The 61,387-nt window shown below is 40.1% G+C and overlaps 1 protein-coding gene and 1 long non-coding RNA gene across 3 annotated transcripts; both read left to right on the top strand.

Moving 5' to 3' along the window:
* The first annotated feature begins 16,105 nt into the window (after positions 1-16,105).
* PTP4A2 (protein tyrosine phosphatase 4A2) lies at positions 16,106-27,449 on the top strand. The gene is made up of 5 exons (XM_007170590.2): positions 16,106-16,238; positions 18,324-18,416; positions 22,174-22,304; positions 23,615-23,689; positions 24,932-27,449. Exons 1-5 carry the CDS (start codon positions 16,143-16,145, stop codon positions 25,038-25,040), a joined length of 504 nt encoding a protein of 167 aa, XP_007170652.1. The 5' UTR covers positions 16,106-16,142; the 3' UTR covers positions 25,041-27,449.
* A 3,504-nt stretch (positions 27,450-30,953) lies between these two features.
* On the top strand, positions 30,954-51,561 carry LOC103017130 (uncharacterized). 2 transcript variants are annotated; one of them, XR_450024.2, is made up of 4 exons: positions 31,737-31,889; positions 32,552-32,576; positions 49,527-49,619; positions 49,940-51,561. It is a non-coding gene; the product is annotated as an uncharacterized LOC103017130 (long non-coding RNA). The 2 variants fall into 2 exon arrangements; XR_009007586.1 differs by lacking the exons at positions 31,737-31,889; positions 32,552-32,576 and adding an exon at positions 30,954-31,722.
* Positions 51,562-61,387: the final 9,826 nt, after the last annotated feature.

Genomic DNA, 61,387 nt, shown 5'->3' with positions numbered 1-61,387 from the left:
GAGGCGGAGCGGGGGAGGCGCCGAGGGCAGTGGGTCAGCGCCCCGCGGGGCAGGTGGGCGGGCCTCACCGCCCCGAGCCGGCCCGCCAGCCAGTCAGCGGGCGCGGGGGGCGGGCCGGAGGGCGCGCGCGCCGCGCCCCGCAGCGCCCCCTGAGGGGCGGCGGCGGGAGCTGGTTCCGGCTGCGCGCGCAGCGGTGGTGGCGGCGGCGCGATCGGCCGGGCTGTAACCGTCGTCCGTCCGGTAGCGGCTGGAGCGGCAGCGGCGGCCGGGCACGGCGCGAGGCGACGCCACAGGGCAGCGGCGGCAGTGGGGACAGCGGCGGCAGCCGGAGACGCAGCGGCAGCCGCAGCAGCAGCAGCAGCAAGACGGACTCGTGGACACGCGCCGCCGCCGCCGCCGCCGGGCCGGGCCGGGTGTCGCGCGCCGAGGCTGGGGGGGAGCCGTCGCCGCCACCGCTACCGCCGCCGCCGCCGCCGCCGAGGTGACTGAGGAGAGAGGCGCCTCCTCGCTCCCGCCGCCGCCGGACTTCAATGCCCAGTCCCCAGCTCGCCAGCGTGAGTGCGCTGCTCCCGGGCGGCCCCCGCTCTGGCTCCCGGGGCCTCGGGGCAGGGGAGGGCGGGAGGCGCCGCAGCCATTAGTGCAGGCCCGAGACACGTCCCCGGAAGGAGGGCCGGGCCGGGGCCGGGGGCGGGGGGAGCGCGGCCGGGAAGCGTGGAGAGCGAGGGTGGGTGAGCATGGGGGGGGAATCGCGCGTGTGGGAGGGGGAGGGACTAGTGTTGTGTGCAAGAATGTTGAGTGGGGGGGCGATGTGCGTGCGTGAGGGCGAGAGTGTGAGTTGGGGACAGGGCTAGTGTGCATGTGGGGGGAGAGAGCGTGGGGGGGAGAAAGTGTGGATGGGGGGAGTTGGGGGCAGTCTGTGTGTGTGTGTAGGGGAGAGTGAGGGGGAGTGCGAGTGGGGGACGGTAGGGGGGACAGTGTCAGGAGGGTGGGAGGAGAGCGAGGGGGAGCGTGTGGGAACGAGTGAGTGTGGGGAGTAGGAGTGTGCATGGGAGAGTGGGGTAAGTGGGGGAGGGAGAGTTTCGCGTGCCTGAGGTAGAGTGGTGGGGGGGAGAACCTGAGTGCAGAGTGAGAGAGGTTGGGGAGAAGGTGAACGGCAAATGAGGGAGTGTGGAGGTGTGTGCCTGCGACTGTCCAGTCTGTGAGCCGGCTTCCTGGAGGCTCTCCTTGATCGTTTTCTAGGGCCGTAGTGAACCCGGGTGTCCTGGGTTAGGGAGTTCTTTCCAGGAGCATCTTGTCCCTGGGTCCTTGGGTTCAAGTATGAGGAGAGGGTACAGAAGTCTGTTCCAGTGGCACTACCATCTTCTGGCCCTGTGACCCCCCCCCCCCCCATATTTCATGACATGGACATGAATTTCCAAATTTGTCAAACATATGATTGGCATCCCATCCTAGTCTGGGGTTCTGAGAGCTAACTAGAATTTGTGTATTGCACAGACTCTTTTGTAAAGTACTGCTAGTTTTTCAGGTGAGAGGTATTCTATTGTTAGATAAATTCAAGAAATGTTTTTTAGGTTTTAGCTCTTTCCTACCCTTCTGGAGAGAAGATTTTAAGAAGTAATAATAATGATAATAATAATGGTGTAACATGTTGATGATGAAGAAGAACCATAGGCTAGTTTATTATTTTCTGGAATTTTTCAAGAAATGTATTAAGTATCTAGCAGTTCTAGCATCATTGTAGGCATTCAGCAAATGCTTGTCTGTATGGAGTCACCAAACTGTAGCCATTGCTGGATTAAATATGGTGGTTACTGGCTGCCTTCCTCTGTATTACGGAGTAGTTTCAGACAGGAAGTGAGTGAAGTTATGCCTTATTCAAGGTGCAAAAGGAAATTAAGGCTTCAGAATGACACATTTTTTTAATACATTTACTTATTTATTTATTTTTGGCTGCATTCTTCGTTGCTGCACGCGGGCTTTTCTCTAGTTGTGGAGAGTGTGGGCTACTTTTTGTTGCGGTGCGCAGGCTTCTCATTGTGGTGGTTTCTCTTGTTGCGGAGCACGGGCTCTAGGTGCGTGGGCTTCAGCATTTGCAGCACGCGGGCTCAGTAGTTGTGGCTCGTGGTCTCTAGAGCACAGGCTCAGTAGTTGTGGCGCATGGGCTTAGTTGCTCCGCAGCATGTGTAATCTTCCTAGACCAGGCCTCAAACCTATGGCCCCTGCGTTGGCAGGCAGATTCATAACCACTGCACCACCAGGGAAGTCCCCAGAATGACACATTATTAAGGCTTCATCATCACTTGCCAGCATACCATTATGTTGGTGAAGATAGAAGTTGATTGCTGGTATTCATTTTAAAAGTTGTTTCATAGTGGATAGTGAATGGACTAATCACTGTCATGGAGTTTTCCCAGATTCTCATGTTGTAGAAGTAGGGGTTCTTGATGAAGAGTACCTTGATATGGATTTTATACTGTAATGATGGGAAGTCTCTTAGAAGTTGAGAGTCTTTTCAATGTAAGCAAAGAGTAGTGTGGTCCTTTTGGTACTAGACATGATAGAATTACAAGCAAAAGCATTGGTGTGTAATTAGAAGTCAAATTATATTTTTCTTACAGTGTCCTTTTCTCCATCACTAGCATGCTCTCTGCTTTCAGAAACAGTAAATAGTATTGATACTGTTTGGTGGGGGTCCAGATTAATTAGTATTAAGTTCCTCCTATGTACCAGGTGCTTTTTATACTCTCATTCAGTTCTCACAGCTACTATTAAAAGGTGGTAGGTGTCCGCATTTGCATTCATTTGGCACATGTTGAGTGGTTTCTATTTGCCAGACGTTAGGGATACAGTGATCAGCCCTCATTGACTTACAGTGATGAGATGAGAAGATATAGAGACTCAAAGAGGTGAAGTAACTTGTCCCAGCTGGATTAAAAACCCAGGTCAGTCTGACTCCAAAGTCTTTGATTTTTCCACTATACCATCAACTACCCTCGCTAGGTTGTCTCTCTTTGAGGTTTCTCATCCACACAGTGACCTAGCAGCTTGTACAGATGAGAGATGTTGAAGGTAATGCAGAAGACTGAATGGCTGGAGGCAAGGAGATCATTTAGGAGATGCTGACTTGAGGCTCTTTGGGGCCTAAGTTAGGCTAGGCTTTTATGTGGGTGGAGATTCTGCCTTGGAACTCTCTTGGGGCCTTAGGGTGCTTTGAGACAAGAGTCTTATGAGGCACCTGGGATATATCTGGGAGAGGAAAGTCTGATTAAAGAAACCCGGCAGCCTTTTAAATGTTTTTTTATTTTGGGGGAAAGAAGAAGAGTGTATTAATGGGGCTAAGAGTCAACCAGAAGTTGTCACTTCTTTGTGAAAGTCTTTCTCTTCAGCTTTGTGGGATTTTTACCTCAGGAGAATTTGAAGATCAAGTGAGAAAATATATATGAAAGCACTTTGTTAATTATAAATTGAACTACAGACTCAAAGTATTATTATCACTAAGACTTTTCTACTAATGCAACAGTTTCTTATATTTAGTAGCTGGAAAAGGCTACTAGCACTTTAGACCACCTATATAAATGAAAAATTTTTTAGAACTGCTGAACCCGGTATATTCTGACTCAGAACAGCAAAAGTCAAACCACTCCCTCCATGAGTCAGGCAAGTAATATTTAATTTGAACGAACCAAATTTATAGGCAGAAACCATTTACAACATCATTGAACTTTGGTGGCACTAGGGAAGAGTGAAGAGTAAATATTTGAATGTTTTTGCACGTAGTTTCTTAAAAAGTCTGAAAGCCCCATGTTTATGTTTTACTTGAAAAGACATTTGTGTGAACAAGGAAAAACATTTATTTTTCTTAAGATGCAACTTTTTATTCACTTTGTCTTTAAAGATGGCATTTCTATATGAGGTAGTTACAGAACACTTTATGGTTTTGAGACACAACGTTGAAATTGAATGGAGATTTATTTTATAGGGTTTGACTGTACGGTTCTTTTTTTGTTGTAATGTGGGATTGGTAACCAGTGAAGCCTCTAGTAAAAGCATTTACGAATAAGATGCAGATGAGCAGTACATAAATTTTTAGTTGTTGCTCTTGGAAGAGTGAAACTTAAGTTAGAGGGAAGCCTAAGTTAGGTTGATTTCTTCGAGTGCTATCTCATCAGCTATACTACTTGTAGAAGTTGGTGATCTTTAAAAATTTTGAGCAACTGGAAATCAGGACCCATAGTTTTAACATAGAAGACTTAGTTATGTTTATTGAATTAGGGTAGTAGTTAGAGATTTTGAGGTCTTGGAGTACTTATGAAGTCCAACATTATGCTTTAGGTTTCAACATTACCGTCTTAAGAATCTTCTGTGTGCTAAATCACGAATCATATCATTTTAAATTCATAATAACCCTGGGAGTGAGTAAGTGGCATTCTTCCAATTTTACAGATAAGAAAATTGGTTTAGAGATCAGTTGTTGAATCCTAGTTAAAGAGTATCAGTAAATAGATGGCAGTGGCTTAAAAAATTTTTTTCCCCTTGGGGCTTAAAGTACTTAAGTCTCTAACCATTTTTTTTTTTTCCTCCCCAGTTAACTGTAGTCATTTTACAGGGGATTATGTAGGAATTAGTAGATGTTAAAGAAATTGCCTTTTCTTTGCTTGAAATTTAGTTTTTAGTTAGTTTTCTTTTTTTTTTTTTTTAAAGGATACCTCAGTTACTTTTTTTGCTCTTTGGGGGATGTTGCTGCTTTGAGATTTTTCTCAAGATACTAGTTGGGTTATATAGAAACTGATGATTATTCTCGAAGTTTGTAAAGCAAGAGTCCTTGATGTTACAGTTTGGATAATTTTGTATCTTGGGTTTGTTAAATGAACAGTGGATGCCACCGATTAAAATTACTTGGGAAATGGTGATTTGAGTCTGTTAATCTGGAGTATTAGAAGAGTCTTTTATCCATTTTCAACTTCAGAACTAGTATATATATATACAGAGGTGTCTGATAGCTTTCTCTGGTTATCCTTCATTGTACTGACTGAACCACATTCTCTAGCTCCTTTGACTTCCTGGCCACTCTGTTGGGACTTGAAACCTTACAGAATTGCTTGGTGTAGAGCTCAAGTGGATATTGTATCTGAATCTTTTGCTCCATGGAGTTGTAGGGGTCTAGGCTAAACCAGAAACTGTCACTACTCTGACACCTCCATGAGAGAAGCTGCACAGCACTGCAGGCTCTGTCCACTTTCCACAGTTACCCTGTGGAGTTACTAGGACCCAGATGAGAAAATAACCTTTCTCCTGCACATGTTGAGGTGGTTTTCCCTAATCAGTCAGTATAGATTTACAGGGTATGAACTCTGCCAGAAAAATGGCTATGAGGGGTTGACAGATTATACCAACAGTTTTTGTGTGATTTGAATACAAATGTTTTTTGTTTGCCTGCACTGATTTCTTACCCATGGGTTCTGTAACACAGCATCCACTCCATTTTAAGTGATCTAGAAACTAAATTTTATCATTTAAATATAAATTTACATTGCACAACAAACATTCTTTCTTAAACTGTAGAGAATTTTTAGATTAAGCTTTTCTGTGACCCTTTCTTTGCTAGTTGAGCCTGTTTTGAAAAAATATTTTGACCATTAGAACCCTCTTTACCTTTTAGAGAATTTAATTCCTTTCATGTATTTTTGGGTTGAAATTTCATTCTTCTCAGAAAATGTTAATTCTTTTGGCATAAAATGTGCACATGATATATTTGCTTTAGCAGAGCAGATAAATTACTTTATATTTTTATTTCTGCAGTGGTCAAAAATGTTGGCTCTTAACTAATGTATTGTTTGACAAGAATTCAAATTCACAATCAAGTCTGCTTTCTTCTAGTCTTTTCGTTTTGAGATTTGAGCATAGGTTTTTTTTTTTTTTTCACTCTTTTACTGGAAACATTCACTAGGTTGTACCACCACAGTCTTTGTAGATTGGATTTATATACATATGTTGATATTTACTGTTTTTAATAGCAAAACAAATTGGTGTGTTTCCTTCTTTCCATTATTGGTGAAAAGCCTGTCATGAGGGAACAGAGTGACTGGTTAGTACAGAAGGATATGAGTCATCAGCAGGATTTGTCAGCAAATTGAGAAGGATATGATGGAGAAACAATAGATTCTAGTGACATTCTTCATTCTGCATGTGTGGTTACAAACAGGTTTCCTTTTGGTGATTGGTTTAAATTATTCAAATAATTTAGATCTTTCTGGATGAAGAGCGCATCAAATTTAAGTCATAGCCTAAACTCTGAATTGTTTTTCTGGTGAGATGAGATATTCATTTGGAGGTCATCACCAAGCAGAATTTAGTTAAACTTGTATCCATTTACTAGGAAAAAGAATTCAACAATCAGGTAGGTTTTAGTAAGCTGAGAGGCTGTTTTTGTGAAACTTGCTGGTAATTATGGAGCGGCTCAGTAGATCAGAAGATGCCCACCAATATGGCAATACTTGTTTTCTCTCAGTGAGCAAAGAGTTACTACTACTGTACTTTTAAAATTCCTAAGAGCTTTTATTGCATTTGAATTGGTCTAAAATTCTCAGCATGGTCAAGGCCTCCTCAGAGCTATCTAACCGAAGACTTAGTTCCTTTCTCAAGTCATGCTACCATGGCCTGTCTCTATGTCTACCAGTCTTGTCATAAAAATTTTCCCTTTCCTCAGAAGTCTTAATTAATCCTACTCCATTCTACTCATGCTTATTTTGTGTCTTCAGAGTATGTAGCATTAATAATGAAATTTTAATGCTCATCATCAAATATTTTTCACCCACGTTGATTCTTCTAGGATCTTGATCCTGGATGGTGATTATAATGGTATGCAAAGAGAGCTCCACAAATGCTTGTTGTAAGATTAGATGGGCTGAGTTTTAGTATCATTCAGAGCTGGTATATTGTCCCTCATCTCAGTAAGCATTTGGAGGAAGAGGACACGAAAGATTAAATTTTGCATTCTTTAAGTGAGAAGAGAAGGAAAGTGAATCCATGTTGAACTAAGCTGGTGAGCAAAGAATAATAACCTCTTGACATGGAATTATAGAGGTATTTCACCATTTTTACTTCACATTCATATGTAATGCGAAACAACTGCTTTAACTGTATGGTTTCTAAAGACTTTTGAATGTTGTATTTTATGAAAATAAACATCAAGTCATTATTGGGCAATTCAGTTAGTGGGTAGACAGTATATTTTAAAAGGCCACCAGCAGCTCCAAATTGAATTATTTGGGTTCTTGTCTGTTTATCTTGTACTAATACTCAGTGCACAGAGAGATGGCTGTGAAGTATAATGTGATTTATAAGAAACAAGTTTAGGAGAGGAAGTGAAGTGTAACTTACTTAGGGGAAACTTGGACCAAAATGCCCTAACAGCAGAAAAATTTCTGGGGCTCAAACAAAAGAATTTATGCTGACAAGATGTAATTTGGAATGTTTTTATTCTGTATCCTGTACATAGAGAGCTTCCTTCCCCCCTTTTGGTGGTGGATACTTGAACAGGACCTTTAAATATGCTCAGTATGTTAGACAAAATGGGGAAACGAAAGAGTTAAGCTGACCCATAAACTGCTAAGTTCTGAAACATACATTTTAAATAGTGCTAACAATAGCCTGGAAGTTTTTGCTTTGCATGCTGCTCCTGTGCTGTAGGTTATTTTGAAAGGTGATTCAAATAACCTTTTCCCAAGTATCTATTTTGCAACCTCAGGGAACTTGCAGCTGTTACAGTCATTCTAACTGTTCTGATATAGCTCAGAAAACATTTCAAAGTGGTGTTGACAGGGTGAATTCGGGTGTCCTTTTGGATTTTTACTACTGAGTTTGCTTTATTACAGTTGAAATTCAGAATCTCAAATACATTTCTTTATTAATGAAATAATTCAGTGGTTCTTGAGTTAATGTATGTATAGTGATGTTGGAAACTAAAGTAAAATGATTAAGACTTAAATTGTTCTCCAGGAAAATTATTTATCCTTTTGAGATTAAAGAAAGATGGAGGGAAAGAAGAAAACAAATATTAGGATTTAAGTTTATGGGAATGCAGCTGAATTTGAGATAGTTCTTTATTGTATGAAGGAGGTTACCACAGTTTTTTAGGAAAAGAAGGTGCTTAAACTTTATAATAAAGAGGCTTGGGAGTCTTGAAAGGTACATAAACTGAAGTCTTTAAACATAAAGCCCGTGGAGAGGATAGTCCTGATGATACCTTTCCTTGGAAATGGAAATATGAATGAATAGAATCAATTTAATAGAGCTATTTAACTTAATTTTTAAAAGATTCACTGAAAACAATAAGATAATGTTCCATACTAGAATGGTGTTGTTAGGATTTTTAATGTTTTTACTGGTATTGAAATAATTTTTTAGAAAAAGTGAAAATTGGCCATAGTGCTGTTATCTTCATTTAAATTTTATTTCTGAAAGGAAAAATAACATATTTGGACAAAGAGTTTCAGCTGGGGAATTGCTAATCTTTAGAGGAACAATGGAGTACGAAATTGAAAAGTAAATATTTTCAAGTGTGGTGTGAAAATATTTAATGCAATTTTTGTCTTACAGTTATTTGTAGAGGTAGGAATTACCAGAAAAGGACAACTACTTCTAATCGCCAGGGTACATACAAATTTGAAAACCACTCCCTTTTCATTTGAGTGGGAACAGAGCCCACGGGACTTCAGAAAATAACTGTCACTGTTCTCAGAAGCAGGTGTGATCTGTTGGTTAATTGCTTTCCTTTCCTTTCTGAGTGGCAGGCCATGTATGTCCTGCTGGTTCTGAAGTGTTCAGATATTTTCCCACCATCAAGGTCATGCTTTCTTTTTATAGAACTGATTATTGATTTGTGTACTGGAACTTGATTCTCAAGTTCCCTCCTTAAATGAGGAAGTGGAAAAGTGGGAATAACCAAGGGAGTAACTCTGAAACTTTTTTTTAGCAGTAAGAAGCGTGTTGCTATTTTTAGCTTGTTTACGGATATTTTGGATCATAATTTCTGTAGAATTTAATGATACCTCTTTCCTTATCAATTCCCCAGGACTGCAGTCAGTAGGAGAAGAAAACTAACATTAATTTGAATGGTCTAAGTTCAAGGAGCCACATGTATTCACTTTTAGTATGATAAATGCAACAATAGAGGGGATGAACAAAGATAAGTAGTACAGAGTGTAGAGCTCTTATTTCTACAGGGCTCTGGTGAGTTGGGAATAGGTATGAAAGTAAACATTTCCAATTTGAGATCAGTTAACCAGGAGGTGAGTTTTTTTTTTTTTTTTAATTGACATTTAGTCGGTATAATATGTTAGTTTCAGGTGTACACATAGTGATTAGGCATTTAAATACATTGTGAAATGATCCCGTCTATAAGTCTAGTAACCATCTGTCACTGTAAAAAGTTATTACGATATTACCAACTATATTCCTTATGCTATATATTACATCCCTATGACTTATTTTATAACTGGAAGTTTGTACCTTTTAATCCCCTTCACCTACTTCACCCAGTCCCCCACCCAGAAGATGAATGGTTTTTTTTAAAAAAATAAACTTATTTATTTATTTATTTATTTATGACTGCCTTGCGTCTTCGTTGCTGCCTGTTGATTTTCTCTAGTTGTGGCGAGCGGAGGCTACTCTTCGTTGTGGTGCGGGGACTTCTCATTGCGGTGGCTTCTCTTGTGGAGCACGGGCTCTAGGTGCGCGGGCTTCAGTAGTTGTGGCACGTGGGCTCAGTAGTTGTGGCTCGCGGGCTCTAGAGCGCAGGCTTAGTAGTTGTGGTGCACGGGCTTAGTGGCTCCACGGCATGTGGGATCTTCCTGGCCCAGGGCTTGAACCCGTGTCCCCTGCATTGGCAGGCGGATTCTTAACCACTGTGCCACCAGAGAAGCCCCAGAAGATGAGTATTTAATTAGCAATGTTGAGTTTTCTTTAGTTTACAAGTCTTAATCTCAAATGGTCAAAATGCAGTAGATACAGTAGTACTTTACAGAGGAATTTCCTTGCTTTTCTTTCTTGATGGTTTTGAAGATTTTATGGTCTGTTGTCTGAATAGTCTGTGAATATTCGGTCAGCCTTCTGCGAGTTCATAACAGTTACTCAGGGCCTTGACTTTTTTTTCCCCACAGACCCCATATCCAGTCTGTGGACAAATCTTTTTGGGTTCCACCTCAAGGTATATCTTGAAACTGATTCATATCCTCTCTACTGCTACTACTTTGGCGCAAGCTACCATTATCTGTCTCCTGGATTATAGCATCAAGTTCCTACGGATCTCCCTGCTTCCACCCTTACTACTCATAATCTGTCTCCATATAGCATCTAGAGTGATCCTTTTAAACATAGGTTGTCACTCTTGCTTGAAACCTCCTATTTTTCTCTGAATAAAAGCCAAATACTTCTGTTGGCCTGTAAGGCTGTCTTTTTATTTCTCTGACCCTATTCATTCCCTTGCCTTATATGCTCCAGTAGCACTGGCCCCCTTGCTGTTCCTAGAACACTCCAAGCATGGCCCCACCTCATAACCTTTGCAAGAGCTAATCCCTCTGCCTAGAATGCTTCCTCAAATATCTATTTGGCTCAAAACCCCAGGCCTAGGATAAAAGGTCACTTTTTTCATTGAGGCGTTTCCTGCTAGCCTTATTTAAAAGTGGAATCCCCTCTCCCTTCTGACACTGCAGATTCCCCTGCTTTGCATTTTTCTCCATAGCAGTGGCATGTTTTATTTATCTTTTTCTGCCTGCTAAAATATAAGGTCTATCCTGACAGGAATTTTTGTTTACTGCTCTTGCTGCCCCTATAAGAATATATGGTACATATTATGTATCCAATAAATATTTGAATTTATACATTCTTAACTGGCCAAATTGCAGTGTCTAGTCCTTCATGAGAATGAATTCTTTACTGTTGACAGATTATTCATACTTATTTTAAGGGAAATGCAGGTGTCTTCAATGAGGTGAAATGAATTTGTTTTAGGAAAAAATTGTTGCAAGGTGTTAGTCTTGTATACCATATTATGCTTTCATGTTGTCTGCTTGTAGAAACCACGCTGACTCAAATTTGCATGACTTCCTGTAGAATTTCTGGTAAGAAAAGTAAACAGTAAATGTATACTTACTTGTTCCTCAGACCTTTGCTTTTAGATTTTATTTTCTAAGATCTAGAGTTCTTTTGTACATTTACTTATAATGTACTGTTTTTAATTTGGTGAATACTGGCATAACCTATCAAATTAGAGGGTTATTGCATCATCACTTTAATTTGGAAAAAGAGGTGATTTCTCAGTGGAAAGCTTGTTGTAAGTGGCTTGACAGGATTTTTAAAAGGATGCCCAGTAAGTGTGGGTTACATTAAATGGGGCTGATTTTGTAAAGTTCGTTCATGCCCTTGTATTCTCTGTATTTATATTTGAACTTAGAATTACAGTTGCCAAAGCAGGATCTGAATTTTACTCCATAATTTAGTATCTTTAACAAAGAAGAAAGCTGTTTTTCTGGAAATGTGTAGGTACAGGCTTGCCAGGGACAGAGGGACTAGCCCTTTTGAGGCTCTTTGTAATCCAGTGGTTATAGCACTGTTAAGGATGTAATTAAATTGTAAATCATTGTAGGTTCTTTATCACCCTAGAATTAAAAATTAAAGGGACTTCTCTGGCTGTCCAGTGGTTAAGACTCTGCATTTCCAATGCCGGGGGTGTGGGTTCGATCTCTGGTCGGGGAACTAAGATCCCGCATGCCACATGGCGCAGCCAAAAAAAAAAAAAAAAAAGATAAAAAAAAGTTAAAGAAATTAAGGTAATAAGTGTACATGGGAAAAAAACAGGAACTGTTTAGAAGGTATATATTGTACATCATGCTCCTGGCCTGAGTGAAAACATACTAAGTACTCACAAATATTTCTATATATACTGCTTATATTATCATGTACCTTGCTTTTTTCACTTATTAGTATCTCTTAGCCATCTTCCCATATCAGTTTATATAGGTGTTTTATTCTTTTTAACCTCTCCATGGTTTTCCGTTTTAACATTGTGCCATGATTAAGTGATGGATATTGTATTATTTCATGCCTTTTGGCTTTTGGTTCTCATCTAGGTAGATGTTAGCAGTAGAGCATTGACACTGGATATTTAAACTTGTAACATACCCCTCTTCAGAGTTTTAAGTAGTCTCTGTTGTGTTATTGACTTAGTCTTACTGGCAGTGCACTGTCTTAGCTTGGTAGACCTCTGCTTGCTTGTTCTTCTTCCAGTCCCCTTTCTTCATTCTTCTTTATCTTTTCCCCTTCCCTCTTTAATTTAAAAGGATTTCTCTGTCACAGACCATCGTTTCTAATCCTTCAGTGAAGTCATATTCTTTTGTTAAAAATGGAAATGTTGCCTAGGAAATGGAAATTCCCAAATTCAACATTTTAAAAGTTAGATTCTATAAAAGATAAAGGGTGGAGAGAATATTTGGATGCGTATTTGAATTTGATCACTGTTATGTGTCAAGTAAACCAGCCTCTTCCATCATCTGGTAAATTAAAGTAAAAATCAATTTTTACTTAAGTAGGTAGAGCAGAATCAATGCCAGAGAGAAAACTTTAGAAAAAAGTTTTCCAGTAAGGTATACAGGTGCTGAGTTTATGCTAAAATGTATGGCTCTGTACTGTTGAGTACTTTCCAGCTGTGGTAGGTTGTTTATGATTTTTTTTACAGACTGTTTGCTTTGTATTCTTATAGGTGTCACAGAAACTAACATTAGTTTATCAGAATTGACAGGTGCAAGAACATTTAACTGTTAATGTGTAGTTGAACTCCTGGGGGAGGGGGAAGGAACAGAAGCTTGCTTTTATCATGCATCTGTTAACATTGATAGAACATAGTGTTTAATTTGGCAGAAATTCCTTTGCTGGAGATCTCAGTATGGTATTAAGAATTGAAAATCTGGGAACTCCCTGGCGGTCCAGTGGTTAGGACTCTGCGCTTTCACTGCCTGGGTCTGGGTTCGATCCGTGGTCAGGGAACTAAGATACTGTAAGCCATGCAGCCAAAAAAAAAAAAAAAAAAGGAATTGAAAATTTAATAATAAATTATCCTTATCCCTGGGAGTGGTCCTTTCAAATTGAGCTTGGAGGAATAAGATGGGATAAAGGTTGTTCTGTTTTCTGAGAAGACAAACACTGATGACTGGGGAGAAAACTTAATGCTAGAGCTGTAACCTTTTAAGCCTGGCTGTCACTACAATGCTGGTCTTTCAGTGCCTTTCTCAGCTGACACACATCTTAGCTGCCATAACAGCATTAAACCAAAGGGATTCAAACAGGTTTGAATTTCCTTGTGTTTTGCTCTGCATTGCACGCAAACCATTGTTCTTTGAGTAGTTATTTTAATAGTCTTTTCTCCCCTTATTATAAGGTCACAGAGTTGGAAATGAACATCCAACCAAATATTTGAAGAAAAGTTACACTGTCATGAATAAGATTATGACTTGAAAAATATGTGGATACCTCCATTAGTCAAAATTGGAGGGAAAATAAGACCTGGGTTCTTGTCCTTGATCTGCTGCTAATTAGCAGTGTGGTCTTACTTAAGTCTTAGTAATCTCTCTGGATCCCAAACAGCATCTTTTTTTTTTAAAGGTCAGTGTATTTGATCTCTTAAGTTTCTGCCAGCTTTAAAATTCCTTGACTGTACAAGGAGTACTCTATGAAATGTGTGATCTAAAGTGGCTGTGTTTTAGGGTTACAGTTAGAATTATGAGTTAGATTATGAGTTAGGAAGGGTGATGGTGTGTATTATGTTTTTGTTAGTTTGAATGTAGAAGTTTTGTGTTTTTACTGTAGTGGATAACTCATTATGCTGAGGTATTGAAGTTCTTACAATGCCATTTTGAATTTCTTGCGTCTCTCTCATATTTTAGGAATGTTTTAGTTTTGCGCTTGTGTCTATGGTAATATAATCAGAAGTATATAATTTACAAAATAAAATGCCATTAAGCATATCATAAAAAGAAGACTTGAAGATAGAAGATTAAGCTTGAAAGTTTGAGGCTTAGGTTTGTTCTTATCTCTTTCAGTTTCTTCCTGCAGGTGCCTCTGTAGTCATTTTCTTTCATTTGTCTGGTTACAGTCATCTTTTTTAGAGTTCTAAATAAGCATTTATTGGTGGCTTAGGGAAGAGGCAAGTAGAAGAACTTAGACCTTGTCCCTATTTCCAGAGGAATTTATGATTATGTTGACACTCTGACTGAGCCAGCTATACAGATTACTGTGTTTCAAAAATTCTGCCACTTCTCTTCTTGCCTTGTTTTGGTAGGAATTAATATTTGGGCAGGAGACTGCTGTGAATCATTAACCTTTGGATGCTTTTGTACTCTTGAGGTAGTGATGTGAGAAATAATAAAAAGATAAATTGGACTAGAAATGAGAGAATGGGATTTATATATTAGCTGAGTCAGCTGGAATTGTGGTACCTTGGAAAAAATACAGGACTTTTCAAAAGAGTCTGAATTTGGGCTCAGCTAATTCATTCACCTTAGACAAGTCACTTTTCTGATCCTCTTTCCTCATTCTTCATAGGTAGTTAAAAACTACTTAGAGTTGTGAGGAAAAGAAGATAATTTTTTGAAAGTGCTTTATGAACTGATATCATAAATGGGGCCAATGCATATATTTTGGATTGAAAGAATTAAATCCTCGAAGTGGAATTTTGGTTAATATCCTTCATCCATTTACAGATATAATTTTAACCAAAGATAGTTAACATCAAAGCAGAAAAATAAGGAGATCATTTGATGTGAACTTTATGAAAGAGTCCATGGAGTGAAGTTTTAAGTATCTTTTAGTCATTTAAAAATGATTTAAAATGATTTTAAAAATTCATTTAAAAATGACTTGAGTTAGAAATAATCTTATTAGTACAGAACTTTATTGAGCCTCGTTTTGAAAAAAGGAAGACATATTTAACTTCTTTTGGCTGCACCATGAGACGTGCGGGATCTTAATTTCCTTACTAGGCATCAAACCGGCACCCCCTGCAGTGAGAGCACGGTGTCTTTTATTTTTATTTTTTTTAGTATTTATTTAATTTATTTATTTGGTTGCGCTGGGTCTTAGTTGTGGCAGGCGGTCTCCTTAGTTGCGGCACATGGGCTCCTTAGTTGCGGCAGCCAGGCTCCTTAGTTGTGGCTCGAGGGCTCCTTAGTTGTGGCATGCAAACTCTTAGTTGCAGCATGATTGTGGGATCTAGTTCCCTGACTAGGGATGGAACCCAGGCCCCCTGCATTGAGAGCTCGGAGTCTTAACCACTGGATTGCCAGGGAAGTCCCAAGACGTACTTAACTTAAATCTCTGACTTTTAAAACTCTTGGTATATACTTCTGTCCTATTCTTGGTAGATGGCAGTAGTTTAGAAGTGGCGCCATTTCAGGTGTCTTTGGGCTCATAAAGAATGTATTCTTGACTTTGGGCATTGTGTTTGCTGTCAACCTCCAGTTCATTTTCTTTATGCTTTTCTCCTCCAGGTTTTTCGTTGGAATATACGTTGCACATTTATGGCGATTCTGAGCGTGAGGGCAGACTTCTGCCAGGCTCAGCACAGCGTTTCTGCTGACAAGTGAGCTTGGAGGTTCTATGTGCCATAATTAACATTGCCTTGAAGACTCTGGACACCGAGACTGGCCTCAGAAATAGTTGGCTTTTTTTTTTTTTTTTTAATTGCAAACATATATCTTTTAATGACTCCAGTAAAATTAAGCATCAAGTAAACAAAAGTGGAAAGCGACCTACTCTTTTAACTTGTCTCACTAGTGCCTAAATGTAGTAAAGGCTGCTTAAGTTTCGTATGTAGTTGGATTTTTTTGGAGTCCGAAGGTATCCATCAGCAGACATTGAGGCCCAAATTGAATTTGGATTCAAGTGGATTCTAAATACTTCTGCTTATCTTGAAGGGAGAAGCTTCTTAATAAACAAGTTGAATAGAGAAAACACTGATCGATAATAGGCATTTTAGTGGTCTTTTTAATGTTTTCTGCTGTGAAACATTTCAAGATTTATTGAATTTTTTTTTTTTTTTCATTTTCCCCATCACACTCACACACGCACGCTCACACTTTTTATTTGCCATAATGAACCGTCCAGCCCCTGTGGAGATCTCCTATGAGAACATGCGTTTTCTGATAACCCACAACCCTACCAATGCTACCCTCAACAAGTTCACAGAGGTAAGATTGTAGCATGGTCTACCTTTTGGATTGAGTTTTAGGTAAAATCCTGTTAAAAATTAACACCACTGTAAAGAAATCTTTTACCACAAAGCCATTTATTTCTGTGATTGGAGTATGGGTGATATGGATCCTGTGGATCTTACCAGTCTTTGTTTGAATTGAGTTGAATTAGTTAAAACAGATTTTTAAAAGAACATTTATGGAATTTGAGGAGATCTTAGAGATTGTCTAGTACTGTGTTTTTTCCTTTGAACATTATTAACAGTTCTTTTGTTACAGTTTCAATAATAAAGCTAATTAACATTTATTGAATACTTAGTACGTAGCCAGCATTACAATAAGGAATTTTATGCGTTATATCATTTACTCCTCACAATAACCCTATGAGGTATAGGTACCATTATTTCCCTTATAGATGAGGTAACTGAGGTTCAGAGTGATTTAGTAATTTGCCTGAAGGCACACAGTATGTGGTAGAACTATCTCTGACACTAAAACCCATTTCTTCCTCAAATGCCCTAACCACTTTTGATGAAAAGCTACCCTAGAACTACTTAGCAATAGGAACCACATTAGTCAAGGGTCCAGAAATTTAGGGGAAGGAAAGGTATTATAGGTAGCATTTTTATGTCAGATCCTGCATTTTTTCTATTGGTAGTAGTAGAGAAACATTTTGTACTTTATTCAACAGGCATTTGAATATAAGCTTTTTAATCATTCTCAGATTGTTCAGTCTCAGTGATTTCTGTTGATGTATTTATGGAGTAGACTTAGAGAGCTAGATGAACTCCTAGGGATTCTAAATCTACCTCTCTCACTTTACAGATGGCAAAACTGAGTTCAGAAGAGGTTTTGACTTGCTGAAGGTCACAAATATTTACCATAAAAAATTTCTACTGGAAACTTTCAATGAACAGCTACTGTGGAGTTCATTTTAATGGGATTTTATTTGTATTTTGAAATTTTTAAAAATTTCTGACTCATTATATAACATTAACAACTTTCCTCAGTCTTTTATGAGAAGGTGTTTCTGTGAATAATGAAGTCCTTTAGCAATTAAAATAACTTTTCTCTTTAGATAACCAGATGATGGACACTTCTTGTAGGATATCACTGTCCTGCTTATTTATATTTTTAATTCTCTGAGCTTCTTAACTTTGTGTACACAGCGTACAAGTTAATTCCAGGCCGGTATGCCCTCAGGTTGTTCAGTCACCTTTAAGCCTGGCTGAATTACATGATACTATTTTCAGCCTGTGGATTCCTTGGTCGTAGACTCCTGCAGCTATAAAAAGATGTCGGTGGCCTCTTGAAGTTAGTTTGTGACTGGATTAGGCATTACTGTAGGAAAACTTTTAAAGGAGCAAGACTTCTGGCTGTAATTGTGTGTTACTTGACTTTGTAATATAATACCACTTTTTAATCTTAATTTCAAAATTGCTTTTGTTTCTTTAAATTATAAAGAGCAATATGTACTTAGTACATAAAAATGAGAAGATAGAGATAAGTAAAAGACAATTTAAAAATACTGTTAATACCTGGCATCTAGATGTTTTTTTCTGTATTTATGTATATATTTATAAATATACATATAGATAGGATCACACTGTGTATTTTAGAAAAATTTCCCCAACCTCCTTAGTATTATTTTTATAGCTGTCATAGTATTCTATATGGATGTGCTATACTTTCTTTAACCATTCACCTGTTTTTGGACCATTAATGTTTCTGTCTTTATACCATCCCAAACAACCTGTGCTGAACATGCTGGTACCTAAATCTTTGTGTATATCTTTAATTATTTCTTTAGTATAAATTCCCAGAAGTAGAATTTCTAGGTCAAAGTGTATGCATGTTTTTAAAGTTTTTGCGTTATGCTACCAAATTGCCCCTTACAAAGGTGGGCCTTATTGATGCTTCCACTTTGAATGCAAAAATGTCTATTGTATGTGTTGTTAGAACGAGAATGATTTTGATCTTTGTCTGAGAATGAGGTCTCGTTTCAGTTTATAAGAGTATATTTTTAAAGCTTTCATTGCAGATTCTAAAAACAAGTTTCCTTATATTTGTTTTTCTTTAAAGGAACTTAAGAAGTATGGAGTGACAACTTTGGTTCGAGTTTGTGATGCTACATATGATAAAGCACCAGTTGAAAAAGAAGGAATCCACGTTCTAGTGAGTGTGTAGTGTTTTAATTTTTCACTACAAACAAGTTGTACCTTTCAAACATAGATATTTTTAAAACTTGGCACTCATAGTTTGCTTTTTAAACCTACAGGAGATACAGTAATCATAGCAATCTGTTAAAATTCCTTTGGATTGGCAGTTTTGTTCATTTATGGCCTTGAAGTCTACAGATGCAGAGTATTTTCAACAAAAAAGGCAAAATTTAGTGCATACTTATTTCAAGAGAATGGAAATTTCATTTTTTTTTCTCTAGGAAATTAATGTGATACTTAGCTTTTGTTTCTAGGCTACTGGTTTGAATCTAACTGAAAGTAGTTTCCATCAGACGTTCTTAAATCACATGGAAATATTCTCTCTTGCTTTGCAAGTACAAATTGGTTACTTAATATTTTGTGGATAACTTGTAGGGGACAAAAAGGTGGGAGAAGAGCATAAGTAGGGAGAGGGAGAAGGCATCTTGCCCCAGAGTAATTAGCATAGTTTCTGATACTTTTTGGTAGGTTTCTAAGAAGCATTTGTATGATTAGATTTCTTTCATAATTCAGTTTGAATATAGTGATTGGAATTATTTTGAATTAAATTTCTCCTTGGCCCCTAAATATGCTGTTTCATTATTGGAAACAGGAACTTCAGATTAGGTAAAATTTTATACTTTATTCCCTAAAAAGTTGTCTAAATTACAGTAGCATGTATTGAAATGACCTTGTAGTCTTAGCGTCTTAGAGCTATTTGACATGGTTGTGGGAGGGCATTGTAGTGCGAAGAGAACTGAAGAGTTTTGAAGTAGTTGGGTAGGAAGAAAGTAATAAGATGATGGTACAAGGTTATGTTCCTATTTTTTATTGAGAGTTAGTTCTGTAGTCTTCATTGCATTGGTTAGTAGTTGAGAAGGCAGTTGATGCAAAGAAAATAAATGTCCTGTTGGTAAGGCAGTTGTCTCACATCTGATGCATAAAGTTTCCTCACTTCCACATTGGTGAAAACACAAAAATCAAATAGCCAAACGTTATGTTTTTTAAAATGTATTTTAATAGTATGGCATGGTAATAATACTTTGCTTGCATTCCTATTTCTAAATGACTTTAAGGTCCCCTGGCTGGAAATCACTGAGGATAAGTATAAACATGTATAAAATGTAGCCCTGTGTTTAAAAAAATAAAAACAGAATTTTAAGTTATGAAATTAAACCAAATACAAGTTCCTTTTCCTGTATTGTATGTTCTTTAATGGGTAGATGAGAAATCAGTTTGTCTTGACAGTTGGCAGGGTGAGAAAATGAACTGCAGATTGACCGTAGTCTGTTTGAATCAGTAATGTTGTTAAACACCTTTATGAAATAGAAATGAACTAAAGAACTTGAAGTAGTTTGTAGAAGATAATGGTAGATCTGGGATTTATTCCAGGCCTTTAAATCTAGGCTTTTGTTTTGTTTTAAAGAGCTGTGATCAGATAAAACTAAAGGTCTAACTAAAGCTTGAAAAAAAACAAGGATATTTAGAATTAAGCTTGGAATTTCTTTTTTTTCCTAGGCAGAATTTTTTTTTTTAATTTTTTAAATAAACTTTATTTTTTAGAGCAATTTTAGGTTCACAGCACAACTGAACAGAAGGTACAGAGATTTCCCATATATGCCCTGACCCTACCCATGCATAGCTTCCCCCATAATCAACATCCCCCGCCAGAGTGGTACACTTGTTACAACTGATGAACCTACACTGATACATCATCATCACCCAAAGTCTATAATTTACATTAGGGTTTGCTCTTGGTGTTGTATATTCTAGGGGTTTTGACTAATACATAATGACATGTATCCACCACTATAGTATCATACAGAGTCGTTTCATGACCCTAGAAATCCTCTGTGCTCCACCTATTCATCCCTCCCTTCTCCCTAATGCCTAGGCAGAAATTTTAGTTTAAGTTGGATTGCTAATTTACTTTTGCTAGGTGAAGAGGGTTTGGAACACTTTATAAGAGGATATTCCCAAAGTGAGACCTTTCAACCCTTTGACCAATGTTCTTGTAAATCAGAGGCACATTGGAAAAGACTAATGATGGTTTCAGCCATGTCAGTTTGAAGTTCAGATGCTTCTAAATGACTGCTTTAGTGATTTTTTTTGGATAAAAACTACTTGTATGAGTAAGTAAAGCATATTTCATATTATTGTTTCTTAACTAGATGCATTTTAGGGAGTTTTAGAGGAAGTAAGCGCTTGACTAAGGTACTTACTAGTTTTACTGCTATTTACAGTTAAACTCTGTAGTGACATTTATAATGATAACATTGACAGCCCTTTAATTATGGGGCGTAGTTGGCAAACATAATGTGCTGTCATGGCTAATGGGCTCCATGAAGTGTTCTAGTGGTGCCAGTAATGAGTGCAGAATCAATTTAGTGCTCTGTCACTTTTCCCTTTTTCCTTCTCTAGTATTTTAAAGTGTCCTTATCCAGTCTCATTAGAATAGTATTATGTTAAAAAAAAATTCCCAGTGTCTTTGTATTTCTGTCCTTGAAGTCAGATGGTACAGAGGGTATGATGCAACATGTGAATGTCCCTTTCCCCCTTTCTTCAAAATGACTTGTGTTGGTTTCTCAGGACCTTGTGCGAGGTAACAAGGAAGATAAATCCCTGCCTGTATTGTGAATGCACATGGGGTTGGTCTTAATTGAAAAACAACCCAAATCAATGAATATAAAGAGAGAAGGGAATACTTGAGGAAATGGTTTTCATTTCCCCAGGATCATATCATGTGGCACACTGTACTTGTAAAATGGGATGTGTATAATTTAGGCAGAGCTTTAAAAATATTTGCTGCTTGACTTTAAAAAAAATACATATGTAAGCACAAAGATGGTAGTATGTTTCTATTATGATCTGCTGTTGGAAATTACTTATCAGAGAGTCTTTAAAGAAAAGACATCATAACTTAGAGCTATTTGGGGTAATCCTCAAAAATATTTATATTCTTAGAGACCAATGAGATACCAGTTGGTACACTTTGCCAAAATGGACTTCTAAATCTTATTGACAGGTGGTGTGTCCTCTCTTACTTTGTCTTGGTTTTAATTTTAGTTTTCTCTATTATGTCTAATTACTGCTCTGTTCACATAAAATATTTGAAGAATGCTAGCCTCTTATCACTCTGGTAAGAGATATTTCCAAAGAAAAAGTTTGATGCTTGTGATGCTGGTTGTGTATGCTTCATTGAGAAGGCTAAGTTGGCACACTTGAATTTTGATCTTGGATCATTTTTCAGAAGTGATCAGAATTGTGTGATTAAGTATAGGTACATGGGGCTTCCCTGGTGGTACAGTGGTTGAGAATCTGCCTGCCAATGCAGGGGACACAGGTTCGAGCCCTGGTCCGGGAAGATCCCACATGCCGTGGAACAACTAAGCCCGTGCGCCACAACTACTGAGCCCGCGCACCACAACTACTGAAGCCCGCGAGCCTAGAGCCCATGCACTGCAACGGGAGAGGCCACAGCAACGAGAAGCCCACGCACCGCAACGAAGAGTAGCCCCTGCTTGCCGCAACTAGAGAGAGCCTGTGCGCAGCAGCAAAGACCCAATGCAGCAATACATACATACATACATACATACGTTTAGTAAAAAAAAAAAAAAAGGTACATGTAGTACAGTTAGTGCAATTAGGCCTGCCCTGTGTATGCAGCTGTTGTGCATTAGGATGTTAATTCTGGAGAAAATATCAATTTAATGTAAAAGACCTTTTCCTCCCAGGATTGGCCTTTTGACGATGGAGCACCACCCCCTAATCAGATAGTTGACGATTGGCTAAACCTACTAAAAACCAAATTTCGTGAAGAGCCAGGTTGCTGTGTTGCAGTGCATTGTGTTGCAGGACTGGGAAGGTAAGCTCTTCCCCTTTTGTCTGTGAATTCATTATCAAAAATTTCACTTTGATAGAAACTGCATTTATTACGCTGAATATTAAGTTGCCTGAAAGGAAAGGAAATGAGAGCAAAAGCTGGTGTAATGATTTCTCAAAATAACTTTTTATGTTTCATTGTTTGTCTGAGTCTGGGTTTAGTGGGTGGTGGTTCATAAGTTGTTTTGAAACTGGTTTAATGTCATTATCTTATCTTTGAGCCAAAAATACAGTCTTAATTCAATATGTTTTCTTTTTCTCCATTTCTAATAATCAAAGGTTTAGGTGTTTGAAATGGGCAACAAAGTTAAAATAACTTTAGATTTGAAGAATGTGTACATGGTTAATTTTAGATTGAGATGAATGGAAGTTAATAGATGAAGAGCAGATGGTTGAACCTTAAATTTTTGAAAGGAAATGTATGGAGAATGAAAGCTGACTTTGATTTTAAAATCTTTTTCCTTGAGCACTGCATGGAATGGTGTTGCAACACTCATCAACAGTAGATTAAATGTCAATTTATAATGTGCACTTTGACTCCAAACATTAATGCAAGCTGCTGTTGCCTCAAGGTGGTGGTGACTCAGGCTGTTACTTCTGCTCAACCCTTTTGTTTGCTATTTTCCTTTTTTGCAGTTTAGTGTTGTACAGTTCTTCTTCAGGGTCAGACGTCTCTAGTCCTTATCCTGATTTGGGGCAGTTTTTTAAACTAATAGCTATCCTAGTTAGGTAGTCAGTCCAAAGTTAGTGCCTTATAATGGGCTTATTAAAAACATCATTTCCTTTGTTATATTAATATATATATATAGAAAGCAATTCCTAATTACGAATTCTCTGCCACTCTTCTAGCTCATGGAAAGGATTTTGTTGAGGAAGTCTAGCACCTCTTTAGTATTTGATGAAGCGATGATATTAAAATTGATTTGTAACGAAAATTCTGAGACACTCAAGATAATCCATTTGGTCATTTACTATGATAATGGTTAAAGATCAGTGGATTTTTGGTGACATAAAATGATGTGAAAATTTGAGATATAATGTGATGATGTTTTAAAGAGTAAAGATCTCTTAATAAAGGTTTAGAATTTTGTACTTTACTAAAAATAGAAAATACCATGGAAGCTATAATGATTTAGATATTTTTACTATGTAGAAAAATATCAGATATTTTAGTATACAGGAACAGTGAAAGCTCAAGCTTTATGTAGTTTTGGTAATACGTAATCCTGGGTTTTAAAAAATCCGTTAATTCCAAAGACCTGTGGTTATTTACAAATGAGTTTATCTCTGCAGGGCACCTGTGCTGGTCGCACTTGCTTTGATTGAATGTGGAATGAAGTACGAAGATGCAGTTCAGTTTATAAGACAGTGAGTATGAAGTTTTATGTTCAGAAACACATAAAGCAGGACTTCCCTGGTGGTCCAGTGGCTAAGACTCTGAGCTCCCAATGCAGGGGGCCCTGGTTTGATCCCTGGTGAGGGAACTAGATCCCACATGCCATAACTAAGAGTTCTTATGCCTCAACTAAAGATCCTGCATGCCTCAGCAAAGATCCTGCGTGCCACAACTAAGACCCGGCACAGCCAAATAAATAAATAAATAAATAATTTAAAAAAACCACACAAAGCAAAATCATACAAGAGAAAGAAATTATAAAAAGTACCCATTCATAGTACAGGGTAATTTGCTGTCTTTGGCTTAAAATATTATTTGAAGATACCAAAAATAGCAAGTGCTAAAGAGACTCACAATAACACTACTGGCTCCCAGATTTAAAGATATTCTAATTTAGGTGGCAAATTTGGACATTGTAGAATATGTCCAGATATGACTTGAACACCTAGGAAGCTTTAAAATGAATAGCTAGGTAGCTGAGTCTCAGTGATCTGGTGCCTCTTTTAATGGCTGTCCAAAATGCCTTCCAAATGTAACTCTCTGTGACAAAGAGGAAAGGAAGAAAAGGAGTAGTTAATCACCTAGGATTCTTAAGTGACCTGTTCAGTCACAGAATCAGGATGATAGTGCCCAGACAGAATCTTGACAGTAGTCTGGAATAACAGGCCATGCTATTTTTTTGTCCAGAATTCTTTGGCAATTATTGTCTTGCCCTTTCCCTTTCTAACCTTTTCTTAAAAAAAAAAAAGAGAGAAAGAAATAAAAAATGACTGTTTGTGACAAAGGGCATGAAATGTATGGTAGCAGCTCTAGGAAGATAACATATTTCAAGGAATGCCATCTGTGTCTGCTGCTTCATATAAATACTTCCTCATTTATCCTAAATACTTGCTGCCATTTCTAATATGAAGAATATATTAATTGGGAAGAGTATAGTCAGATGTCTCTGGATTAACCATTCTGATCTTTATTAAACGATTAATAGACTCTAATGAGAGTTAGCAAAGAAAATTTGTCTATTTCTTCTTTTAGGAAGGCACACAGAAAGTTCATGTTTCAGTTCAGCCCTTTCGCTTAAGAAGTGATGTTGTATGGGAAATATGCTGGTTTTCAGCTGTGTAGAGTTAGAAAGGCCATAGGCCATAAATACACATTTCAGTGAATCAGGCAGCTCTTTTTTTACATGATAAAGTGTGCCATTCTTGTATTTTCAGAAAAAGAAGGGGAGCATTCAATTCCAAACAGCTGCTTTACCTGGAGAAATACCGACCTAAGATGCGATTACGCTTCAGAGATACCAATGGGCATTGCTGCGTTCAGTAGAAAGGAATGTATACGAAGGCTGACTTGATCGTGGCATTTAGAGGGAACTCTTGGTACCTGGAAATGTGAATCTGGAATCTTAACTGTGTCATCAAAGTAGTGATGGATTCAGTACTCCTCAACCACTCTCCTAATGATTGGAAAAAAACAAACAAAAAAGAAATCCCTCTATAACGTGAATAAAATGTTTAAGAAAAGAAAAAGAGAAAGAAAAAAAAAGGATTAATTTAGTGAAGGATGATTTTGCTCCTAGTGTTGGAGTTTGAATTTCTGCCAGGATTGAATTATTTCAAAATCTCCTGTCTTTTTTAACTTTCTCAAAATAGGTCTCTAAGGAAAACCAGCAGAACATTAGCCTCTGCAGAACCATCTGTTTGGGGAGCACACTCTTCCATTATGCTTGGCACATAGATCTCCCTTTTGTGGATTTCTTTCTTTCTTGGGGGCGGGGGGGAAGGCACAGTATATATTTCCCTTCTTCTCACTTTCTTCTATCCCTCTTTTTTCCCCGGATACAAGTTGTAGATGAAATAGGAGAAGCCCACGTTGCTGTAGATGTGCGTGCAGTCTGGCAGCCTTAAGCCCACCTGGGCACTTTTAGGAAAAAAACAAAACAAAAAAACACCAAAAAAAAAGGAAAAAAAAAAAAAAAAAAAGGCAGTGGCGTATATAGTATATGATCCAGGTGTTTTTTAGTCTTTACTGATGATGGGGTATTCATGTTAGTTTCTTTTCTTGAAAACCCTATTCAACATTAGGCAAAGTAGCCAGGAGCCTTTTTTGTTTTGATAAATTTGTGGGGAAATGGCATTTTAAGAGGAGTCTCTCAAAGAACTTAGCTGAGAGTCGAATTCATCTCTTTTCCAACCAATGAAGCTAAGTGGATGTCCCAGAGATTTGTTGTTTTCGGAAGGGGAGTACTCCAGGCCGTCACTAAAGATATGTCCAGGCAGAGCATTAGCACACTTTCTACACCTTGTAGAATTGTGGGCTGTAGCATTACTCTGATTTTCTGTCTAATGATGTCAGAGAATGCTGTTAGTGTAAAGTTTTTATTTTAGGACTTATTTGTACTCTGAATTTTCAGGAACAGTCAAAGGAGTAGCAGCAAAGACACAATATTTTAGACTTGAGAAATGCCTGTAATGGGTATTTCCCAAACTGCCCCCTATATGTACAGTTCAGTTTAACCACTGATTGCCTTGTTCTTTTCTTACTAGGTTCTTTGTGAGATTAAAATAAATTTTTTTTTGCTGGTTCAAAACCAACAATGCCTAGTGAGTATGTGTCCACAGGCCATAATAGGGTAGAAGAGAGACATAGAGCAGCTCATTGTGTAGCAAAGGGACTGTGTGGCTAGTGCAGTGGTGTAGTATCATTTCTGCAGATTCTTTGCTGGGTTCAATGTACTGATCTAGAAAAGCTGTTTTGCTGTTCCTTTGCAGTTGTGACCAGGCTGCATTGACAAAGCAAGTTGGAGGATACCATCAGGGGCTCTTGCACTCTCCATCTGAATATTACATAATTAATAGTGCTCTGCTTCTAAGGATTTGAATAAAGTCTTACGGTCATCTTGTCCTGTTGGAATTTGCTGTGCAGAGCCATAAACTTCCCATTTTGTTAGGATCAGCTAGGCCAGTAGGAATGGACTGGGACCTTGTTTCACACTGATGATACCTCAGATGTTGGCTGGCTATGTGAACTGCCTATTTCCTATGCCGAGTTGTTTTGATTTTTAAATAAATGAAAATCTGTAGATTCTCTTCTCCCCCATCCCAGAAAACAAAACAATATAATGCTTTTTGAAATTGTTTCTAGGATTTTAAAGTGAAAAATGATGGTACTATCCAAAATTCTTTATTTCAGAACCTGACAGTAGATTCCTTTAACATAGGCTCAAGATCAAAACAGCATACCCTCTAAGCTCAGATAGACTGTTGACTCCAAGGGTTTTGATCAATACCAGAACAAACCTTTTTCCTTTGACATGCTCTGATTTTTGTTTGGAGGGAGGGAAGGAGGGAGGGGGAGAGAGAGAGAAAGGGAGAGTGAGCGTGTGAGAGTGTGTGTGTGTGTGTGTGAGTGAGCGAGCAGTATCCACCAGTAACAGTGCCTGCCTGAGTTAGGAAAATTACATTCCTGGTTCTGTATGAGGAGAAGGGTATATAAAGCAACATGAAACATTAGCCCTCATTTTGTTTTAAATTACAGACTAATGTTAATTGTTCTCAGAACTGGATTTTCTTCAAAATTAAACGTTTTTTTTTCTTTTGGATTTAATGAAGTATTGCTAGCTGAAGCCAGTTTGACATGGTGAGAGAGATGTCAGACTGATGAAAGGTGTGCAGCCTGATTTAAAACCAAACCCTGAGCCCTTTTAAAGAACAATAAAACATATTTTACATGCTCTTTGTCTGTGCATTTGTTCTCCACCCTCAGGTTGAGTTTCATTTATGTCTCCTTAGAAAACTTGGTATTCTCAAGGCCTGTTTTGGATCCTGCTAATAATTACTTCGGAGGTGAAATAATTAGAGGTTGGGAAGTTCGAAGATTTCATGCTTCCCAGGTGTTCAGTAAGGGCAGACATAACAGTAGTTGGGATACATCTGGTTCATTTTCTGGTTCAGTTCTTGGACACAACACTGCAGGAATTCAGCATCTTGTCTCTTTTCAAAGGATTTGTTTATACTATAGGGTTTTTTGTGTTTTTTTAGATTATTTTATTTTTGGATGCGTTGGGTCTTCGTTGCTGCACGCGGGCTTTCCCTAGTTGTGTCGAGCAGGGGCTACTCTTGTGGTGCGTGGGCTTCTCACTGCAGTGGCTTCTCTTGTTGCAGAGCACGAGCTCTAGGTGTGCGGGCTCAGTAGTTGTGGCACACGGGCTTAGTTGCTCCGCGGCACATGGAATCTTCCTGGACCAGGGCTCAAACCCATGTCCCCTGCATTGGCAGGCGGATTCTTAACCACTGTGCCACCAGGGAAGTCCTATACCATAGGGTTATTTATTTATTTATTTATTTATTTATTTATTTATTTACGGCTGTGTTGGGTCTTCGTTGCTGCGCATGGGCTTTCTCTAGTTGCGGCGAGCGGGGGCTACTCTTCATTGTGGTGCGGGGGCTTCTCATTGCAGTGGCTTCTCGTTGCAGAACGGGTTCTAGGCGCGTGGGCTTCAGTAATTGTGGCGGGCAGGCTCAGTAGTTGTGGCTCGTGGGCTCTAGAGCGCAGGCTCAGTAGTTGTGGCACACAGGCTTAGTTGCTCCGTGGCATGTGGGATCTTCTCGGACCAGGGCTCGAACCCGTGTCCTCTGCATTGGCAGTTGGATTCTTAACCACTGCGCCACCAGGGAAGTCCTACCATAGGGTTTTGATGAAGCACCGAAACATTTTACTTGAACACTTTAAAGAACAGTGAGAAAGGAGGAGGTTTATATATCGGATTTTGGGGTGGGAAATTTCCCTTTAAACCATGGGTAAAACATTATCCATCCAGATAACAAATTCATGTGGTGAGGTACGAAGAATGAAAAGGTAAGACACTGATCCCACTTTGGAGGACCTCAGTCCAGAAGAGGAGCCAGATATGTAGACTATTAAACAGAGTGAGTGGTTACAGAACTATGTGACATAATTCACTGATCCTCTCACCTCATGTCCTTCATTATGCAGCTTAGATTCTGTGGTCCAGTGTTAGAGTTACTGTTGACTACATAGTAAATTGCTTTGCCCCAACTCTTGCTTCATTATACTTGCCTGGCTGAACTCCATTTTTGGTTAAGTTCAGTATGCCGCCTTCTCTGCACTTACGCAGCTGAACTTGCTGGAAGAGTTTCTGTGTTTAAAGTCATGATCTCAAGTAGACCTGAGTACCATCTGACAATCCTACTGTGTTTCTCTATCCCATTTACACTTTTGGTCCCCTTGAAAACTCTTAACATTTTAACATCTTTCTCATCCTCACTCTCCGCTTAAGACTTTAAAAAAAAAAAAAAAACCTTAGAAAATAGAAACAAGGAAATTCCACAGGCTTCTACCATCACATCTTTGTTGGAAGTACTTTGAGTCACTTTTTAAAAAAATTTTATTTTTGGCTGAGTTGGGTCTTCATTGCTGCTCGCTGGCTTTCTCTAGTTGAGGTGAACGGGGGCTACTCTTCGTTGTGGTGTGCGGGCTTCTCATTGCGATGTTTCTCTTGTTGCGGAGCACGGGCTCTAGGCACGTGGGCTTCAGTAGTTGTGGCACACGGGCTCAGTAGTTGCGGCACATGGGCTTGGTTGCTCCGCGGCATGTGGGATCTTCCCGGACCAGGGCTCGAACCTGTGTCCCCTGCGTTGGCAGGTGGATTCTTAACCACAGTGCCGCCAGGGAAGCCCCTGAATCAGTTTCTTAATAACCAGTAGGACCTTGACTAGAAGGGATTATACAAATAGCATGTTAAGTGCTGTGATTATAGACCTATAGGAAGAGTGATGATTTACTTGGTATTTGAGCACCTGCCACATGCTACACGCTATGCTAAGCACTTAGGATATGGTGGCAAATAAGACAGATGTTGCCCTTACAGGGTTTAAATTCTAGTGGAGAAGATAGAGAATAAATAGGTACACATAAGTAATACACTTTCAGATAGTGGTTCGTGTTGTGAAGCTAGGAAGAAAGTAAAATAGGTAAGGGGCTAGTGACTGGGGTTATGTGTGGAGTTAGGTGGGATGGTCAGGGAAGATCTCTGAGGAAGGTGAAGGAGGCTACTATGTGCAAATGCTATGTGAAGGCACTGGAAGCACTTTCCAAGCAGTGTAGGTGGAATCTATATTTTGGCTGCACTGTGCAGCATGCGGGGTCTTAGTTCTCCCACCTGGGAGCGAACCCTCTCCCCCTGCAGTGGAAGCGCGGAATCTTGCCCACTGGACTGCCAGGGAAGTCCCATGAAGGTGAAATTCAGGCAGAGGCCAAATTGTGTGGATTTTGGGAGGCTGGGAAGATTGGAGTCATACTGTAGAGGGTATTGCATGTCATAACAAGAAATTTGAAAGTTTATTTACTGTTTTCAATCAGGAGGAAACATCAGACTCAACTATGTGGTTTATTCAAAGTGTCCATGTCCAGGCATCACTAAGGTCATTCTGATCAGTCTTGAGTTGGGGATCTCTATTCTGGGATATGGGGAGCCTCTGGAGGTTGGTAAACAAAGAATTGCATGGTCAGATCTATGCTCAAAAAGCTTATTCAAGAAATCCTTAAATTAGAAGCCATACCTTTTATGTAAAGTCAGTGGCTGATTTATACTATGCATGCAATAAATGACAGTTGAATGAATGAGAATGTATTGAAGAGAGTGGAAGCTGAGAGACCATTCATGTGTGATAGGTTGATGATGGCTTGCAGTAGGCCAGGAGAGGTGTTTTTAGTGTTGGGGCCTCTGTCTCCTTTGCTAATTTTGGGTTGGGGCAGTCAGGAAGATGGAGGAACAAGGAGATAATACTAGCTAATTTCTGCTGAGTATGACTGGACTCAGAATTTCACTTGCATTATCTCATTTAATCTTCATAGGCTTCTGCTCTTTGCTAACTGCTTGACTGTACTGCTGTAGTAGAATGGCGAGATGTTTATGTTCAGCATGTTGCTGTGGGTTTTTGTACTCAGTGAGTCCCTATTAATTGAGCTGCATCTTTTTTTTTTTAAATTTTATTTATTTATTTATTTATGGCTGTGTTGGGTCTTCGTTTCTGTGCGAGGGCTTTCTCTAGTTGCGGCAAGTGGGGACCACTCTTCATCGCGGTGCGCAGGCCTCTCACTATCGCGGCCTCTCTTGTTGCGGAGCACAGGCTCAGCAACTGTGGCTCACGGGCCTAGTCGCTCCGCGGCATGTGGGATCTTCCCAGACCAGGGCTCAAACCTGTGTTCCCTGCATTGGCAGGCAGATTCTCAACCACTGCGCCACCAGGGAAGCCCTGAGCTGCATCTTTATGTTAAGTGTTGGGGGCGGGGGAGAGAGGAGCACATGTGTCTGTGTACAGCAGTTATGTCTAGCCAGTGGATTCAACTTGTGCAAACTGTGTGTAATGGGCCCTACCACTAACAAACCAGGACATTTGAACAGAGTGGTTTATAGTTTATAATTGGCTTCCTATTACTGTTGGCTGATTCTCCTGCACAGAGAGTATTACTCCAGGATTGGTATTTGATTTAAGAAATTTTCAAATTGATTTTATCTTCAGTGCATTAATGCGTGGCCTAAATTCTTGCAGAGCCATTAGATAACCAGCCTGGACATGCTTTAGCAATTGTAACTGGATCTGAGCTGGCAGTGCTACAGCTTTTATTCAGCATAGATAAATCACTTTTCTGAAAACTCTTTTCTGCCTAAGCCCTGTGACTTATTTTTTAGGACACCTCAAGTGTAGGCCCCTTGAAATCTGAATATATTCCCCAAATCATTCTAAGACACACAAACAGGAATTTGTTAACACAAGTAGAATTAATCTCTATCTTCCTGTCAGAACAGAACACAAATATTCAAGGAATGGTGTGGAAATCAGCCTAATTTTCAAGCGTGCACAATTGTAATGCCTTGTAAAATCCGGAAATATGAAATGTGACTCCAGTAATGAAAATGCTATAAACGTAACTGAGTACATGGAAAACTGGAGGATGTTCTGCAATTTCATGAGGATTAGCATAGGTAAATGTTTTTCGTGAAACATTTTTTTTCAGCTCTAGATGTGCAGAATAGATCACAGCTGCATGAAAATACCAATTAATCATCTTCTAATACTTTTATGCAAATGATTATATTTGACTTTCACTTAGAGTTGCCATTAACACCTGGAACCCTACGATTGATAACAGGTAAGATTTTAATGAATACATAAATTAGAGATTTGAATCATGTTTAGATTAATTTATAGCACCTTTATTCATTACTGCAAGTCCTCTTGAAATCTAAAAATCACAGGATGAGACAGAAAATAAAGAAGAGGAGACAGCCTTTGAACTTATCAATTTTTTTTAGTGGTGAAAAAGGATGACTTGGAAATACTAAACCCTGCAAGTGTTTTTTTCTGCCCTTTGCAATAATTTGCCCAGATGCTAGGCCTGTGTATCCTGCAGAAGACTTTTATTTTCTCATGCCCTGAGATAACACTGGTCTTTTTTTTTTTTTTTAATGATATTTCTTCCTGTGCACACTCCTTGCTTTAGAAAATATTTTTTAAAAAAATGAAAGTCGAAATTGGCTTGTTGTAGACGTTTTGGGAAATACAGAGGACGTGAAGAAAAAAAAACCTCATTGTCCTGACATCCAGGGACAACCATTATTATATTGTATTTCTTTTCCCCTCCTTACCCCCATGTATAATTGTATTTGTATAATTATGTATCTTCCTTTTCCACTTACAAAGCCAAAATAGTATTTACAATTTATTGAAAGTTTACCATGTGCCAGGCACTGTGCTTAGTGTTTTAAGTGTATTATCTATTGAGTGGTAGATAATATTACCTTCATTTTACAGATTAGGACATGGAAGCTCAGAAAGGGTAAGTACCTTGCCCAGTATCACACATTTAGTAAGTGGCAGAGCTAGAATTCTAACCTGAAATGTCTAACTCAGAAACCCTGATTATATCACTGCGCTATACTCCCCTTGCATTCAATAAGTGGAAGCTGTTACTATTAAGTGAAAACCAAGTTGTCCCCTGAGGGCACTGTTTTCTCCGCAACCTCAAAAAACAGAAGCTACTCATTCTCCCATGACCCATGTACTACAAAGGCCAGTGGGAGATGAGGGGTCGGCTCTCTGTGGCCACGTCCAGACCATTGTTCTTCTGCCCTTGGGTAATACCAGCTTGAGACAGTTATCTTCAAGCTGTTACAACCACTACCCCTCATTGTTGCTCTCCTCTGCTGCCCTCCCCATCACTCAATGCATGGAGTTCCTTGGGCCTTGAAGGCCCACCCCTTGTCATTCTCTCGTCCTTGGCAGATTCAGTGCCTCCTCCAGCCGCTCGGCATCGAAGGCCTTTACTACCTTAAATCCAATGGCCCATTCCCATAGGAGTGACTGTTGCCTCTGATGTAGTCAGGAGGTTGAACAATGGGGTGAAATCAATTGTGTGTACATGTGTATGTGTGTATATCTACACATGTGCATATATACATATACACATATGTTTACTATACATTTTACTACATAAAGGATGTGTAACATACAATTTTAAAGTAGTAAAATATGCATTACTCTTTATTGTAAATTCCATATAGCCAATTAATTCTCACAGAATGCTTTTGTTGATTTTTGCCAAACTGTTAGTTATATCCTAGCGAACCTATGGTTGCAATTGACAAACCCACCATAAATGATGGTCGATATCTTCCCTTTTGTTAAAGACACGAAAGTAGAACAATGAAGACTTATGTTAGAGCTTCACTCATTCATCAGTGATATGACTTCTTTGTGGAACTGGAAAATAGTTTCTGAATGCTGGAGGACTATTTTTTCAATTTTTTTGGTGCTGCTTACAATGTAATGGCTACAGACAAGATGCACTTTTAAGTTTAATATGCATTCCTAACATTTTCTCCATTAATTTCTTTTTTAAAAAATTTATTTACTTATTTATTTTTATTTTTGGCTGCATTGGGTCTTCGTTGCTGTGCATGGGCTTTCTCTAGTTGCCGCGAGAGGGGGCCGCTCTTCGTTGCGGTGTGCGGGTTTCTTATTGTGGTGGCCTCTCCTGTTGCAGAGCATGGGCTCTAGGCGCGCGGGCTTCAGCAGTTGTGGCATGTGGGCTCAGTAGTTGCGGCTCGCAGGCTCTAGAGCACAGGCTTAATAGTTGTGGTGCACGGGCTTAGTTGCTCCACGGCTTGTGGGATCTTCCCGGACCAGGGCTCAAACCCATGTCCCCTGCATTGGCAGGCGGATTCTTAACCACTGTGCCACCAGGGAAGCCCTCCATTAATTTCTTAAATGTACACAATCATCAAAACAATGAAACAAGCTCTGATCTGTAGCATTTTCCAATTTCCATGGTATAAATACTCCTGCCATGAACAATTTCAAGCTACCAGTAGACGTCACTGGACATAGATTTGGGAAGAGACGTGCAGTGGCACACCATTATAATATTTCCATTAAACAGATACCATAGATAATAGTAAAATGTAGTAAAATAATTAGGAAGTGACGAGTTTTAAGAATTAATGACCTTTGTCTTTAATATAGTTTATTTAATTATAAGTTTGTACAACTTAAGTTTTAAAAATTTATTTTATTGAGGATAGTTGATTTACAATGTTGTGTTAATTTCTACTGTACAGCAAAGTGATTCAGTTGTACATATATACTTTTTCATATTCTCTTCCATTACCGTTTATCACAGGATATGGAATATAGTTCCTTGTACTGTACAGTAGGACCTTGTTGTTTACAATTTAATTTTTTTTTAAGTTAGTTGTTTTTTTTTTTTTAAAGTCTTGAATTTGTTAGAGTATTGTTTCTGTTTTATGTTTTGGTTGTTTGGCCACGAGGCATGTGGGATTAGCTCCCTGACCAGGGATCAAACCTGCACTCCTGCATTGGAAGGCGAAGTCTTAACCACTGGACCACCAGGGAAGTCCCCACAACTTAATTTTTAATAATGGCTGTATTTAACAACCAGCTTGCAAAATTCCTGAAATTTAACAATCACTTGGTATGAGCAACCCCGGCACAGCACTGTGTATAGTTGCCTCTGCACCTACTCTCTGCCCCAGCCCATCATCCATCTTTCTCACTTTCTAACTTGCAGCATGTATGCTTACCCTTTTATTCATTTTCTATTCACTCCTCAACCCACTATAACCTGACTTTTGTCTTTTCCATGACAGACCCTGTGCTAGTAAGTAAAGGCTCCTTTATCCCCACTTTCCCACTGAATTCCAGTTTTCCCCAAAGCTCTGTCTTAAGGTGGTCTGCTTTTCTCTTCCTACATATTTTGCTTTGGTGATCTCATCCAAACCCCTGACATTAAGTACACTGATGGCTCCCATATCTATAATTACAACCCACATCTCTCTCTGGAGCGCCAGATCCATTTGTCCAACAGTCTACAGGACATCTCACTTGCTTGTCTCATGGTGGTTCAAACTAAGCATTTCAAAAAATGTATTCCTTGTTTCTCCAGCTTTCCACCTCCATCCCCCAAATCTGACTTTGCCCCTCTTTTTCCTGCCGCAATAAATGGAGATCCCTTATTTAAGCCGTCCAAGCAAGACACCTTGGCATCAGGCTTGATTCCTCTCTCTTCTTCATCACCTCTACTATTCACCCTGGTACAAAATCCAGATTTACTCAATCATTCATTCATCCATCCATCCATCAAAACTGTCAGCAAATATTTATTAGAACGGCTGCATAGTATATTGTGTAAGAACACTAGAGCTTGGAGTCAGCCTGCCAAGCATGAAATCCTGACTCTGCCATTTACCTAGCTTTGTAACCTTGGGAAATTGACTTGACTATGCTGTGTTTCAGTTTTCTTAAATATAAAGTGGAAATAATAATAGAATCTTCCTCACAGGGAATTGAGAGGTTGAAATGGGTTGCTCTGAGTAAAGCACTTAAAACACAGCCTGACACAGAGTAACTGCTCAAGAAATGTTAGCTATTGTATTTACTGAGCTACATAATTATGCCAGGACATCATCCTAAATAAGTGGGAGTGTATTAGTTTCCCAGGACTGTTGTAACAAAGTACCACAGACCAGGTGGCTTAAACAAGAGATATTTATTGTCTCAGAGTTCTGGAGGTTAGAAGACCAAAGTCAAGGTGTCAGCAGGGCCACGGTCCCTCTGAAACCTGTAGGAGAATCTTTCTTTGCCTTTTCCTAGCTTCGGGTGGTTTTCTGGCAACCTCTGACACTCCCCAGCTTGCAACTGCATCACTCCAATCTCTGCCTTCGTCATCACATGGAGTTCTCCCTGTGTGTCTCTATCTTTACATGACTGTCTTCTTATAAGGATACCAGTCATACTGATTAGGGGTTCATCCTACTACAGTATGACCTCATCTTAACTAATTACATCTGCATCGAGCCTATTTCCAAAGAAGGTCACATTCTGAAGTATTGGGGGGGTTAAGATTTCAGCATATCTATTTTGCGGGGAGGCACAATCTAATTCATAATAGGCAGGAACTATGACATAGGAATCATATCTAATCCCTGACCTTCTTAACTCCTCTCCCTACAGTCACTGTTTTAGTTCATTCTGTCTTGTAACTCTTCCTAACTAGACCCTAGTCTGGCCCCACCATCAACAATTCTTCATGTGACTGTCAGAGTTATCTTTCCAAAACATAAAGTTCATCATGTTGCCTCCTTCTGAAGCTCTCTGAGCTTTCAGGTAAAGGTTTAGCACAAAAGAACTTTCTTGCTTCAGCTCCTTCCTGCTTCCCTACACTGAACCTCACAGCACAGACCAAAAAACTCTTTGTAGTTCCCCAATTGTATCATTCTCTTTTGCAACTCTGGATGCATGCCATTCTTCTGCTTTGCATACACTTACCCTCACATTTCTTCACTTGCTTGGGGAAGATGCCCCTGACACGCTCCCAACCCCTCTTCTGAGCATCTTTGGTACCCTGTGCACACCCTGAACATGGCTCTTACTGAATTTATTGTTTTTCTTGTGCTTTGTTGACAGGACAGAATGCCCTTGAGGGCTGGGACTGTTTTTGTGTCCCCTATTGTTAGACATTTGTGTCATTTTCAATTTTTTCACTATTGTAAATAATAGTGTGATAAATATGTTTAAATAGTTTTTCCAATTTAAAATTATTTCCTCAGGCACAACTCAACAGCAAAAAGACAAACAACCCAATTTTAAAAAAGGACAAAAGATCTGAATAGACATTTTTCCAAAGAAGATATACAAATGGCCAATAAACACAAGAAAAGATGCTCAACGTAATTAGTCATTAGGAAAATGTAAATCAAAACACACACAATGAGATATGACTTCAAACCCACTAGGATGGCCATAACAGCAAAAAAATAAGCGTTAAGAGAATGTGAAGGTGGAGAAATTGGAAGGTTGCTGGTGGGAATGTAAAATGGTGCAGCCACTGTAGAAAATGGTTTGGAAATGGTTTGGTTTGGTGACACCTCAAAAGTTAAACTTAGAATTACCATATGACCCTTTGGGACTTCCCTGGTGGCCCAGTGGTTAAGACCTTGCACTTCCACTGCAGGGGGCACAGGTTTGATTCCTGGTTGGGAACTAGATCCTGCCTGCCGTGCAGCATGACCAAAAAAAAAAAAAAAAAAAAAAAAATTCCATTCTTAAGAATTACCATATGACCCAGCAATTCCAATCTTAGATAGATATATATATATATGTATATATATATATACACCTGAAAGAATTGAAAGTAGGTGTTCAAACAAAAATTTGTACACAAATGTCCATAGCAGCACTATTCACAATAACCAAAAGGTGGAAATGATCCAAATGTCCATTAATGGGTGTGAATGGATAAACAAAATGTGGTATATCCATACAGTGAAATATTACTCAACCATAAAAAGGTATGAAGTACTGATACATACTACAATGTGGGTGAACCTCAAAAAACATCATGTTCAGTAAAAGAAGCCAGATACAAAAAGTTATATAGTATATGATTCCATTTATATGAAATATCCAGGATAAATAAATCCACAGTGACAGAAAGTAGATTGATCGTTGTCAGGGGGAGGAGGGGAGAATGGGAATTAACGGTCTAATGAGTATGGGTTTAATTTTGGGATGATGAAAATGTTTTGGAACCAGATAGTTGGTAGTTGCACAACATTGTGACTGTACTAAATGTCACTGAATTGTACACTTTAAAATGTTTAATTTTGGGGCTTCCCTGGTGGCACAGTGGTTAAGAATCTGCCTGCCAATGCAGGGGACACGGGTTTGAGCCCTGGTCCAGGAAGATCCCACATGCTGCGGAGCAATGAAGCCCGTGCCCCACAACTACTGAGCCTGCACTCTAGAGCCAGCGAACCACAACTACTGAGCCCGCGCGCCTAGAGCCCGTGCTCTGCAACAAGAGAAGCTGCTGCAATGAGAAGCCCGTGCACCACAACAAAGAGTAGCCCCCGCTTGACACAACTAGAGAAAGCCCGTGTGCAGCAATGAAGACCCAACGAGGCAAAAATAAATAAATAAAATAAGAAAAGTTTAATTTCATGTTATGTGAATTTTACCTAAAAAAATTAAAACAAAGAAGGAATAATGTACTGATACATGCTGCAATATGGATGAACCTTAAAAACAATATTTTGAGTGAACGAAACCAGATACAGAAGGTCACATATCGTATGATTCCATTTATATTAAATATTCAGAATAGATAAATTCATAGATACAGAAAGCAGATTAGTGGTTGTCAGAGGTTGGGGCAGAGGGGAATAAGGGGTGACTATTGAATGGATATGAGGTTTCCTTTTGGAGTGATGAAATATCTTGGAACTAGTTAGTGGTGATGGTTGCACAACAACATTGTGAATGTACTAAAGCTACCGAATTGCATACTTAAAAATGGTTAAAATGGTAAATTTTATATTATGTGTATTTTACCACAATAAAAATATATTTCCTTAGGAAAGATTTTCTGAATGACGTCAGAGTCAAAGGATATGGTATTTTGCTGAATTTCTGTTGAGAAGCGGTCACTCATTGCCTTCTCACCAGCAGTGTTTGCGAGAGTCTGTACTGTGTCCTCACTAGACTTTGGTATTGTGTTAAAAAGCAAAAAACTTCATTAATTTGACATAACACTGTTCCTCTTCAGGGAAGTTCCTCGTGCTTCCAAGTGTAAGGCTAAATTGAGTAGGAAGAGTTTTTAGGAACCTAGCCAAATAAATGAATTTTAGAGCTGGGAGAGACCTAGAGCATCTAGATCATTGACTCTCATCCTCATCAGACCAATATTAATAACAACCTTACTATCCTGAAATAAAATTTGTAGATAACCTACCTAAAGTTTATATGACGTAGTGCTTCAGAGAATATGATTTTTGGAGTAATCATTCTGGGATCAAATTCCTGCTCTGCTGCTTATTAGCTGTGTGAACTGGGGTACTATTTTGTGCCTCAGTTTTTTCATCTATAAAATGGGGCCAATGACAGTGTCTACCTCATAAGATTGTTTGAAGACTAAATTAGTGTAGATATATACGTGTGTGTATATATATATATATATATATATATATAAATTTATTTATTTGTTTATTTTTGGCTGCGTTGGGTCTTTGTTACTGCACGCGGGCTTTCTCTAGTTGTGGCGAGCAGGGGCTGCTCTTCGTTGTGGTGCACGGGCTTCTCATTGCAGTGGCTTCTCTTGTTGTGGAGCATGGGCTCTAGGCGCACGGACTTCAGTAGTTGCGGCACGCGGGCTCAGTAGTTGTGGCTTGCGGGCTCTACAGCACAGGCTCAGTAGTTGTGGCCCACGGGCTTTGTTGCTCTGTGGCATGTGGGATCTTCCTGGGCCAGAGCTTGAACCCGTGTCCCCTGCATTGGCAGGCAGATTCTTAACTACTGCGCCACCAGGGAAGCCCTATATATATTCTTAGGATTACAATTTCCTACCCATAAAAAAAAAGAAATAAAAGAAAGTAATGTACAATAAAATGTATTTTAAATCTGTAAATACTTAGGCGTGATTACCCTAGAAGTGACTGCAATAGATGTTTGCATCTACACATAGAATCACCCTGGAGGCCACGGCTATAAATGTAGACTGATGGCTATATGTTGCACTTCAAAAACTATGAGCATTGCTATTGGTGACAAGCTCTTCCAAAAGCAATTCTCTATACAGATCAAATCCCTTGATTTTCATTAGAGTTGCACTCCTGGGAAGTATTTTTAAAAACCATGCTTGTAGGTAAAATGGATGTAGATTCTAGGCTTAGATAATTTTATAGGTTTTTCATCTTAATAAATGTGCAGTGGGGCATTTGAAAGTGGATCACGGGACCATTCTTTATTATGTGGGCTATCCTACATTTTCCGGATGTCTAGAACCCCTGGCCCCTTCCTCTAAACGTCATCATTCTGTAAGGGGTATTTCCTCACTGAGAACCACTGAAGCTATTCCAACTATCTCCTTTTCCAGACCAGGTTACTGGGGCTTAGAGAGGGAGTTTAAAATAGACGTGTATTACTGTTTTTTTAAAAAAAATTATTTATTTATTTATTAATTTATGGCTGTGTTGGGTCTTCGTTTCTGTGCGAGGGCTTTCTCTAGTTGTGGCAAGTGGGGGCCACTCTTCATCGCAGTGCGCGGGCCTCTCAGTATCACGGCCTCTCTTGTTGCGGAGCACAGGCTCCAGACGCGCAGGCTCAGCGCAGGCTCAGTAATTGTGGCTCACGGGCCTAGTTGCTCCGTGGCATGTGGCATCTTCCCAGACCAGGGCTCGAACCCGTGTCCCCTGCATTGGCAGGCAGATTCTCAACCACTGCACCACCAGGAAGCCCCTAGACGTGTATTACTTTGACTGCTTGTTCACCCCATCCACACCTTCAGCCATGTGATCCCGGTGGGAGATGTCTTGCTAGTAAGCAGGACTCCACCTCGGCCACATTTATCCACTTTATTCTTTTCTTTGCCTATACACCGTCTTTTTTCCCTAACCTTTTCCCTCCTTCTTCCCTAACACCCAACCTGTTAGCAAGTCCTGTTGGTGTGCCTTCAATATGTGCCTTCTATTGGTGCCCTGCTACAACCTATTCTCATAGCAGCCAAAGGAGCTTTTGAAAAAAAATCACATCAAGCCAGTCTTCTGCTTCAACTGCCCCAGAGGCTTCCCAAGACACTGGGGATAAAATGCAACTTCCTCTCCCTGTGCTGCAAGGCCCTACATGGTCTGGCCTCATCTCCTTCCATTCTCCTGACTATGCTCCAACCACCTGGCCTCACAGACCTGCTCCAGGGTCTTTACGCATGCTGTTCCCTCTAACTTCTCTTCTGCCAGATCTTTGGAGAGCTGACCCCTTATCCTTCATGTCTATTCAAATGTCACCACCTTAGAAACCATCCTTGGCCACCTTATCTAAGATAACCCCATGCCCCGTCACTCTCTATCCCCTTTCTCTCATTTTTGCTCTTTGAAGCACTTACCATGATTTGAAATGGGAGTGTTTATTTGTTGGCTCATTTATTGCCTGCCTCCTCACTAGATTGTAAGCTCCACTGGGGCAGAGACTTCGTTAGTCTCATTCTCCGAGGGATCCTGGGGCCTAGCACAGTGTCTGCAAGTGCTGATCAGTAATTTTTGAATAAGTGAACAAAGGCCTAACACACAACTCAGAACGGACCAATCAGAATCCTTCTCCATGAATTTTGCAACTTGACTCAGAGAGAAGTTCCTTTTTGTTTTTTTTGATACGTGGGCCTTAGAATATAAAGCTCAGAGAGTACTGGCTGCTGAGTGTTCTCCCTTTCAGGCCAAAGAACTGGAGAGAGAGAAGAATGATGTAGACATATGGAGAGCCAGAGAAAAGAGAGAAAGATGAAGAGAGTATATTTGCAGCAGTGGCAGGAGGGCATCAGATGTCCCTGGGGTCCGGTTGCTAACCTGGTCTCTGTGTGTGTATGGATGGGCCCACATGTACATCCTGTTTGTAAAAATCAATTTCGTTGAGGCATAATTTACATGCAGCAAAAATCACTGGTTTTAAGTATGCAATTTGATGAATTTTAATGCTGTATACAGTTGTGTAATTACCACCACAATCAAGATATAAAACATTTCCTTCAACCCAAAAAGCGTAACCTATGGAACTTGAGTTCCACATGATACTCCATGATTCTTTTTGTAAAAAACAGCTTTGTTGAGGTTTTATATACAATAAGCTGCACATATTTAAAGTGTGTAATTTGATAAGTTTTGACATATGTATACACCCGTGAAACTATCACTATAATCAAGATAGCGAACACCTCCATCACCCCTGAAAGTTTCCTCCTGCTTCTTTGTAATCCTTCCCTCTCATCCCCCTTTACCCCAACCCAAGCAACCACTAATCTGCTTTGTGTCACTATAGATCAGCCTGCATTTTCTAGAGATTTTTATAAATGAAATCATGCACTCCTTTTTGGTCTGGCTTTTTTCATTCAGCAAATTTTCTTTTTAGATTCATCCATGTTGTTGCAAGTATCAGTAGTTAATTCTTTTTTATTGCTGAGTAGTATTCCGTTGGATTGATATGCCACAATTTGTTGGACATTTGGGTTGTTGCCAGTTTGGGATTATTACAAATAAAGTTCTATGAACATTCGTGTACAGGTCTTCATATGGACGTAATATTTCTTTTTCTCTTGGGCAAATACCTAGGAGTGGAATGGCTGGATCCTGTTACCCTTACGTTATTCTTTTTTTATTTTTAAACTTGGACGCGTTTGCAAAGTGTCCATTAACAGCATTTTAATTTTTTTAATTTTTTAATTTTTAATTTTATTTTTTTGGCCACACGTCTTGTGGATCTTAGCTCCCCGACCAGGGATCGAACCCGGGCCCCCAGCAGTGGAAGTGCAGAGTGCTAACCAATGGACCGCCAGGGAATTCCCTCCCTTATGTTATTCTTAATAATATGTTTCACTTTTTGGCTGAAACTAATCAATTTAGGATTGGTCAAGGCCCCTCATCAGGATGGGGACTCAGTTCCCTCCCTCTCAAGGGTCTCAGAGCTGCCTCTGGTCCTATGTGAGCCGTGATGCAGTGGCAGCCTGAGGGGCACCTTATCTTCCTGAGCACGTCTCGATGGAGAAGCGATGCTGGCTTACACAAGCACACTGACCTCTTGCCTCTTGCCAGAATCTAAAATCATGAAATCTTTTGCAAGCGTGCTGCCTCCGGACTGGAATGTTAAGTGCCAGTGGAGTTGTCTGGCTTAACAGTCTGGTCAAAATATGTCTGCGGATGGACAAGGTCAGTGATTGACTCCGTGGAAGGAGAGCCTTAGATGAAAAGACAGTCTGAAGAACAGGGAGCCATAGGGATGAACTGAGAACGAGGCTTATGCATTCAGAGCAGCTTAGAGACAGCGTCACGCGGGCAGCATGCTTTCACATTTGAGTTTATTTCTGAAAAAGGAATGCGTTCAGATGGTTCAAAATTCAAGAGCTAGGGTAGGTACACAGCACTGTGAAAAGTCTTTCTCTTACCCACATCCCCACTTCCTCTTCCTGGAGGCAACCGCAACTCCTCCCACCCCAGTTCCTTGTTTATCCTTCCAGAGATTTGCATACACTAAAATTTGCATATACCAGTACATATGTGTATATCTTGTGTGTGTAGCACTTTTATACAAGTGCTAGCAGGCTAAGCACATCGTTGTACACTTTGATTTTTTTCACTTTGCACATCTTAGAGCTTGTCTGCAATACAGTGGAAAGAGCCTGCTCATTTTTTTTTTTTAATTTACATAGAATACCATTATGCTGATTTAACCTGTTGAGGCAGCATTTGACCACTGGTGCTGGTATGACAACGGATGACAGGGTGAATAATTTTAGTTTGCACAGTAAATAATGTCAGAGTTACAGGTGGATTCTCTTGGCCTGCTGGACTGTGATATCATCTCAGTGAAAGCAGACTGAGGGGAAAGTAACATTTCTAAGCACTTGATATGCCAAAGGGTTCATAAAGCAGTGGTTCTTTAACTTTGGTGTCTTGGAGAATTACCAGGGGAGCTAATTAAAAGTGAGGCTAAGCAGGCTTCTCCCTCCTCCACTGCCCCAGAAATTCTGATTCATTGGAGCCAGTGGAGGGGGGTGGGCGGAGCACAGATTCCCATAAAGGTGGTCCTCAGGCTCAGCTTTGAGGAGAGCCGAGCTCTGCGGAGGGAAAAGAGCTTTCCACTGAAGGAGTCACTAAAGAGTTCATTAATTCAAATTATTAAAATAATTTCATTCCCATATTTTTAAGCCTGAGAAGAATTCATGAACAAGAAAATGACTTTTTCAAACGGTTCAGAAGGCTATGCAGTCTCCCCACCCCTGCCTCCCAGTTCTGTCTTCTTAGAGACAACAGTTTCTTGCCAGTCATTATTTTGCAGGGACATAAAGTCCCTACCACACTGCAGGGAGCACCATTGTGACTGAGGAAGTACACCTTGCTCCTAGTTAGAGGCAGTGCAATGGGCTGAGAAGAGCAACAAACTTGGATTTGGGCGTCCTGGGTCAAATGCCTTAAATATCAGCGACTTGGGCTTCCCTGGTGGCGCAGTGGTTAAGAATCTGCCTGCCAATGCAGGGGACACGGGTTCAAACCCTGGTCCAGGAAGATCCCACATGCCGCGGAGCAACTAAGCCCGTGCACCACAACTACTGAACCTGCGCTCTAGAGCCTGTGAGGCACAACTACTGAGCCCAAGTGCCGTAACTACTGAAGCCTGCGTGCCTAGAGCCCATACTCTGCAACAAGAGAAGCCACTGCAATGAGAAGCCCGCGCACCACAACGAAGAGTAGTCGCCGCAACTAGAGAAAGCCTGCGCACAGCAACGAAAACCCAACACAAAAAAAAAAAAAAAAAAAAAAAATCAGCAGCTCCCTGTGGGCCAGGCACCGAGCTCAGGATTTTACATGCATTATCTCAGTTAATCTTACAATGACCCATTTTACAGAGAGCAAAACTGAAGCCGAGAGGTTTCATTATTGTCTGGGGTGGGAGTGGGGGTCTCACACAGCTAAGGTAATGAAACTAGAAATTTGAATTCAGGTCTAAAACCCTTGCTCTGAAACACTCTGTCTGGAGGACCAACCTCTTGGTCACTGGGCCTTTGGGGAAAAGCTCTTCGCCACCCTCACTTCTCTGGCCTCCATAACGCTTGATGGAAACCACACATTCATTGTCTTTCCCACCTTGGGAGCTCTGTGAGGACGTGTCTGCATCTTGTTCTCCACTGTAGACGCAACACCTGCCATCTGGGCAGACAGCAGGCGCCCAAAAAAGGACTGCTGTGATGGGGTTTGGGTAGAAAATCCAGGAAGGGTGAATTCCCATAACTGTTGCAATTCTTCAGCCCACTAATTTATTTTAGAATTGTTTTAATTTTTAATAAGTGTTTCCCAATTATAGACTGATGTGTGCTCAATATAGATCAGAAAATAATTTTTAAAAATCTAAATATACATAATTACATCACCAGGAAAAAAACCTTTTTTTTTTTTTATACAGCAGGTTCTTATTAGTCATCAATTTTATACACATCAGTGTATACATGTCAATCCCAATCACCCAATTCATCACCCCCCCCCCCCCGCGGCTTTCCCGCTTTGGTGTCCATACGTTTGTTCTCTATATCTGTGTCTCAATTTCTGTCCTGCAAACCGGTTCATCTGTGTCATTTTTCTAGGTTCCACATATATGCGTTAATATACGATATTTGTTTTTCTCTTTCTGACTTACTTCACTCTGTATGACAATCTCTAGATCCATCCACGTCTCAACAAATGACCCAATTTCGTTCATTTTTATGGCTGAGTAATATTCCATTGTATGTATGTATCACATCTTTATCCATTCATCTGTCGATGGGCATTTAGGTTGCTTCCGTGACCTGGCTATTGTAAATAGTGCTGCAATGAACATTGGGGTGCATGTGTCTTTTTGAATTATGGTTTTCTCTGGGTATATGCCCAGTAGTGGGATTGCTGGATCATATGGTAATTCTATTTCTAGTTTTTTAAGGAACCTCCATACTGTTCTCCATAGTGGCTGTATCAATTTACATTCCCACCAACAGTGCAAGAGGGTTCCCTTTTCCCCACACCCTCTCCAGCATTTGTTGTTTGTAGATTTTCTGATGATGCCCATTCTAGCTGGTGTGAGGCGATACCTCATTGTAGTTTTGATTTGCATTTCTCTAATAATTAGTGATGTTGAGCATCTTTTCATGTGCTTCTTGGCCATCTGTATGTCTTCTTCGGAAAAATGTCTATTTAGGTCTTCTGCCCATTTTTGGATTTTTTTCTGCCCATTTTTGACCTTTCTCTCATCTTGCCTGCCTACTATACACACACACACACACACACGTATATAATACATTATGTATAACATATATATATTATGTATATATATAAAATGTAGGCAGGCAAGATCATTACATATAATACATAAGATATAATGTACCCATATAAAATGTGCGTATTGATGTATATATATCCCTGTCCATCTCGCTCCCATTTCCCCCTGTTAAACAGGTTGAATAATCTCCACTTATAGGTCTCCAAGGAGGTCCTTGCGGGATTTTTGCTAGCACAGTGCCAGGCACACACTGACTTGCTTTTTTTTTTTTTTTTTTTTTTTGTTTAATAAATTTATTTATTTATTTATTTATTTTTGGCTGTGTTGGGTCTTCGTTTCTGTGCGAGGGCTTTCTCTAGTTGCGGCAAGCAGGGGCCACTCTTCATCGCGGTGCGCGGGCCTTTCACTGTCGCGGCCTCTCGTTGCAGAGCACAGGCTCCAGATGCGCAGGCTCAGTAGTTGTGGCTCACGGGCTTAGTTGCTCCGCGGCATGTGGGATCTTCCCAGACCAGGGCTCGAACCCGTGTCCCCTGCATTGGCAGGCAGATTCTCAACCACTGCGCCACCAGGGAAGCCCTGACTTGCTTTTTCTACATGAAAATTAAAAGATGGCAGTATTTCAGGGAATTAGGGGGGCTGGACCTGTCTTGTGTTTTACCACAGGAGCCTCCAGCCTTACCTATGACTCTGCAGTGCTGACTGCAGGGTCACCAGCAGCCTCCTGGTTACAGCAGGATCCTCAGTAGCCCTCACTCCGGGAAAGACACTGTGTTTCCAAAGGACCCACATGTCCGATCCCCGTGGTCTTTCCAATCCTCACTGTAAACAAACATCTTGACCTCCTGTTTGTCTATAGTCTCCCTTGCGTTTGGTTAATGTTTGTCAGTCCTCTGGAGATAGAACACTTCTGGGGCGCTCACAGACTTTGGCTTCTACTTTTGCAAAGTGGACTCAGCCTGAACACCTGCCAGCTTCCCCAGCAGATTTACTGTCATTTCTCTCAGCTCCAGGAGCAACCCCAGCTGTGGAGCTGCAGTAGATTACATTTCTGTTTAAACCATTCACTGTCCATTCTGGGGGAGGGTTATACTACATCTCTGCCCGATTGAATTCAGGAGTGGCTATAAGATTTGATTTGGTCAATAAAACGTGGGTGTCAATGGCCATGTCACTTCTAAGCAGATGTTTTCAGCTAGCTTGTGGTCTGCTATCTTTTTCTTTTCTCTCTACCATGGATCCAGCAATGTCCCTGAGAGGGGCTGTTCCTTCAGCCTGGAGTGACAATAATACAGAGTAGGGACAAGCTGACCTATGATGACATGTAACATGAGTGAGAAATAATTATTTGTCAGAGAAAAAACCACCTGTCTCTGAGATCTTGAGATCATTTGTTACTATAGCATAATCTAGCCCATCCTGCATCTCTGTTACAGTGGCCTTGGCATGTTACTTGACTTCTTTGAGCTTGAGTAGCCTCATCTGTAAAATGGGGATAATTGTGCTTACTTCACTTACAGGGTTTTTGGGGGGGGGGATTGTCATAAACAATGGATTGAAAGCACTTAGCCTAGTTCCTGGAACTCAGTAGCTGCCTGTGAAATACTAGGTGAATCTCAACCTGATTGGCAGTTGGAGAGAGGCCAGACACAGAATGACGGAGGGAGGCCTTCCATTAAAAAGCCGGATAAACACTGATGTCCACAGTAGCACTATTCACAATCTCCAAAAGGTGAAAACAAGCCAAATGTCCATCAGTGGATGAATGGATAAACAAAATGTGGTGTAGACATACAATGGAATATTATTTGGCCCAAGAAAAGAAGGACATTCTGACACATGCCGCAACATGGATGAACCTTGAAGACATTATGCTAAGTGAAATAAGCCAGACACAAAAGGACAAATAATATAGGATTCTCCTTATATGAGGTGCCTTGAGTAGTCAAATTCATAGAGACAGAAAGTAAAGTGGAGGTTGCCAAGGGTTGGTTGGAGGGGGGATGGGGAGATTTAATGGGTATAGAGTTTGAGTTTGGGAAGATGAAAGTTCTGGAGATGGAAGGTGGTGGTGATAGCTGCACACAGTGTGAATGTACTTAATGTCACTTACCTGTACACTTAAAAATGGTTAAAACGGTAAACTCTATGTTGTGTATATTTTATCACAATTTTATTTATTTTTAAAAATTGAAAAAAAAATTGGATCATTTGTCTTTTTATTATTGAGTTGTAGAGTTCCTTATATATTCTACTGCAAGTCCCTTATCAGATATATGATTTGCAAATAGCTTCTCCCATTCTGTGTACTGTCTTTTCTACCTGAACTCTTTTTTTCAATCAATATTTTTTTAATTGAAGTATAGTTGATTTACAATGTTGTGTTAATTTCTGCTGTACAGCAGAGTGATTCAGTTATACATATATATACATTCTTTTTAAAATATTCTTTTCCATTGTGGTTTATCACAGGATATTGAATATAGTTCCCTGAGCTATACAGTAGGACCTTGTTGTTTATTCATTCTATAAATAAAAGCTTACATCTGCTGACCCCAACTTCCCATTCCATCCCTCCCCCACCCCCCTCCCCCTTGGCAACCACCAGTCTCTTCTCTATGTCTCTGATTCTGTTTCTGTTTCATAGATAGCTTCATTTGTGTCATATTTTAGATTCCACATGTATTTTATCACAATTTTTATAAGCTGGATGAAGCTTCCTTTTCCTTTAAAAAAAAAAAAAAACCCTTCATTCCTTTTTTTTTACTCTGCTTTATGTTGGGCCGACCTCATTTGGAGTCCTTTCTTGTTCTGGACCACAAATTTTTATCTTTTCCTTTATTATTCTTTTTATTACACACATCACACATGGTCATTATTAAAAAAATTAAAATGCAGATAAGCAGAAAGAAAAGAAATGTACCCATGTACTCACCCTGTAGTAATAACCACTGTTAACGGTTTGGTATATCTCATTCCAAACATTTTTCTAAGCACTTATACATATAATTATACATACATCTATATACCTTTATACAAACTTCATTTAAACATAAAATCAGGTCATATTATATATACTGATATAAAAACCTGTTTTTTTCCCTACAAAATAATAAATAACATGAACAGTTTTCCACATTAACAAGTATAGATCTGCATTGTAATTTTAAAGGACTTCACAGACACCACCTGTATATACGGAAGTAACATCTTTATTTAACCAACTCCCCATTGATCGACATTTAGGTTGTTTCCATTTTTTGTTGTTGTTGTTGTTATTATAAGCAAGCTTGTGGCAAATAGAATAATAATGGTACAACTTTTTTCCTATGTACCAGGTTCTATGCTAAACTCTTCACAAGCATTATTTAATTTAATCCTCAGAAGAATCCTATAAAGTAATACAGTTATAATCTCTGTTTTATAGGTGAGGAAACTGCAATTCACAAAGGTTACGTTATTTGTCAACATCATCCAGCAAGTGACTGACAACCCTGGGATTTGAATGGAGCTCTGCCTGGTACTACAGCCCATCCTCTTTCCTTTAAATTGTGCTGTGTCCCAACTCCTGAAACAGGGCTCCTTAAATTCCCTTTCCTGCAGCCACAGAGTGGGAGGGATTTGTGGGCAAGGGGCCTGGAAGGTCCCTCATATAACTCTTTTGAAACCTAAATGGAGCCAAAAAAGTCATGGACCCGTTTCCCCTTAAGAAAGTTTACATATTTGCCAACAAGGATACCAAGTCTTCCCTGGGGAATGTCCAGGAGGTCTGAGATCTGGGTCATCTCTGTAAGGGAGTAGGCCCAGCACTATCTGATGTCACATGCTCTTGACCTGCAGGTTTGCCTGTTGTCGGCTCAGCCCCGAGAGAAGCACACCGGGCCCACAAAGCTTTCTTTCCAGCTGAGGCTTAGAGGTTAGCCAATCCAACCTGGAGTCTTGTGCTTCTTTGCCAAACAACGCAGGTGCTCCGGTGGGTCCAGGCCCATGGCTTCGTTGAGTACACATCCCTGGAAGCAGCAGCCACTGAGGTGATTCTTTGTCCACTACCCAATTGGGCAACTGCTCGTCTCAGTACAGAACCTGCTTCCCCCTGCTTATACCTTTTAAAAAGCATGTTGTTAGGTTCATACAAATTTAGAATTGTTATATCTTCCTGGTAAATTGGATTTTTATCATTATGAAATGACCACCCCTCTCCATTATGAGATGTTTTGGGCTTTAAAGTCTATTTTATTCTGTAACGAATCTAGCCATGTCAGCTTTCTTTTGTTTAGTATTTGTATAACATGCTTTTTCTACCTTTCCACTGTCAACCTTTTTTGTATATTTATTCTTTAGGTATATTTCTTATAGACAATATATAGTTGGATTTTTATTATCTACTCTGGCAATCTTTGCCTTTCAAATGAAATATTTATTTTTTATACCTCAAGATAATCTTACCATTATTTACAGTCAATATTCATTTAGACGTTTTACTTGGGATCATTTTTTGTCTGCCTGTAATAAAACATTTAGAATGTCTTTAGTGTATTTGATCTAGTGGCAAACTGTTTCGGTTTTGTTTGTCTGAAAATGTCACCTTTATGGTTGATTTCCTCCTTAATTCCTAACATGTTGGAAGAAAACAAATGTTAATTCAGAATTCTTACACCTAGCAAAAATATCCTTCAAGAATGAAGACAAAATAGACATATCATCATTCCACTGAACTCTTAGTTCTTTCCACCTGCTCTTCCCTACCAATCCCAAGAATTTTGGCAGAGAGCACAAAGATATTGAGCTTATCTAAGACTCATCTTCTTTTTACTTCATCTCATATCCTGATTTCCTGTTAAGTCCTGTAAACTCTATTACAATCTAACCATTTCTTACTTCCTCCACTTCTACTACCTTAGCTTAAACTACTGTCATCTCACCCAAACTGTAGCAATAGCTTCCTAATTGGTCTCTCTGCTTCCTCTCTTACCACCCACATGATGTTGACACAACATCCTTTTATAATGCAAAGGAGATATTGTTATTTTCTGCTCAGAACCCTCCGATGTCTTCCCATCACATTTAGCATCAAATGCAAACTCTGTGCATAGTGTCCATGATGTGGCTTCTCCCTACCTCTCTCACTTCATTTCCTACCACACTCCTCCTTGTTCACTGAGCTCCAGCCACACTGGACTCCTGCTGTTCCTCACTCATGCCCAGTTCGCTTCTATCTCCGGATCCTCCCAGGTGCTCCTGCTTCTGCCTGGAGTGTTCCCCCCAGAGGGAGCCCACCTCCCTCCCTCACTTCATTCCCACCTCTGCTCAAATGTTAACTCATCAGTGAGGGTTTCCCTGAACTCCCTAAAATAAAATTCTCTCATTCTCTATCCTCTACTCTGCTTTAATTTTCTTCCTAACAATGATAACTACCTGACCTTATTTCATATGTACTAGAGTATAAACTCAAGGAGGACAATAACTTTATTTTATTCATTGTATTCGTCCCTCGTGTCTCAAATAGTCCCTGGCAGAGAGGAAGTTTTCAGTAAATACCTGCTGAATAAATGGATCTGCACAGTTGTCTATGTTATAATGAGAATGCATATTAAAATATTTTAAAGCAAATATAGCCCAAGTATCTAACCTCATCAGCTTGTTACTACAAAGTTGGGTTTAATTGCCTGATTGCCCTTTCATATTCAACTTGTAATGACTTCAATCCCATTCATGTGATGGCAAATCCTCAGTCTTTCCTCCAAAGTCCCCGCAGTTATTTCTGGGGGTCCCCACAGAAGGGCTCGCAGGAGTGATGTACTAGAGTTGGCATGTACAGCCTCCCAAGAGCTGATTGTTAAATATTCAGGAATTCTGTAAGTTGATTGTCATACCGTGGTAGCTTGAAATTGGTCAGAGTGGAAGTACTTACACACTGGCAATCAGAGAATGCTATAAATCATGGTGGTGTTTTAAATAAAAAAAAATTTGTAGAGCCAGTTTATCAGTACGAGGTTCCCCAAACTAATTAGTAAACTACTGTCTCCAAGTGGTATCCGCTGTCCTCCAGCTGAGGCCCCATGGAAGGCTCTTGGAGAACCCTGCCTAGTGCCACGGCCCATCCAGACAAGGCCAACGCACCTGCTAAGGCTATCTCATATACTCTCAGGGAGCCAAGAGTCAAATTTAGGACTACTTATCCAGTAGATACAGAAATGGAGGGGAGCTTTGAAGATACAGGGTTTCTCCAAAACCTCCCTCAGTGTCTCCTCTCACCAGCTGACTTTGAAAGCTCTTAGACTTTTTTTTTTTTTTTTAAATCAAAGCTCCATAGTGGTGGTGACAAGGCATGGCTTGATGACTTTATCTCCACCCCTCCACGCACCCACCCCCTGCCCCCTTGGAAGACTCTGCTACTTGTATTTTCCAAACCCATTCCTCATTCTTCCTTACTGTAGCTGTGATGACAGAGCAGCAGAATGACAGAGCAGGAGACAGAAGAAGCCACCATAAGGACACTGGAGACAAAATAAAATCCCTTGACTCGCTTAAGCCACTGTTAGCTGGCTTACCTACTACCTGACCAATTCCTAACTGAAACACTTCTCTATAATATCCATCACCTTCCCCAAGCCAGTTAAGTAAAAACATATTTTCCAGGCAAGTACAAGAGCCCTAGGCATCCTCCCCACAACTTGATGACTGCCTCCAGGCCCCTATGTAGACTCTGGACCTGCCCTCATGGTTCCATATATGTCCCTTCTGGCACGTGCTGCACTACCCCTCCCCACTGACCCACGCAAGCAGGAGGTACGCAGGAGATATTTCTCCTGAACCTGCTCCCTCCATAGGTCAAGGCCTTCACGTTGAGGAAATAGCAGAGTGTGGGCTTTTAGGCTTGTGTTTGAGCCCTGATACTTACAACTGTCCTGAGGAAAGTTATTCATTTTATTCTCAGTTTTCTCATCTGTGTAATGAGGTCAATACTCCCAGCCTCCTGGGGTTGATCGCTGTAAGGATTAAATGAGAAAATGCCCAGAGCAAGTGCTCAGTGGGTATTAGCTCTTACAGACAGGGCTGTAATGAACTTTATGGTCCACACATATCACACCTAACAATTTCCTTAGGATAAATTCCTAGAAGAGGAATTTCTGGGTTACAGTTTCTGCTCATTTCGAATTTTGACCATACTGAAAATTGTTCTCCAAAAGGGTTTATACCAATCTGAGAATCTCCCATTTCTCCAGAACTTCATTAGTACAATGTATTATCATTTTCCTTATCTTTGCTGATTTTTTAAGGCAAAAATAGTGTCTCACTTTTTTCTTATTAATTTTTAAGTTGGATGTATTTTTAATGGCTCACAATGTTGATCACTTTCTCATGTTTGTTGGTCATTTGAATTTCTTTTGCAAATGTCCGGTTCTCACCCTTTGCCTGCTTTTCTGTTGGGTCATAGGAGGTGAGGGAGATGGAGGAGCTGAAGTTGGTTTGGCTGATGCGGTGGCAGAGGAAATGACAATTAGTAGATGGATATGAGAGAAGTTTAAGTGGTTTAAGTTTACATGGTGGTTTTGGTGATGGTCTGGATGGGGGTAGAGCAGGAGAGGAGAGAAGGCAGTTAACAATGACATCCAGGTTTCTGGTTTCAACAATTGGTTAGGTGGTGGTGGCTTTTTCTGTGATGGGAAAGATTGGGGGTTAAGATGATGTTTTTCCTTTTGGCCATTTGAGTTTGAGGTGCCCTGTGGAACATCAAAGGCTAGTAAACAGTTGGGTTTGTAGGTCTGGAGCTCTGAAGACAGACGTGAGTGGGAGAGTCCTTGCTCTGCTCCTGGAGACTGTGAGGAAAGAGGACCTGCTAGAGAAACAGGAGACGTGCCAACACTGAAGAGATGGACAGAGAAAGATGACTGGGAAGGAGGGATGGGAAAATAAGTGGAAAACCAGGGGTATGAGGGGCCACGGAAGCCAAGGGAAGAGGGTGCTTCAAGAAGGAGAAGGTGGTGAACAGTGTCAAAGGAGTTGAATAAGACAAAGACTGAGACATGCCTGTTCAGCTTTCCAGATGAGCAAGCGCAGTTTAATGGCGTGACAGTGGCAGAAGTTGGGCTACAGTGGGTTGAGGAATGGAGGGTGAGGAAGCAGATGCCGAGTGCCAAGTGTCTGTGGGTTTGGAACCACTGAGGAAGCAAGAGTAAAAGTGCTGGCTAGAGTGGCCCTGCCTATTTCCCCACACCTTCACCAATACTGGATTTGACCATTTTCTACTCTTCACCTACCTGATAAGGTAAAACTTCCGTCTCATTATTTTTATTTTCATTTATTTGATTGTCAGTGCAGTTGATTGGTTGTTTTCCTGAGAAAAGTCTCCTCTTCCCAGGTTGCTAGACTCAGCAAATAAAAATACAGGATGCCCAGTGAAACATGAATTCCAGATAAACAAGAAATACTTTTTAAGTATGTCCCAAATATTGCGTGGGGGCATACTTACCCTGTACTTTTTACTGGCAAAGTTCCCCCCACCCCAAGATTATAAAAAATAATCACCTGCCCATGTTTCTAGCACATTATCATTTCATTTAGATTTTTTTAAGCCATCTCACGTTTATTTTGTGAGATAGTATTCTAACAACTTTTTCTCAAGTGGTTAGGAAATTGTTCCAGCACTACTTTTTTTTTTTTTTTTTTTAAATTTAATTTTGGCTGTGTTGAGTCTTTGTTTCTGTGCGAGGGCTTTCTCTAGTTGCGGCAAGCGGGGGCCACTCTTCATCGCGGTGTGCGGGCCTTTCACTGTCGTGGCCTCTCCTGTTGCGGGGCACAGGCTCCAGACGCGCAGGCTCAGTAGTTGTGGCTCACGGGCCTAGTTGCTCCGCGGCATGTGGGATCTTCCCAGACCAGGGCTCGAACCCGTGTCCCCTGCATTGGCAGGCAGATTCTCAACCACTGCGCCACCAGGGAAGCCCCAGTACTACTTACTGAACAAACTAGCAAACTCTCAGTGATTTAGAAAACCATCTTTGTCATATCATTTTTTTCTTTCCTTTTTTTTTGGCTGCGAGGCATGTGGGATCTTAGCTCCCTGACCAGGGATCAAACCCATGCCCCCTGCAGTGGAAGTGCAGAGTCCTAACCACTGGACCGCCAGGGAAGTATCCTCATATCAAATTCTTTTACGCACTCATCTTTCTATTCTGTTTCATTGTCATTTGTCTGCTGTGTTGTACTAATCATTTTAAAAACTTTTCTTCTGTATTTCAGGATGCTTTGACATCTTGGGGCCTTACTAATCCTGAAGAGACTGCCCCTCCCAGGGCTAGCTAATTCCTAGAGATGGTAAACAAGTTGTCTCCAAGTATGCATATGCAAGGCAACCAATCCCAAACCCATAGCTATTGATCCAACCACCTTCTCTATCTCCCTCTCAAACACCAGGCCAACATTCCCCTGCCCTAAATCACCCCAGGGCGACAGACAACTAGGGACCACTCTCAGAGCTGCTGAAATTATTCAAACTATTCAATCCTAAACCTGTTTAGCGGTTTACCCTGCCTTACCCATTTCTTCCTATGAAAACCGCAGTAAACGCTCTGGCTGGTGGTTTCCCCTTACTCCTTCCTCCTGACCTACACTGATTCTTTCCTAACCTGGCCCAGCATGGCAGGGCATGCCCGTTCCTCTTGGGAACTGTAAATAGTAAACTCTTCTTTCAAAGGCAGCTGTGTTTGCGTCTGTCACCTTACCATACCCAATTAATACAAAATCCCAGGCACGTTTTAAAACCTCTGTGCCAGTACCATATTTTTTTAAAATTCTAAAACGTTGTAATATTTTAATGGATGGGCAAAAGTGTCTCTTATTTTTCATACTTTTCCTGAATATTATTATTATTATTATTTTTAAAAATTTATTTATTCATTTTTGGCTGCGTTGAGTCTTCGTTGCTGCGCGCAGGCTTTCTTTAGTTGCGGCGAGCGGGGGCTACTCTTCGTTGCGGTGCATGGGCTTCTTATTGCGGTGGCTTCTCTTGTTGCGGAGCACGGGCTCTAGGCGCGCGGGCTTCAGTAGTTGTGGCTCGCGGGCTCAGTAGCTGTGGCTTGTGGACTCTAGAGCGCAGGCTCAGTAGTTGTGGAGCACAAGCTTAGTTGCTCTGCAGCATGTGGAATCTTCCCGGACCAGGGCTCAAACCTGTGTCCCCTGCATTGGCAGGTGGAGTCTTAACCTCTGCGCCACCAGGGAAACCCCTGAATATTATTATAGCTTTATTCTTCAAATTACCTTTAGAACTGTTTTGTTAAATTCTAACATAAGGCATTTGGGGATTTTGAGTTGGAATGTGTGAATTTTTACATTAATTTGAGAAAAATAGGTGGATTTTAAACATTGTGTTTCTATTTAAGACAAGGTAGAGGTTTCCAAGTTCTCTTCCATGCCCCTCAATAGACTTTTTCCCCGGTAAAGTTTATTCCTAGTTGTTTTCTGAAGGTTTATTTCTAGTTATTTTCTATCTTTACTGATATTATGAATGGAACTCTTCCCTATTATAATTTCTAACTGCTTTTTATTGTTTGATGGCAATGCTGTTGATTCTTGTGTATTTGTTTTGTAATTGGCCATGTTCCTGGACTCAATAGTTTTTTAGAATTTATTTTATTGAAGTATAGTTTTAAAAAAATTTTTATTGAAGTATAGTTGATTTACTATGTTATGTTGTGTTAATTTCTGCTGTATAGCGAAGTGATTCAGTTATACATATGTATATTCTTATTCATATTCTTTTCCATTATGGTTTATCACAGGATATTGAATATTGTTCCCCTCGCTATACAGTAGGACCTTGTTGCTTATCCATCCTATATATAATAGTTTGCATCTGCTAATCCCAAAGTCCCAGTCCTACCCCCCTTCTACCTTGGCAACCACAAGTCTGTTCTCTATATCTGTGAGTCTGCTTTTGTTTCGTAGATATGTTCATTTGAATAGTATTTTAGATGCCACGTGTAAGCGATATCATATGGCATTTGTCTTTCTCTTTCTGACTTACTTCTCTTAGTATGATACTCTCTAGGCTGGACTCAATTTTTTTTTTTTTTATAAATTTGTTTATTTTTGGCTACATTGGGTCTTCATTGCTGTGCGCGGGCTTTCTCTAGTTGTGGTGAGTGGGGGCTTCTCTTGTTGCGGAGCACGGGCTCTAGGCACGCGGGCTCAGTAGTTGTGGCTCTCTAGGCTGGACTCAATATTTTTAATGTATTTTGGGCGGATTTCCAAATATATAATCATATTAACTTTAAATAATGATTATTTTTCCTCCTCCTTTTAAATATTTATACCTCTTTTCATGTGTTTCCCTAATCAAATTGACTAGGACTTTCAGAACTCTGTTAATTAAGAGTTGTGGTAAGGATCTTTGATTTTTCTTTACCTAATGGAATTATTTCTAGAGTTTCATTGTGAAGCACGATGCTTAAAGTTGGTTTGAGACATTTAAAAAAATAATCATTTCAAGGTATCATTTCCATTTTACTAAGACTTAAAATAGTTATGGATATAAAATTTATCAAATGCATTTTCATTATCTTTTAATAATATATCATTTTCTTTTTCTACTTATTAATAAGCTAAATTATATTAATAGATTTTCTAATATTGATCTATCTTTTTATTTCTGTAAAGAATACCCAAAAGAAGTCATGATATATTTTTCTTTTAAACCAATATTTTAGTCTATTTTCTAGAATAAATTATATTAATAGACTTATTAATATTGAACTATCTTAACATTCCTATAGTAAATACCTCTTGATCATGGCATATTTCTATCCTAATATACTATTAGGTCCTCTTTGCTAATATTTTTAGAAGAGTATAAACTCAGTCTATAAACTCACTTACGCAAGAAACATCACATTTCTCATTCTGCCAGAATTTTATTCAGAAGTTTTGCATCAATATGTGTAAGTGAAGTTGGTCTATTCTGCTCTTTTTATGCACTGTCCTTAAGTTTAGAGTACAGGGTTTTTGTAAAGAAAACCAGGAATATTTCCTTCTTTCTCTGGCCTGGTACAGTTGTCCCTATTAATTGACAAAACTGCCTGATTTGTAGGCTGTATTATTCCCATGTGATACCTGAGGAGACTGAGGTTCAGACTTGCCATCATTAAGCCTGGTGTCAAGGTCTCTGAGAGGCAAACCGTATCAGTGAAAGACAATGTAACATGGTGGATAAGAGTTTGGGCTGGAGTGCTAGGCTAACTAGTCAGGTGACCTTGGGCATCCTTCCCCCAACTCCCCACCCCTGAGTTCTTAAGAGAATTTAACAAGATGATTGCGTATAGAACTGAGGACAATGCCTGGTACATAGTAAACACTAAACAGACAAGAGTTGGAAAACAGAATGGAACAAAACCAAACCCAGAAGGCTATTTGATGAACCAGGAATCAGGCCCTGGTTCAAGGGAGAAGAACTGTCCCGAGGCTGACCCCTGCCGAGCTGAGGAAAAACCTCAGAAACTATCTCTGCTCATAGCAGCACCCCCTCTCTGGCACCCACATCCCACGTGCCTTCCAAATTCAGCACCCCTTGCCAGGAAAGAGCTGCAGGGACCATTGCAACAGTCAGCCTTCTGCCTGGAGACCCCAGCTTCTCCTAAACCAGGGCCCTACGTGTAGGTCCATCGTCGCCCAGGATTGCATTCAAACAAAGACTGTGGAGTCACCAAAATAAAAGCAATTGCCATTTTTACTGATGTGTCCTGAATAATGTAAAAGGGGTTCAATGAAGAAATCTCATACCTGAAGTGGCCTTCTCTCACTCACACCTCCCAGTTGCCTTGAAGATTCAGCCCTTCACTCTCAACTCCCACCCTAGCTGGGTGAGCATCTTCTTTCTCCTTCCAGTCCTCCCACCCCCATTCCCTTCCTTCTCCACCCTATGCCCACTCATGGCGCCCAGCCCCCTACAGGACCTTCCCCAGAAAGGTATATTGTCTTGGGCTCTGATTGCTCCTCCCTGGAATTTGTCCCTGGAAGCAGCTGTCCATGGAATTTGTTGATGCTATTCTTTGGTGCCCTTGAGGATGATTTTTGTCTTCAGAGAAGACTATTAAGAAGGTTTATTTTTGGTTTTAAAAATGGAGTCAGTTTATTAAAATTACAAATTCACAAACTTTGGTTCTTTCTCAGGCTTATAAATCTTATTATTCTATTTATAAGCCTAATACATTTTAAGAATAAGTTTTAAGGAGACTGAATGATGTTTGGTCCCATTTACAAGCTCAGTTAATTAAACACCTTCACTGCTGTAAAACTGCACTGATAAATTTAAATAGATTTGATTTTTTTTAAGTATTTAAATTTTCTCACTTAACAAACAAAACCTTCCTAAGTGCAAAATAATTCTTATCAATCTAGAAAATTAAACTAATAAATATGGTGAGCCTAAAACTCACTTAGGTTTTCCAATATTGTGCATTACATTAGTAAGATTTCTACTGACAATCATATGTCTTAATCAATTACTCCATTACACATTTATGTTAGAGTTACACAGTTAATTGTCATTCTAATAGACCAAATACTCTTAAACATTACAAATACATAAAATACCAAATATGAATAGGTTTCTTCTTATCACAGCATTATTAATGCTATGGTTTTAGTTCTCTTAGACCTTTCTACACTTAATTTTAAATAATAATAGCTAACACTTACATAGCATTTTCTGTGTGCCAGATTCTGTTCTAAGTGCTTTTCATATATTATGTATTAGCTCGTTTAATTCTCACAATTCTTGACCACAAACTTCAAGTGGGCCCTGAAGGCTGCCTGGCAGTCACACTATATGGCAATGAATCCTTCACTTTCACATGCTTTTAAGTGACTATTTCATACATTCTTTCCAACCTCCCAGCACCGCCTCCCCATCTCAGTCTCAGCCAGTGACCTGTCTCACAATGATTCGCTGGATTATTCCATCAGCAACAGACATACTGTGATTTCTCCCATCTTATAAAGTAAGATGAAATAAACCTTGTTTTTGTTTTTTTTTTAACCATATTTTCCCTGCCAGCTATCAGCCCATTTAAAAAAGCTCACTTTTGCAGCCAAACTCCTTGAAAGCGTTGTTGTCCTTGCTCTCCATTCCTCTCCCCTCGTCTCCTCTAAACCTGCTCCAATGAGTCCTCCTCTCCCAGCGCTCCACCAAAACTGCCTTTGTTCATCTTGCCTGACCCATCAGCAGCAACTGACACAGCTGATCACTCTCTCTTCCTGGAGACACCACTTCCAGGACCTCCCTCCCTCTGGGTTTTCCTCCTTCCTCACTGCTCTCTGTCTCCTTTGTGATTCTTCCTCTTTTCTCTTCTCTCATGTTGGACGCCCCAGTCTTGGGCTTTGCTGCTCCACTCTTTCCTGTGTACTTTCATTCCCTTGGTGTGCCTATCGAGGTCCATGGTCTTCAATATATTTATTTACACGCCTATGTCTCCCAAATTATATCGTCCACCCAGAACTCTTTTCAACTCCACGCTCACGTATCCAACTACCTACTTACTCAACATCTGTACTTGGATGTCTAACAGACATCTCAAACTGAACATGTTCAAAACTGAATTCCTGATCTTCCCCCCATTTCCAAAGCCTCTTCCACCCAAAGTTCCCCCCACCTCAGTTGATGAGGCTCTTTCCAGTTGCTCAGATCAAAAACAATGGATTCCTCTCTTTCTCTCACATCCCATATTCCAAACGGGAAATTTCATTGGTCTGCCTTCAAAATATACCCAGAATTTGGTCATTGCTTACCACCTCCACTACCATCACCCTTGTCTGAACCATGGTCTTTCGCGTGATTGCTGCAATAGCTTCGTAGTTGGTCTCCCTGCTGCTACCTTGTCCACTCACATTCTGTTCTCCACATAGTACTAGAGGGATCCTTTAAAATGTGAATTGGATAATGTCAGTCCTCTGCTCAAAACCTGCAGTGGCTCCCCATGTCATTCAGAGTAAAAGGCAAAGTACTTGCAGTGGTCTTTAGGGCCCTCCATGGTCCGGTTCCTTGTCCTACTCCTTTTCGCCTACTCAGCTCCAGCCACACTGGCCTCTGGTTGTTTCTCCAGCATCCCAAGCAAGCTCATGCCACCACCATATGGGCTTCACACCAGCTGTTTCCTGGGCCTGGAAAGCACTTTCCCCCAACACCTGCTTCCACTCATTGCTTCATCTCCTTCAGGTCCTCACTCAAATCTCACCATTTCCACGAGGCCAACTCCAACCACCTTATTAATACAGCAACCTGCCCGCCCAGCCCTC

This window comes from Balaenoptera acutorostrata, chromosome 1, assembly GCF_949987535.1.
Source record: "Balaenoptera acutorostrata chromosome 1, mBalAcu1.1, whole genome shotgun sequence".
NCBI lineage: Eukaryota > Metazoa > Chordata > Mammalia > Artiodactyla > Balaenopteridae > Balaenoptera > Balaenoptera acutorostrata.
The sequence above is the reverse complement of the archived record's forward strand: the minus strand, read 5'-3'. Positions and strand labels throughout refer to the sequence as shown.

Coding starts and splice junctions, on each gene's coding strand:
- PTP4A2 (XM_007170590.2), top strand. CDS start 16,143: ATGAACCGTCCAGCCCCTGTGGAGATCTCCTATGAGAACATGCGTTTT. Junction 22,305..23,614: donor TGTGTTGCAGGACTGGGAAG/GTAAGCTCTTCC, acceptor TTATCTCTGCAG/GGCACCTGTGCTGGTCGCAC. Junction 23,690..24,931: donor GCAGTTCAGTTTATAAGACA/GTGAGTATGAAG, acceptor TTGTATTTTCAG/AAAAAGAAGGGGAGCATTCA.